Consider the following 60,948-nt stretch of genomic DNA (forward strand, 5'->3'; position numbering starts at 1 on the left):
CGCCCATGCTCTGCTCTTCACGAAGCCCTTGGACGTGGACTTGGAGAATGCTACGGAACAGACACGGTGCATCTCAGCCACACCAGCCCACGGGCACCGCCCTCTGGTGACGTCCCTGCAGAACTCGTCCCGTGCACTCTGTGCTCCAGACCTGTGCCCGGTCCCTCAGACCCCTGTCCTTTGTCGACGGAGCGAGGAGTGGTGGGAGGGAAAGCAGCCGAGAAGAGCCTTTGTGCAGACACGTGCACTCAGGGCTGGGCTGGCGGAAGGCGTGTCCCGGGAGTGAAGGGGGCTCGGCCACATGGAGGCCCTCCTCCCTCCTACCAACATGGGGGGCGCACTGGAGCACCCCCGAGACACCGCAGTGGCGGTTCGTTGTCCCGTTCCCCCCAGTGAACTCCCACTGCCCGTGTCATCCCCCAGAAGCCACACGGGGTGGCTGTCAGCATGAGGATGGCAGTTTCTGACAGGTACCAGGAAGGATGAAGGTGCGAGGGTTGGCGGGAGCTGCTCCACACACCTGGTCCGAGAAAGCCCTCTGAGGTGGAGCCGAGAGCTGAGGGGTGAGGGCTGGCCGGGTGGGGGATTTCTGCCAAACAAAGGTGCCTTCAGGCCTTGACCCCCCACTGCCCCTTTGTAAAGGGCTCCATTGAAGGTGCTGAGGCAGGTGGGGTGGGGGGAGCAGGTGTCCGAAGAGCAGGGTACCCTCCCAAGTAACCTGCTTGGAATAGTGGCCCTGGACTGGCCCTTCATCTTTGGGGAGTGGAGAGGTGGGCTCGTCCTGGGCACCCACAGGCAGGAGCAACGCTGTGGGGTGGCTGACTCGCGGCCACCGTCTCCTCTCTGCAGGTGCCCGCCAGCAGGGCCGAGGACAGCGGCTGTTCGCCCGTCCCGAGTTCACCCCTCTGTGCTCACAGCACCCTGCTGCTCACCCGGGGACTGCCCTCACCTGTGCTCAGCTGCTTCCCACCATTCCCTGGTGCCAGAGTCGGGCACCTGACCTGGGTTTGGCCAATGAGAATAGGGCATCAACCCAGTGGCCCATTTGGATATTGGCATGTGGCCCCGACTGGACCAATCACACCAACATTACAACTCCCAGACCTCACTGGAATGATGGGGCCGGTCCCCCTTTTCTCCAGGGGCCAGTAAGCACCCCTGGACGGATGTCAGTCTTTGCCACCGTCTGGCTGGGTGTCTGGGACTGAAATCACGGAGAGGACCCCGGGCTGGGCTGAGGGGCTGAGCCCCCGGGTGCAGCTGTGCTTAAAGACAGACGCAGCCTCAAGGATGTGTGTGCTGCGGGCCCTGGGTTCCCCCTCTTTGAGACTCCCAGTTGGGGGTCTGTTGCCAAAAGGGCCCTCCCGTGGCCCCGCCTCCGCCGCAGCACACTGGCTTCTCCCCAAGGCCTCCGCCCCTCCCCGGGTGTGGCTCTGAACGCAGGCCCTACCCTGCTAAGCGTGAGCCCGTAGGTCCCTCGGGCTCTCTGCAGTCCCCCGTCTGCAGGAGGGGCGTGAACTCCTATTCGTCCCCTTGGGTTGTTGGGAAAGTTACACAAGTTAGTAGGTGTCGCTGCCTGGAAGGGGCCCAGCGCCCAGCGAGCTGTCGGTGAGCATCAGCCCGTGTGTCCCGGGAGGGAGACGCACACCAGCTGCCGCCGCCTGGTCTCTGCCCGCAGAGCCTGCGCTCAGAGCGCTGGGCCCGCCTGGTCTGGCTACCCCGCCCCCGCCGTTACCTCGCACACTGGCCGAGCATGACACGTGTGTTGCAGTGTGGGACAGGGCCCAGGGGGCGGCCAGCTGTGCTCGGCAGGGGCGCAGGCTGCCAGGCAACGCCGCCAGCCCCGGGGCCTGCTCTGCACTGGACGTGGAAACGCACAAGGGGGCGGGGCATCCATCCCTTTGTCCTCTGAAACTTCTCCCAAGGGGTGGGAGTGCGTTTAAAAGTTTATCTGCGGGTCTCCTGCCTGCAGAGTGATTGGATTGCACGCCCCAGGAATCCACTCTCCACTGCGGACCCTCCTCTGGTCTTAGTGTCCGAAGTCCCCAATGGTTCTCACAGGAGACGAAGGTGGACTGGGAGGGAGAAGGCGCCCAGGGCCTCTGGCGTCTGATCCTCCTCCCACCTGGCTGCTCCCGCACTGAGGGCACCGTGCGCCTCTGACATGTGGCAGGAGGCCTCCAAATGCCCAGGATTCATCCTCCGTCCCCCCGTGTCTGAGCCCACACAGCCCTTTCTTCATGGACCCTCCACTCGGCTTGTTGCCATAGAAACTGCTGCCTGTGTCAGAGCACCTCGGAGGGGGCGGGAAGGAGGCCTGAGCTGCTGCCATGGCAACATGCCTCTCAGAGCAGCGGCCCTCACCGGGTGCCCTCCGGATTCTCAATTCCCAGGAGGGAGGAGCGGTCCTGGGGAAGGAGGGGGAGTTTCCCCAGGAGGGACAGGGGGAAGGACCCGAAAGTTCATCTCAGAGTCCTGAGATGGCCTTGTGGGCCAGGACCCACGGGAAGCCATGCTTAGCAGTGAGGCCACTTGCCACTGTGGAAAAGCACCAGTCCTGGTGTTCTGCTCACACTGTGTGACTCAGCTGGTAGACACAGCGTCACAGTGAAGGGGGCCAGCTCGGGAGCCGGGCTCCCTGCGAGCAAATGCCAGCTTTGCCGCTTGCTGACCTCGGGTGAGCGAGTGAGCCTGGGCCGCAGTGTTCTGATCTGTACAATGGTGGTGACTGTCCCTGCCTCCCGGGGCCGCTGTGGGGACCAAGTCACTGCATTTATGACGTGCTCTAAATCCCGTCACATGGTGGCCCCAGTCAGTGTCAGCTGCTGGGGCCACCACTCATAGGACAGAGGCGGCACTCGACCAGTGCCTCCACGGTGTCCCCTTGGGTGTCCCCCAGACACCCAGCCTCCATGGTGGCTCTCCACGCTTTGCTACAGAGTGGCCTGGGTGCCGGCGGGTGCAAGGCTCTCCAGGGCATTGATAATGAAAACAGGGCTGAGCAGTCAGATCCGGAGGGAACTGTGGAGAAACAGAACCGCGGGCAAGGCCAGCCCCAGCCCCCACCCTCTGCAGGTCATCACGGCCAGCACGGCCAGCTGTCGCCCCTTCACCCCCTCACAGGACCAGGAACTGGCAGGAAAACCACCGCACAATGACCTTGGAAGAAACGAGCCAAGACATGACTTTGAACTTGTTTGGAGAAAGGCCCCGTTTGAACCCACAGGATTGTTGTGACTCTTCATGCTGCTGGCCAAGTCCCAGATGGCCCTGGGAGTTAAGTGCCAGTGCTTGTCTTTGCCTGTGAAGGGACAGCGGAGCAAAGGCCTCGGGGGCACGGCCAGCAGGCTGCCGCCCCAGTCTCCCCAGGGAGCTGTTTGGGTGGGCCAGCCCTCAGACGTCTGGGGGGAGCCTGAGATACGCCTCCCGAAGGGCTGGGGGCTCCTCCACCTCTGTCGCCCCGGCAGTGGACCTCCGGGCACTGAGCACCTAGTCGGACGCAGGGGTGCCCCAGGGCGGCGGGCTGCCCCATCAGGGCAGTGAGGTCGGGGCTCCTGGGAGGCAGCGCTGACGTTCCCCGAAAAGCAAAACCCCGTCCACCCCTAGATCTGCAAACGAAACACTTAGCAAAAGTAAGAGTCAACGTGGACCGTTCTTACGTGGCTTGTTTTAGAGTCGCTGAGCGATTTCACACCCATCGGAGCCGTGGGAAGTGCTGGTTGTTAATATCAGCGTCTCCAGAAAAGGGAAGAACGAGCAGAAGCGGGGCCGTCGCCAGAAACATCTCATGTCGTCCCTGCGGGACCCCTGACCAGAGACTCTGGATGCCCTGGTTGCGACGAACGTAGGGGACGCACCCGACCTCGTAAGCAGGTGCACACACATGCCCGTGGGTCAGAGGGAAGTACAGAGTGTCCTGAAATACCGTGTGTCCTTAATGTGAGTGATGCACTTTGCTGTTTCCTCTGGGAGCCTTGGGTAGCCTGCTTTTAAGGCTGCGTGATTCACTAAAATGACTTCCTGGGTCACAAGCCGAGACTCGGAGAGCGCCATCAAAGACCACACGTTACTCTGATTTAATGTGGTGACGCGTGGAAATTAAGAACCTGCGCTCTGGAGTCGGACTCTGTGGCTCAAATCCAAAGGTACTGGTCAGTGCTGTAGAGATTTCAGCTAAGTGAGTCCACTTCTCTGACCGTCGGGGTGGGAGTGGCCACAGACGTCACCCCGTCCAGCCTGCGAGCCACTGTGTTCAAGAAGCTGCATCCCAGTCACTTCTTTGCCCTCGCCCCACGGGACAGCCAGTGCAGGTGCTCCTGAGCCAGGTGCTCAAGGAGGGACACGTGTGCACACACCTAACATGTGCTGCCCAGGGCAGGGGAGGAGGCAGCTTCACCTGAGAGCCAGGACTGGAAAAGCAGCCATGGGGACAGTGATGGTCACAGCAGAGGAAAATGACTAAAAATGACGAACGTGTTTGCTGAGCACTCACTTTGCAGCAGGCACGGTGCTCGGCTCTTGAATTGCAGATCACGTGGCTTCCTCACAAGAGCCGTGCAAGACACCTGCTACCCTTACGCACTTTTGGGATGGGAATCAGGGACGCAGACGTCAAGCAAGCAGCCCGTGGTCAAGCCGCCAGCCAGGGGCTGAGCAGCCAACAGACACACTGTCCACCTGAAGCTGCCCCAGCTCTTCCCCGTGGCGCCAATGTCTTCAGTCAGGGGCCAGTGTTAGGGGCATGCGGGAAGGGGCGGGGGCTGTGCTGGAAGGCTGTCCTTCCGAGAGTTTAGACTGTGAGATGCTGAAGTCAGAATGGCCCTCCGGCTTTGCAGGCGGGGAAGTGGGGGCCCGGAAGGGGGCCGAGACCTGCTCAGGGCCACTGGGCGAGTTAGAGGCAGAGCCAGGATGAGCTGTGGGTCGACGGACTCGCGGTCTGCTCGCTCTTCCACGGTCCCAGAGACAGTGTCCAAAGCCATGGGGCCGCAGCAAACACATATGGGGAACACATACATCTCTCATCTGCCAGAAACCGTTCTGGGCACGTAACACGCGTTCACTCGGTTGGGCTACACAGCCACCTGATAAGGCGGGCACTGTCCCCATTGTCACGGCTGAAGAACCCATGGCACAGAGAGGTCAAGCAGCTGGCTCAAGGTCACACAGCCAGGAAAAGGGGCTGTTCAAACCTGTTCCATTTGCTTCGCTGGAACGGGCCCAGTTTCCCTCGGTCTCACCTTCCTGCAGCCACTGCTCTTCCCACTCCCTGTCACTGCCCAGAGAGTCCAAGTGACCTTTTCTTGGCCTGATCTCCAGGCGTTCCAGCCGAAGGGTCTTGTACAGTGTGTGGCAGGACACGCAGGACCGGTAGCAGGGGTTTTGGGCATCTGAACTGACAGCCGCCCAAACAGCAGCAGCAGGATGCGGACGTCGGCCGAGGTCAGTGGCAGGTGAGCTGGGGGAGCGTCTGAGCCAAGGGACTGAGAGCGTCCGGGCACCGGTGCTGCATGGGGCACCGTGGTGGGGAAGGGAAGGCAGGCTGAGCGGTGGGACGCAGTCCCCACCCGCTGGGAGCTCAGGGTCCGTGCCCCAGTGAGTGGATGTGCCCACTCCAATGGTCACTGAGAAGTCACCTTAAACCCCACTGCTGAGGCCCCGGGGCCAGCGTGTTTGTGAATATACGTGCTTCTCACGCCTTAGATCTCAGGAGGAAATGTGAAACTTTGGGAACCTTTCAGTTTTCTGACCGGAAGGTTTTACATTTCCCATCAGCTGCGTCTCTCACCGAGTGACAAGTGTCCTGCTTTGTCAACTTCTGAGCGCAGATGGACTGTGTTGGATGAAGGAAGCAGAAGCCCCAGGGGGCAGGCGTTCGCCTGGTGTGTGTGTTTCACGATGGTTCCGGTGCCTCTGCCGCTCTTGCGCTAACAAACCTTTAGAGGCGTCACTTTGGAGGGAAGACGGTGACTTACCTGCCGAGGTGATGGAAAGTTCAGTGCTGCCGGGGACCCGGGGGCAGAGGCTGATGCCGCCGCTGTGAGCACTCTCAGCAAGGTGCTCCGACCAGCCTGTCGTTGGGTGCCCCTGCTCGACAATGGGCAGCGGTGTCGTGGGTGCAGGGAATGGCTCACATCTGCCTCCTGCAACTTGAAGCCTGCTGTTTGACCGAGAATCCTGGGGACATGGAGCCCCAAACCTCCTGACCCTCCCATTGTCTATTTGCCCAACACCGCATGACACTGTGCTGGGTAGGAAGGGGGTGGGGGCGGGGAGCCAAGAGGGAGTGAGACTGGGTGGGGTGGCAGCTCACACCAGCAGTTTCCAGGCTGCCTGGGCACAGGGGGGCTTGGCAGGCGGGAGGCCACACCCACTCACCTCCAGTTACCAACACCTGGTGCAAAGTGGGCTGATGTGTTGTGGCCAGAGCATCTGAACTTTTTAAAGAAACCAGAACCCTGGGCCTTTGGTGAAATCTGATTGGAAAAACCCGCTTGTTGGCTTCAAGGTGACCAAGGGGCCCACCCTGGTCAGAGCCGGGATCCGTGCCCGCCCAGGGGCAGCCGTGGACACAGGTCACTTTGACCTGGAGCAGAGTGAGACCACCACCGGTGTGGCAGACATATCTCCGAAGTGCTAGAGAAGCAAGGGCTGGGGGAGAAGGCGGCACTCAGGGGGGCTCCCTGGCCTCGGGGCCCCAGACACTCAGCCGGCTACCCTGCAGACAGGCCCTCCCGTGGGAGCCGGGGCACAGGGCTCCGCCGCCTCTCCCCTTCCCGGGGAAGCCGTGGACCTGCTGCGTGGTCTAATGAGTTTTTCCCTGTTCGAACCTGCGCTTACGGCTCCTAATTAAATAATAACTTTCCCTCTGCTGCTCTGAGCCCGCACAGCCTTTCCGCTCCCTGCCGTACTGAGGTCCAAATTACAGGCCTGTCACTTGCCGGGCCGTCTCCCACATGCAGCCACTGCGTCGTCCCCACCCTCACCGTTAGTCACGCTCTGTAGTGGGTGTTTAAACGTCTTCTAATAACCCTGCGAGCTCTTCAACTTCCCGTATCCCCCTCAGAATCTTAACGAGCGCCGCCTCGTTCTAGAGTCCCCCTCTCGTTTTCCCTCTGTTGCTGTAACACGAATCTGGTTTGTGTAGAGTCCTTGTTCCTTCTCTCTGGGGAAGGAACAGGGCAACATCTCTCTTGGGCCCAGTGACCGTTCTTCTCCTGGGGGCGGGGAACCACCTTCCAGGTTTCAGAGTTTGCAAAGAAGTGCGGACAGGTAGGTCCTGCCCTCCGGGCTCCGTAGTCATCTTTTGCCACTCGGTCACGCACTTTGATGACACCGCTCGTGTCCTGGGTGCTTCATACGTATGGACCCTTTTCACCCTCACAGCCACCTGTGTTCCCATTTTGCAGATGAGGAGACTGAGGCAAAGAGGCCAGTGAACTTTCTCAAGATCTCAAAGCAAGTGCCAGATACAGACTGAGACCAGCAGTCTGGTCCCCAGGACCCATGTGTGTGTCGGTTTTCTCAGTGACAGGGACAGAAGCCCAACACTCATTAGTTAGGCAGAAAGGGCGAGTCCGTTTCTCACCAACCGACCCTTGAAAGACCAGGCAGGGAGCTGCTGCTCCCCCAGGAGCGGGAGCCAGAGACGTCCCTGCCCCGTGGCTCCCTGGCTGTGGTCTCCGGCTGGTCCCGTAGTTCCTCCACGCTGGCGGCTTCCACAGTTATTTCTTAGCTGACACCCTCGCAGCTTCACGAGGAAAAGGGGGTGCTTGACCCCAAGCTTCGGTTAAAAACCAACAGCAAAGGAGCAGGGAAGGCTACTCATTGGCCACTTTGGGTCCGTGTGTCCAGCCCATGGGCCAGTTGCCAGGGTCAGCAGGGCGAGGTACCCATGCAACCGGGGTTAGGTGCCCATCCCTGGAGAAGGTCACTGTCCCCAGGAGTAAGGTCGCTTTGGGTGCATCGCCTTCAGAGCTGTGATGTAAGAGGAAGACAGGACAGGCCCCCAGAGGTGGGGACCCGCACCATCGAGGCAGTGGGGTCATTGCTGCACACCTGCAGGAACAGGTGGCCTTCCCCTTCCTGTGTCTGTGTCCTGTTGTCACTCCTGAGCGGAGGGAGCAGAGCCGCAGACCTGGGACACCAGACCTGCTGGTCAGCTGGACTGAGGGCCAGGATCTCCATGTAGGCAGGACAAGGACAGTCCCCTGTGCCAACGCCAATGCCAGCCTGCCCTGCTCCATCATGTGGGCTGCCGGGCCCTGTAGACTTGGGTGCCTGAGGCAGGTGGCTTTGTGTGCCCCCAGACAGCACGTTCAGTTACTGGGATGGTGAGCGAGAGCGTCCAGTCCCTTCAAGTCCGGCCGACAGCCCCTGAGGCGGGTTGACACTGGGAGGAAGAGAGCGGCGAGGCAGAGGGTCCGGTGGTGAACAGCAGAGTCGGCCTGACAGCTTGGCGTGTGGAAATGGACAGAATTGTTCCAGGCACAGAAAAGCACGTCTGACGGCACCTGTAGAGCAGAGACGAGTCTGTGGCACTCCAGCGCCGGTCCCCGCCAGCCTGCCTGTGCAGGCTGCCCTGTCGTGGCATCTGCACTGTCTCAGCTCCGGCTTGGTGCTCGACGTCGGGCGTCCGGTGCAGCCCTTGGTTTTGCAGGTTGCTCAAGGCAGGAAGTACCGCCTTCCTCAAACTCGGCTATTGGCCAAAAGTAAATGGGGATGCATTTTAACTTTTTTTTTAATAACCCATGCTCAAGGTCATCCTTAACCTAACAAGTGATTATGTCTCACATCAGATTAGTCATCCTTCCATCCATCCATCTACCTAACCATCTCCCCATCCACCCATCCATCATCCATCCATCCCTCCACCTACCCATCCATCAATTCACCCACCTGTCCATTCATCCGTCCATTTGCCCAGCCAGCCCTCTAACAAACATTTTGTAGTGTGAATACTGTGTGCCACTCAGGAACAGGCTTATTACTCTTCCCAGCTGCAATTAACATTCAGATAAAAGCATCAAATCAAAAGGCCATCTCTTTAATATTTTAATGCATCCCAGCGCCGTATGGAGTCAGAGGCCATGTTCACGAAACCACTAAACATAAGCGATTCTTACAGCGACCTGCAGAGCAACAGCCTGGGCGGCAGTTACAGGTGGAACTGGACTTCTCTGGAGACTGGGGTCTCCAGGTTTTCAAAAGTGATTGTCATTTGTGGAAGTAAAGTAGGACTGTTTTTTTAAAAAGAAAAATGAGAGGAAGGAAGGAGGGTGGTGCAGAGAGGAAGGAGGTGTGAGAACCCGACGGACGTCCCTCTGCTGAGGTCCCTCTGCCTCCCACGCCCCACCCGGACCCTCCCTTCTCCCTAAAGGGCGCCGTTGTCCTGGGTTGAGACCTGCAGACCCTTCTGGGTGCACTTATAGAAACATACAATTGTATGATACAGTTTATATTAAAATATACAAAATAATGCCACAGATTTCTCCATGGGTAAGTGAAAACATGCATTCTGATTTTTTTTATGACAAGAAATTTCAAAGATTCCCCATAACTTCGGTAGAAGTGGACAGTGTGCTTGGGTCAATTACTCCCCGCTTTTGGGCGTAAACCTGGGAAGCGCTGGTTGGACCTGGGTGTGCCAGGTGCGGGGATGGCTGGGCCTGTGCCGGGGGGGTTGGTGTAAACTTGGAGACGTAAGTTGCCTGGATTGATTAAAATATAAAAGCACCCTCTTCAACAGAAGGCAACTAACCTTCCCCTCTGCCACCCGCTCCCAGGGCTGTTCCTGAGGAAGGGGCGGGGGAATCAGAGGACACTGCCTTCCATCCCCTTGACTCCGGGACTGGCCTTCCCCCAGCGGCCCACTTGCTCGTCCTCGCTGGCGCTCCCTGAACCGAGAGCAGAGAAATTGCCGCCCAGGGATAAATACACCGAACTGGAGAGAGTCTTAAAGCAGAGGGGCTGTCACCAAACCAAGTCCAAACTGGAGGTGGAGGCGGCAGGAAACAGGGTCTTGAGTCACGGTGGTGAACTCACCCTCAGCGACAGGAGCCGTCCAGCAGCTCCTCCTCCGCGCCCTGGAGGGGCGGGTGGGGGGATGGCACTGTCACTCCCGCTTAGCTCGGCCTGCGCTGGTCGCGGCAGATTCATTTGTCTGTGATGCAGGCGTGTGTCCTCCACCCGGCCACTCCGGCATCATCACCAGCTCTGTGCCCCAACATGAACTAAGGACATGGGGGTGTCCTCCTTCAGCAATGAGGGCCCAGCTTAAACACGTAGAGACTTTTCCAAATCGGAAGTCTCTAAGCTTTAAAAGTATGTATCGGAGCGATGAATCGGCGGGGTTTATGGCATACCCAGGCAGTGCGTGTGAACATGAATGGTGCTGTGTGTTACCCAAGAGTCCGAGTTAAATTACTCCTTTCGACAGCGGGTTTTCCAACCAACGCAGAGGCCTTTTCTTCAAGATGCCTTTTCAGAGAGGAATGATCGTATTTGGGCTTTTTTTTGTTGAACAGTTTGTATTTATTATAAAGGATTGGAGCAATGCCAAATCTGCAGGGGAGAAAGTGAAAGAATTACTTCAGTCCAACCCCTAGAAATAGATATCGTTAAATAAGGTGGAATTTTTTAAATTACAAAAATATTATTCCGAACACCTTTCTCCTTGTGTATATACAAGTGGGAGGCAAGATAAATTGAGTAAACTATGTTTCTAGGAAGAGGGTCATGCTGTACGTGCTACTTTAAATAAATTTAATTTTAATTCAGTATGGAAAAATGATGCAGAACTAAAAGAATTGGTGAGTTTCAAGTAACGGTTACCAGGCCACTTGGGACGTTTACTCTGTGCCGTGGAAGCAGGTGGGGCGGGGCCGCCCTCCCCCTGTTTCCGTTGGTTGTTGTCTTTCTTACTGATTTCCGAGGTTGGTGGCATTGGTGGCCGTCCTGCAGTCTCGTCCCCACCGTCGTCAGCCCTGGTCTGCTGGAAGGGAGCCAGTCTCCTCTGGTGTGTTCACACGTCTGCGCTGCTGCCCCTGAGCTGGGCGAGCCTTGCGAGGGGACCTCCTGCTGTCGCTCTGGTTCTTTCCATGGAAAGAGCGCTGCTGTCCCGAGTCTGCTCATCAAAGTCGGGGAGGGGAGGAAGCATGTACATCCTGACCCGAGGGCCTCAGACAGAGGTGCTGGCCACTCTTGCTCAGCCTCTCTGGCCTCAGCGGTCCCCACGCAGAAGAGGAAGAGGGAAAGTGCTGGGGAGGGTGGCCGTGGGAGGAGCAGATCCAGCCTGGAAGGGGACAAAGGGACCCTGAGAGCCATACCTTCCAAGGAGTACCACCGGGCAAAACCAGTGGCGTCAATCAGAGCTAGGGCAAGTGACGGGGTGGAGAGGACGGAGCGGGGGAGGCCCACGCAGAGTGAACCCAGCCTCCCCACGCACAGGCGGTGCCGAGCTCCAGGAGTGGCCACAGGCAGCCCGCCACCCCAGCTCCGCTCCCAGCACTCGGCTCGATGACGGTGCTGGCCCCCCTTCACAGGCGGGGATGCCAGGCTGAGGGGCGGGGGCTGGGACGGGGTCCCCACGTGCTAGTCCTGGCGGGGCTGCTGGCCGCTCCCTCCGGCACGGACAGCAGACGAGGCAGACAGACCTGGGGAGGCTGTAGCAACCTTCGCTGCTTATCTCTTGCAAGGTGGAGGCCGGCCAGCCAAGTGGGGACACCCGTCAGCTTTGGTCACCACCTGCCCTCCATCTCTTTCCCTGGTGCCCTCTGCTTTCCTGCTTGGGGTTACCCTCCACCCCTACCCACTGCAGACGGTCACCTGGCACTATGAAGGCCAGGCAGCCGGCCCCACCCGGGAGGGTGAGAGCCGGTCCCGCCCGACCTTGGGGGTCACTCAGTGGCAGTGATGGTGGCCCAGGGGCCGCGGCATCCATGTCAGAGATGGAACAGCTGCTGCCTGTGGTCTGTCCCTTACGTCACACCCCCGTTTGTCCGAGAGGCCACAGTTGCTTTCTGTCTCTCGTAGTCAGAGCCCCCCCCACCCAAAGGTGTCAGCGGGGCTGATGGTCTTACCAGAGCTCCAGCCCCTGCTCGGTCACCAGGGCCCCAGAGTGACAGGAAAAGGATTGGGAAGGACGCAGGGGCACTGACCTGGGTCCTACCGGTGGTCAGCACTGCTGGCGGAGTCACGGGAGGGCAGATCCCTGGCTCACAGGGTGTCCCCATCCCCAGGGAGACCCTGGGCTGTGCGGAGCTGGCACTACCCAAGGGCAAGACATGGACTCTGCCCAGGGACACTCCAGAGCTGCCTGCCTGTCCATCACAAAGCTTGTGTGTTCCCTCCTGCAAACGGCCCCCCACACCAGCAGTCCTGTCCTGTCCTCCTCCCCCCCCCACCCCATCCCCCTCTTCCACAGAACCACCCCTGGTGCCAAAAAGGTTGGGCACCACTGTCTCGGAGGGAGGCTGCCCCAGATGCTGGCCGCTGTCAGGCAGAGATGCCTGAAAGGGCCTGTTGGGAGCACCAGGAAGGCCGGTTGGAAGCGCTCACCCAGTTGGTGCACCAGCCAACAGAGCTCCGTTTCCAGGGCCCGGTGTGGGGGTGTGGTCCGCCCCCACCTGCAGGCCTCCGCCATCCAGCCTCAGAACCGCTCCCCTCTGGCCGTGTCCCCCAAGGCCTCCCGTCCCTGCCCCTCTCTCCCTCCACTTGCTGCCCAGGAAAGCCACCCAGTGGCTCGCTGATGTGGGAGTCAGTGTGAAATCGGAGGATCTATTTGGCCCTAAATAAAAGGCTTTTATTTTACTTTATACGTCCTCTCATTCTCACGAAGGCTGCTTGCCAGACAGACGAGCAACAGCCGATGAGGCCACAGCCGTAGGAGCCGCAGATGCTTCCCCCCGACGCAGCCTGTCGGTGCCTGTCCGGCACCAGGTGGTCCGAGCCGCCGTCGGCGGGCCCAGGCACTGGAGACAAGCACTCACGGCGGCTCTCTGGTTTCCAGCTTTGCTCCCTAGGCTGGAAGCTCCATGAAGCCAGAGCCGTTTGCTCCGGTCCCTGCTGTGTCACCAGAGCCTGGGGACATGCCTGCCACTGGGGGAGGGGCACCCCTATATCTGCTGGAAGGAACAGGTGCGCACCACGTGGGGCAACGCGCCCCTCCGTAGAGCCAGAGGGCAGTGGAGACAGACCACAGCGGGGCCCAGTGGGCTCCTTTCAGAGCTGCCCAGAGAAGTAAAAGACTGTGCCGCCTCCCCACCCACCGAGCGGCGCGCAGTGGGAGGCGGGACCCAGACCTGAGGCTCCCCGACCAGTCTGTCCGCACCGCAAAGTGGAAGTCCCCCTCAGTGACTAATCTCTCGGGCTCTCGTGTGTTAGAAATACAGGCTGTTTCAAAATGAATCTGCTGTATCATAAGACCACTGGAGACCTGCCCTCCTACGGGACCCTGCGGTGTCTGTCTGTCTGTCTGTGGTTGGCTTACTTCAGATAGCACGGTGCCCTCAGCGCCCGGCTGCGTCGTCACAAACCGCAGAACTCCCCGCTCTCTAAACGTGGAATGAAGTCCCACTGTGGGCACCATGCGCCCCGCATTACCTGCGCCCACTCGCCAGCCGATGGGTGTCAGGGCGGTTTCCACGTCTTGGCTGCTGTGAATGGTGCCATCGTGAATGTCCGGGAGCCGGTGTCTCTTTAAGGCCCTGACCTCGGTTCTGTTGGATAAACACCCCGAAGTCGGGTTGCTGGATGAAAAAGGGAAATGTGCCATCGAGCGCCCGATTGGAGGGGCGAAGCAGTGTTGAAGGGATAGCTCTGACAGATGGGATGGGCTGCAGGGGAAAGAGGGGATCTGAAAGCTTGTGGTTTGAGCTGGTGGGGTGTGGGGGGTCGGGACAGGCGGAGCACCATGCTGCAGGGCTGCTGCGGTCACACAGACCGTCACACGGGCTGTCACACAGGTGGTCTTCCCTCTTCTGCAAACTCAGCACAGAGTGGGCACATGGTAAAGATTTGCCGGGTATGTGAATTAATTGCTTTGCTTGGGAAAGAAGGGGCTGACTCACTGCCTGCTGCTTCAGGGAGCCCGCCGGCAGCTCCTGAGCCGGCCGTTGGAAGAGCCGCCAGACTTGAGGGCGGTGGGAGTCACCTGTCAGGGCTGAAGCGGAGCTTCCTGAGCGCAGCTGGCACCTGGAGGGTCCTACCTACGTGTGGCTTCTGATCCATCGGTGCTGGTGTGGAGCCAAGCGTCCGCCTTTTGACAAGGAGACAGGTGACATTCCTGAAGACGTTGGTGTCAGTATTCATTTTCGGTCACTGCCATCTCTAAGAGGCCCTGAATGCTGAAATTGAGGACTCTGGCAGGTGTGATTTCCCGACACACAAGTTCAACTTCACATTTACGTGAACCCAGAGCTCTCTGCGCTGGGACCCGGGATCCACGCGAAGGGGAGGCCTTGGTCTCCGTGTGTCCCCAGCAGAAGAGGAGCATCCCGACGGCCGCGGCTCCACTGAGATCCTCAGCCTGTGCACCGGCATCTCACGGTTAGGCCCACCCGTCTCAGGCCTGGAAAACCTGTCCGGTGCCTTTCAAGTAGAAAATACAGGACTTGGGCAAAACCCCAAAGATGCTGCTTTACAGCCCCATGCGGTCCCGAGGGCACCCAGGGTCTGCACTGGGCCTATTCTCCGGCTGCCTATTCTCCGGATGCCTGCCCTGACAGCCCCCCTGCCCCGATGCCACCCCCGCACCGGGCCCTGGCCAGCCCAAGGAAGCCGTCTGTCCTCTGGCCCCACGGGCTGGCCATGCCGGCCGTCCTGAACCACCATTTTTTCATCACCAGAGGTCACCGGAGTGATGGCTTCCAGTTGGAGGGGTGGCAACCAGGCAGGGAAGGGAGAAGACAGAAGGGACTCCCCTTGTTGAGTACCTGCTGCGGACCAGATGGCGAACCAGGCCCATCTGTCACATTCTCCCCAGTGCTCACGGCACCCGTCCTTAGAGATTAGAGCAGGAGGAAGGGATGCCCCACAGGCATCCGTGGTGGGGGCAAACCTGTGCCTCTCCCCACAGGTCCTGGCTTTGACCGGGTGCAGAAATCTCCCACTGTCTTGGAGGGGGGCTGGGGTGATGGCGTGATTGACATCACAGCATGCCCAGGTCCAGGCCACCTGGCTGGCCACAGAAAGAGAGCCAAGTGTGCTTCCAGGGAAGGGCTGCGGGCCCCAGATGCAGGAGTCCTGCCTGGGCTCCGCCCTCTGGAGAATGACAGATCCCCCAAGCCTGGAGTGCCACCCCGCAGGGCAGGGCGAGGCCTGGGCCAAACGCTGCTGCTCGCCGACCCCATTACTAATGCTGCCGGCTCCGGTCTTTTTCCACCAGGGGATGAATCCGTTTCTGTTTTGTTTTGTTTCAAATTGAAAAGAGCTAAATTGATAAGCAACGAAGCGTGTCTTTTGCGGACAATTGCTCACACTGGCGAGAAATGTCCAAGATAAGAATGACAAAAGTAATAATAACGACAACAGTGCCACTGTGACCTTTTAGCAGCATGGGGGAAATCGTTCTTCGGTGGGGATTCATTTCTCTGGCTTTCATGTTTTTAGCCACAGGAAATAAAGAAAGCGCTGCGCTCTACCCTCGCATTCGCTGCTCCCCCGTCCAGTTCCTGTTTCCTGGTAAATTAAGTGGATGCAATCTTACGGGCATTTCGAACTTCCCTGGCTCCTGGGAGCTCAGTTTTCAAAGGCCTCAGCGCTTCCCCTGAACCTCCCTCCAAATCTCTGACCCCGCTCTCCCTAAGAAAACTCAGGTAAATATTGTTAAAGGAGAGAAGGACTCCTGCACACAGTAGGTGCACAGCAAGTGCTGAGCTGGAGGAAGTGGAAGAGCCGACAACCCCTCCTCTCGGTTCTAGCCCCACGGAGACGAGGGGATCTGGGGAGGTGTGTGGACCACCCCCACGCCCCGTCTGGCTGTCTCTCTCTTCCATGTGCGTCATCCGGGACGGGCGCTCGGTGTCCTGCTCCGTGTCCCAGGAAGAGCTCTCTCCCACTGCCTGCTGGGTTGGAGAGGCAGCGGGGGTCCGGCCCAGCCCAGTCCTGCCAGCAGTAGCTATAGCAGCCTGCGTCCATCAGCAGAAGGGACAAGTCAGATGGGGCCACCCTGCAGGGAAGGAGCCACATACTTGCAGAATGGAGGCCAGGGGCCTGGCACACTGCCCAGATCCCCCAAATTCCCCAAAATGCTCACAGACTGAAATAATCATGGCTTTGTTCCTCTTTTCCCTCTTTGTAAACAGCTCTCCTTCCCTGCTTCTCCACCCCAATCACAGCAGCCCCTAGTGGCCGCTCATGGGAGTGCACAGAGCCACCGGCTCCTTCGAGAACTGGGGAGTTGAGGCCATTCTCTTTTTTAAAATTCCTCTCCCTTTCCTCCAGCCTGCACCCGTCCTCCCCTCCAACAGCGGCCAGTCTGTGGTCTACTGGACTGTTCTCAGTGCGGCCCCACAAGTCACTAGGAACCTAAAGCCTCCGTTCACCTTCACCTGTCTCATTTGTACTTTGAAGTTAGTCTTCCGGTGGGCCAACACCCACTCCTACCGACTGTGCCGGGAGAGGCCTCCAGTCCAGGAGCCCCTGGGCGGTGAGGGGTGATCCGTGAGGACACGTCACCTGTTCCCTGGCCCAGGGTGGCCGGGAAGATGGAGAGGCGGCTCAGACATGAATTTTGTCCCGGAGAAGCAGCTGTCAGGGAGGGAGGGGCTCATGATGGGCTTTCAGTCTCCGGAGCAGCAGCCGCCCACCCCGGTGAGGAAGGCGGCAGAGTCCCCGTGAGCAAGCCGGTAAGCAGACGGGCTTCTGTCTCCGCAGAGAGTGACTTCACCCGACCCCAGCACGACCTCCATGACAGCGCACCGCTGGGCCCGGGAGAGCCCACCACAGCTGCCTGGGCACGGTGCCCAGGGAGTCAGATGCCAGGCCCACGACTGCAGACCCAAGGATGGCTTTTCCTTAAAGGGGCCTGAGAGCCAAGCCCCCACGTCCCTTGCAGTCCCTCTTCCTGCAGCCAAAGGACAGTCCAAGCCCCAGCCTCCTCCCCAGTCCCAGGCCCACTTGGAAGGGCTGGAGATGGAGGGGAGATGGATCTGGGGTGCCTCTGGGGTGCAGAGGCTCTGTGGGGCACTCCTTTCTCCAAGCCTAGCGGGCATCAGACCTGGCCGAGGACAGCCGTGAGGCCCGACCCTCTCTTCAGTGGGCTCACAGACAACTCAGCGAATCCAGTAGGACCGGAGTGGGGTTGGATGATGATGGCATCAACTAACGTGCTCCTGTAAGGCTGATGGGAGGGGTCTTTGAATTAAACTGAACGAGAAGAAAAGGAAAAGCAGCCCTTTTAACTCCTGCTGTAAACCATGAGCACCTACACAGGGCACTTTCCCCAGGACCGATTACAAAGACTCGGAAGATGTTAGTGCCAAAGAAAAGACCCGGAGCTCTGTGTCTTGGAGAAAAATGTTAGTCTGTAAGGGGACAGGAAACCCTGGTCACCCTGTGTGAGCTTGCACTTGGTAGGGCGTGCCCTGAGCCCTTCGAAGGATGGGTGTCAGAGCAGACAGGCGGGCACTCTCAGGTTAACCAAGCCGAGATCAGGAGGGGGGGATGCCCTTCCAGGGGACCCAGGTGTGTTAAGAACCTGAGCTTCTTCCCCTCGTGCCTCCTCTCAAGTCTCCAAACGTAGGACCGTGAGCTGTTTCTACCGCTCATCCTGCCTGCAGGCTGCATGCACCCAATCAGCTCTGGAGAAGCTCACCTGTCAAGCCCTCTCAGCTTCCAGGTCCATGAACCTCCTCCCCGTTCCGGGGGCCCCTGTGAGCTCCTTCTGCACCTGGACTCCAACAGCCCCACTGAGAGCGGACCTCCCCAGGTGCAGCAGCGAACCCCTGCCCTTCTCACTGGCCCACTGTCACCCTTCATTGGCTCAGCCACAAACATGCACTAAGCGCTCCTCATCTGCCATGCACTCCCCCAGCGCTGGGGACACAACATGGACTATGACAGACCTAAGCCCTGCTCACAGGGACCTAGGTTCTAGTGCAGAGGTTGGCCCGGAGAGGGAACGGTTTTGGCTCTGCAGGCCGGAGGGGCTGAGGGCAGCGACTGTTCAGCTCTGCCGCTGCAGCCTGGGAGACCACGGGCAGCACGAGGACACAGGGGTGTGGCTGCGTGCCGGTGAACCTTTGTCTGCAAAACCCGGTTGTAGGGGGAGGGATTTGGCCTGTGGACCCCTGCGGAGCGGAGCTACAGCGCCCCCAGTTTCCTCTGCATAAACTCCCTTCTCTAAGTTCACGTTCAGGGGTGGAGCTCACTCCCTGGGTGACTGAGGCTTGGTCCAGGTCAGAGTGATCACTCCAGGGACGAGCCCCAGAGCAGGGAGCTCAGGCCCCCGCCATCGGTGAGCCCCTTTTCCCTCTCCATGCTTTCCCTGGCGGTCCCTTCCTGCCCCACGAGTATCCGGGTCGCCTCTGTGTAAAGGACACTTCCATCTGCATTTCAGCCCTAACTGCAGTGCTGGGCCCATGCTGCCTGCTGCCTGCTGGGCGTCTCTACGGGGATGGTGTCACCGGGCCAGTTCTGAGCCGGTTCATCGTTAGGCTGGACGCCTCCCTGCTGGGTAATCGCACCACCATCCGGTCACCCAGGCAGGGACATGAACGTCCATCGGTCACTACGGACCGTGGAGCCGTCTGTCTCCCTCTATCCACACCACTGTGTCTGGGCCAGAGTTCTCCTTCCTGAGGTGGCACAGTGGCCTTCTAACTGCCCTCTGTCCCCAGGTTCTTCCCTCCCTCTGTTCCAGGCCACACCCCCAGTGAGCAAAAGTCAGAAGAGTCCCCGCACCTTGCTGCTCACCTGCTCAGAAATCAGCAGTCCTCCCTTGACCAGAGGGCGGAGGCCAAGCCCCTTTGCACAACATCGCCTTGTTAACTCGGGGCTCTGCGTGCCACTGCTGTAGATTTCAGTTGCACACAGTAAGTTCTAGAAACCTTCCGTGAGGCAGCGTCAGGGCCATCTGCAGTCCAGCCCACCGCCGGCGGTCCAGCCTTCCCTCTCACCCACCCCTTCACCCGCTCTTCATCTGGCCGCCAGCCCTTCCGGAAACAAACCAGTTCCGTCTGCTCTCCTGGGACCGCTGAGACCACTTCCGCTCGGAACGGCCCACCTGTCCTCTGCCTCCAAGCTGCCCCTCGATTCCTAGCCCCCCCACAGAGCACCCCATGTGCCCCGTCCCCTCGTCTGCCGAGCTCTGTCTGCCCTCTGGCGAAGCGCCGCTTTGAAACTTCTCTGGGGCCGTCGTCTCACCGCTCCGGGCAGCACACACGTCCTTACGGAGCTGCATTCTCTTCCCGGGACTGGGCAGCGCACTCCTGGAGGCCTGGCCTTTTCTGTGTAATCTCTCTGCTGTTTCTAGAACATTTCTGACGACAGCTTTTCTCGACATTGGCTGCACCTTAGGGTCTCCAGTGGAGATTTATTTAAAAAAACCCACGAATGCCAGGTGCCAGCGACTCTGATGTAAGAGGTTCGATGTGAGGTCCCGGCCCAGGTTTTAGGACAGATGTCTCCAGGTGTTTCTGAGGTGCAGGCAGGCATCAGCGCTCATGCTGGAGTGCATCCCGGGGCCTCGGAAAATGGCTGATTGACATTTGATCGATGCACCGGAGTCCAGGGTGTGTGTGGGTGGGGCGTTTCATAGTTAATTACTCCAAGGTTAATGAGCTGCTGTCATGAGGTACCTACCCTGGCAGACTGGACCCGTGCTGTCTGGATCGAGGAGGGTCGTGTTGGTGGTGGTGACCATGACGAGGGTGACGAGGATAACCCCACACAGCTGCGCATCTCGTCTCAGCGGCCGGCGGTAGTTCCCCAGCAAGAAATCAGGTCAGCCCCGGTTTGGTCTCTGCAAAGCCTTCCCTTCCCAAGAGGCGCCTTGTGACGCCCAGCAGGGCTCCTTGCAAGACAGAAGCCGCCTCCGCGCCTCCTCGCAGGGAATGACCCAGTTCCACCCCTTCCCAGGGGCCGCGCGGTGTGAAGAGCTATAGTTCATTTGTCATCCGAGGGACTTGGCACAACGCAGCTCTTGTCTTAATGAGGCCTGGCTCCCCGGGAACCGGCCAGGACTCAGCCTGTGTGCCTGTGGCCTGGGATGTCCTTGGAAGGGAGGGCTTGTCACCAGGTGAGAGACATTTGCTAAAGGGGCTAGTGTCAGGCTCCCAGGTCAAAATGGGGCCCACCCCGACCTCCCCCAGCACCTTGCAGATGAGGAGTGGCTCCCCCTGGTGGGTGGGAGGGAGCATCTGTGTCCACGGAGGTGGCCCCACAGTTACAGCCAAGCATTTGGGGGCCCGGGGACCGTTTCTGCCATTTTATGGCAGAGCTGACTGAAAGTTATCTTGGTTAGAACCAGGTGAGATGTGAGATGTAAAAATCAGGTGTGAATCTTCCTCTTCCTTCGTTCAGCTTTCACGTGAAGCCAGAAGGAACCGGGGGGGTCTCAGCGGAGCAGGAGCAGAGGGTCCTGGGTCGTGCTTGCAGGGGGACCCGTGTGGCAAGCATGTGAGCGGACCAGAGGCCGGTGGTCAGGAGCCCGGCCCTGGGGTCGTCGGCGGACTGGGCGCAAGCGCCATCGCCGCCCTCGGCCTCTGGTTCCCAGTGGGACAGACAGGGTGACACTACTGGGCGCCCGTGACAATCCGGGATGGGCTGGGGCAGGGCACAGGGAAACTGTGGCCTTCCTGTGATCCTGAGTTTGACCCTGACCCTTGCTCCGGCAGACTGGTCTCTGTGTCTCACAGCCCCCCAGTGGGGGTGTCGGCCCCCCACCCCCAGGACAGAACGCCGCCTCCGTCGGGGGCCAGTCAGAATGGCAGCCATCAGCCTGGGTCTTCCAGACAGAGGCGCGTCAACACGGGAAGTGGTCAATCCAGCAAGACAGGGGCCAAGCAGAGGACGGGGGGTCGAGCCAGGAAGTAGCTATGGCAGGAAGTCACTGTCATCTAAGGCCCGAGGGGCGGCGGGGGGAGATGGGTCAGCGGAGTTCAGCAGCCAGGCTCCAGGCGGGGGCTGCTGGGAAGCGCCTGGGTCAGTGGAGGGAGGACTGGGGTAGACCCTCTTCATCCCCCCCCATGCCACAGACAGCAGGAGGGGGGATCCCCTGCCTTGTCCCTTCCTTGTCCCCTCCTCTCCTCCCTGCTGGGGAGCAAGGGAGTCTCAGAAATGTAGTTTCCCCGTGACACAGGAACTGGGTCCAAGAGAAGCAGGAAGTTGACAGGCATGGCCTCCTTTTCCTCTTCCTAAGCCCAGAACTTTGGCCCTGTGGGTGACAGTGCCAGAGGGCGACTCTCACCAGGAAGCCCCAACAGCCACGGCAGAGTGATGCTGCGACCCTGCACATCCGGGCTGCAGCACATGCCAGAGGGCAGGACCGAGGTGCGCTGGCCCCGGGGCGTTTAACTTCCTCCTCTCCTTTTATTTTCCTGGCAAGTGCCTCAGTTGTTTTTACTATTAATCAGGGATTTCTCTTTCATGTGCTTTCTGCATCTTTGAAAGATTAATTTCAACCAAATCTGTAGGTTCTCAAGGGGCTAATCCATTCTTCGGACTCTTTGAACAAAGGACATCATTTCTTTCTCATCAGCCGCACCCCAGGGCCCAGGCCTGGCTCTCCTCACCCCATGTCCCCCTCTGCTCACGCTCACTCACCGCCCCCTTCCTTTGTCACGGAGAGAAGGGTCGGGAGTGTGAGTGATCCGGCGGAACACCGAGTGAGCGAACGGGTACCTGGAGGGCAAGTGGCCGCGCTCACATCTGCCCTCGCCCTCCGGCCTCTGACCTTGGACTCATCTCCCCAGTAACATCCTCCAAGCGGAAGGAAAGACCGCTTTGTTATTTCCTCTGTGGCTTGGGACGCAGAGCGGGCCCCGCCCACCTTGTCGGGAACCCCCTGCCACTGGGCAGGGACTCAGGCCCCCCCATCCGGCCCCTGCCACTCTTCGGACACACTTGAGTGAGCGGGTTCTCGCCCTCTGGGCCTGCTTCCTCCTCATCTGAGCGGTGAGGGGCTGAGCAGCCAGTGGGCCCTGTGTCCTTGCCTGCCGTCCAGGTGACTGGGCAGAAGGGCCATTCCCGCCCAGTGGGCCGAGGGGAGGACTCACTGACTGCACGCAGGCCGGGGGCTCGGGCCGGGGCTGACAGTGAGAGTCCGCCTCCCGGCCTGTGTTCTGACGCAGGATGCCGCATGAGTGGGAGGCTTGGGGCAGCGGCAGGACAGCGTTGTCCCTGCGGAGATGCTCCCAGGGAGCGGCACGGGGGCGAGGAAGCCCTCCGTAAGGACAGTGGCGAGACAACCTTGCGGGCGGTTTAGCGTCCTGCTGCATTTTAATGACCGACAGAGGGGACAGGCAAACACCGTTGACAGAGCCCAACGGTTTGTCTCCGGGTTATGTGAGTGGGTCCCGTGGACCCTACCACAGGGTTTTTTTGTTTTGTTTTCTTTCAATTTCTCCCCGAACTCTGTCCTCAGTCTTCCGTGCTAGAAGTCCAGGCAGTGACTGCTGGTCACACACCCAACATACAAGTGAACGGGAGTTAAACGTGAAGACAGCTCGGCTCTCTTCCCTCCGACAGCAAGGCAGGGACCCTGCACACACTCCGTCCTCGGAACCAGCCCGTTCCGGTCACACTGACCAGTTTGGAACTGGCGGGCACCATTTTTCAGGCACGGAGGTGTCATTGACAAGGACACAGGAGGGACCCTTGGGGTTTCGGGAGGCAAGGGGCAGTTTCGTGACCCGCCAGCTTTGTCTGCCTCTGCTCACCGCCCAGAACCGGCCCCGGGCCAACTGAGGTCAGGGGCATGGACCAGGTGAGGCCAGGAGGCCACCTCTGCCCAGCTCAGCCTGGGCGTGGGGGTGACAGGGACCAGGGCTGCCTGTGGGGACGACAGCCCTCCTCCCGAGGGCTCATCCAACTGCTCCTCCCTTAAAATCAGCTGACGTGGCCCCTGCTGGGACCTTCAAAATTGGATTTTGTTTTCTGCTGCGAGTAACATGGCAAATGCAGACTCCGGCTTCTCGGCGAGGACTTCAGGCTTGTCGAACTCAACCACCTGCGAGTCAGAGAGAAAGAGCCAGTGCCATCAGAAGGTGCCCACCTCCCTCTGGGGGCCCAGGCCGGTGACAGCGGTGACACCCCGTACCTTCCCACCGTCCATGACCAGGACGAGGTCGCAGTTGAGCACGGTGTTGAGGCGGTGGGCGATGGTCAGCACCGTGCAGCCTCCGAAGGCCTCCTTGATGGTGCTCTGCAGCAGGCTGTCAGTCTTCGAGTCCATGGAGGCCGTGGCCTCGTCCAGCAGAACGATCTGGTGAGAGGGAGACGTTGCACACGTCACACCAAGCCACAGCTGTGCCAGGAGGGGGATGTATCGTCTCAGCTCTGTTTTCACATTGTTGTTGTTTATGGAGAAGGGCTGGCAGGTAACGAGCCAGGTGCCCGTCTGGAAACGGGAGGGAGACAGTGGCAGCGTGACAGCCAAGTGACACCTCCTTCATTCGTCAGAGGGCCTGGCCAGGGCACGGTGGGCCGCACAGTCTTCACTCCCAAAGCACTTTGCTCTAACCCTGCGCACCAGCAGGAGGAAGCCCCGGGGTTAGCTACCACGGGTTAGCGCGCAGAAATAGCAACGCTTACGTTGGCCCTCTGCTGCCGCCACCACTGCTGTGACAAATTCACACAGAAGCCGAGGCTCAAAGCAGCAAGAATGGACTGCCTCCCAGTTCTGGACGGCAGAAGCGCCGAAGTTCAAGTGTGGGCAGGGCTGCATTCCTTTTGCAGGTGTGCGGGGAGAAACCAGCCACACGCCTTGTCCAGCTTCTGGATGCTGCCTGCCCTCCTAGGCGTTGCTCTAACCCCCACTGCCATGGTCAAGCCCACTTGCCTTTCTGGCTTTCCAGCCTCTCTTACAAAGACGGGGCCTGCCCAGGTTATTGGGGATAATCCCCACGTCTCAAAACCCTTGACTTTATCACCTGTGCAGGAAAAAATCCCTTTTCCTGGGTGAAGTAACAGAGTCACAGGTTCCAGGTACCAGGAGGGGGACGTCTCGTGGGGACCAGGGGGCATTATCCTGCCTCCCACAGTGCCAGCCTGCAGTCAGAGGGCGCTCGCCCGGAGCTCGCCCTGCTTGACCTTGGCTAAATTGCTTAACTCCCCTGAGGCTCCATTTGTTTCCTTGTTGGGAGAAGGGGTCACACCTTATTAAGAGCATGAAATGCAAACACAGCACGGAACTGAGGGTGGGCTGGCTCCCTTTCGGCCATTAGCTCATCTGGAGGGTTCAGAGAATGAACTCCCTACAGCTCCAGCGTCCCCTTCCTGGAAACCAGTCAGCAGGGATGTCTGAGCGAGCACAAGTGCTACCATTCTTAGACCTTGGCATTCTTGAGTGTCCCAGGGACTATTCATCAGGCCCTGGAACCGTTCAGGGGCAAAGGGAAGATGTTGAGAGGGACACTTCCCAGCCTCCGACTGCCCAGGAGGACAGAGAGGCTGCCTAAGGAAGAACCCCCAGCGAGAGACCTGGGAGAGGCAGGTGCTCTTGCTGCAAATGACGGTCGTTACTCAGTTTGTACCTCTCGCAACTGTGCCTTAAGAAAGAGCGATCGGTTTTTCAGTGGCTCAGTTGCGCTCTCTTTGCCCGAAGACAAAAACAGGCTCTACCCCCTGGGTCGCGTGGCCCTGCGGGAAACTTCCAGAAATCGACCGGCCCATCGCCCACGCTGTTCCCTTACTTTCGAGTCCCGGAGGAGCGCTCGGGCCATACAAAGCAGCTGCCGCTCCCCCACTGAGAAGTTTTCTCCGTTTTCTGTGACTTCTGCCTCTAATTTCTCTGGGAGCTTCATTATCTGGAAAACAGAGCGCCGTGCTGGTGCAGGGGATCCATAATCCGGCCCGGGGTCCTCTTCACGCCCCTCCCCTTGCGCTGCGGGGAGGGAAGTTCGAAGCAAGGATCGTTTCTGAGTTGTGGGTGTGTGGGCACCAGGAAAAGACCAGGGAGGGGGCCGACGTTAAAACTGCAGCTTGAGTTCACCCGCCGACACCTCCCAAAAGACAAACGGGCCCTCGGTGGGGGCGGGAGCAGCACAACCAGTGGGCGTGGCTTCCTGGCCCCTGTTTCCGGGACCAGAGTAGAGGTGGGCGGGGCAGTTTTCTGCTCATCAAGAAAGGTGAGGCGGGGTCTGGCTCTCGGAACTGAGTCCCGGGCAGAACTGGCCCCCGTGGGCCCCAGCCACGGCCCGGCCGGTGCCCCGCAGACCGGCCACGCCCCTCGTTAGGCACGGCCTGGGCCCCAAGCCAAGTGGACGTGGGTTCGAGTCCCCACTCGCCCTTCACTAGCCTGCACCTGCCACTCCTGAATCTTAATTTCTGCATCTCTAACAGAGGAGGCAGGCGCACCAGCCTCGGAGGGTCAGACCAAGCGGGGTGATGGTTACAGAGGCCTTGGCTGAGTCCTGGCTGAGACCTAGGAAACCTGGTCTGTTGCTTTTTAAAAATCATAACAAATAAACAGGGATTGTGTCTTCTGACTCATGTGGGGCTGTCAGATAAACCCGGCCCCGTGCTGACCCCGTGCCGGCTGGGCACGTGCCTGGCCGGGTGTCTGGGCTCGGGTGTTAGACTCAGCCCAGATAGCCCCGAGACCTACTGTATCTTTCATGAACGTTCTTTCCAGAACCTGCCAGAGCATCTCGTCCGTGTGCTGCTCGAAGGGGTCGAGGTTGTACCTGCAGCGGAGGAAAGGAGGGGGAGCTGGATGGCTGAGGGCGAGGGCCGGGGGTGGGGGGGGAGCCGGCTGTGGCTATGACGCAGCGGCCCTCTGGGCAGTGCTCACTTAGCCCAGGACTGCGACCCATAAACCGCCAACCTCAGGCCCCAAGACCAAGGACCTGCAGGTCTGTGACAGTGTAGAGACCTCTGAGGCGGCCTGTGGGAAGGGCCGCCCAGACTCGGCAGCGCGCTAGGCACTCAGGGAGACTCACTGGTCCTCTCAGGGGCCAGGGGCAGCTGCGTGCCTTCGACCTTTGCATGTTCTCAGCAGAGAGAAAGGGACAGGGAGCATTGTGACGGGCCGTGGCAGTCACTGTGCCTTCAGAAGCACGGCTGCCTCTGCAGCTCCCGGGGCTCCCAGAGGGCGAGTGGCTCGGTGGTGGGGTGCGAGTCTGCACCCGGAATGTTCTTGGCACAACACTGAACGTGGCCCCCGCGCCCGTGGGGAGACAGCCCTCTCGGGAGAGGCCCGGCTGTTTACGGGGCCGAGCGAGAAACCGGCTCTCTCTTTGAGCCTGGACATCGGATCCTCAGCCTTACAGAAGCTGCAACCCCTTGTTCTTGTACTTGAACTTCTGCTCTGATGCGCCTCCCAACAGCTGGCTGCCCCGCGGCCTCACTGGGAAACAGGTGGCAGCCCCTTGGCCGCTGCATCTCTCGGGGGCAGCAGCCCCGGGCCGCCACGCCGTGGGCGCTTCCCAGAGTCCCTGGCCGGTCTGATTTCACTCTCCCAAAAGAGGAGCGCACGGCGACTGCAAACAGCTACCTTACTGTACCTACAAACAGGACAGGGTCCTGGGGGATCACGGTCAGCCTGGTCCGGAGGTCCTCCAGGCCGACCGTGCAGATGTCCACCTCGTCGATGAGGATGGTGCCTCTGGCGGGCTCCACCAGGCGGAACAAGGCCACTCCCAGCGACGACTTCCCTGGGGACGGTGAAAGCGAGAACGAGGCAAACATCACACCCGAGTACCGGCGTGTCATCAAGGGACTTCTGACACAGTGACAACGGCTCCATGAGGGTGACAAGAGGCTCCACCCTGTGCGGGGACCACCGGCCACCCCCACACGGTCCCCACGCCCCTCCCCGTGGTGGCGGCTCGCTCGCACGCAGCGCATCCCCTGGGTCCCGTTTCACCGGAATGATCCTCATTTAATTAATTCAAAGCCAATGTGTGTTTGTTTCCACCTCCACACACCCGTTCAACCTGAAATCCTAATTTACAGTAAAAAGGTCGGAGGGGAAGATACAGCCAGTCTGACACACACACACACACACACACACACACACACACCCCACCCCCCTGTCCTCCAGTGCAGCGCCGCCGGCACACTCAGCGGAAGCACAAGGAAAGCCACCAGGAAGAAAGACTGTCAGAGCCTGTCCTCACCAGAGCCTGTCCTTCCGACAATGCCAACTGTCTGCCCACTCTGGATGTTCAAGTTCAGCCCGTCGAGGATGAGGGGCGTGTTCTCTCTGTACCTCATCTGGTAGTCCCTGAACGTTATCTCCCCACGGCTGGGCCAGTCCTGGGGGCAGGCGCCCACCTGGAGGGGCCGAGTGCTCTCCGGGACGCAGGTCTGAAAAGCAGGAGGCCCACGGACGGGTGAGTGCTCATCCGCCTTTCCGATCACTCACCGCACATCTGGGGTGAGTGTCCAGGGGAGCTAGACCCGTAAGGACCTGGCACTCGGGACACTCACACTCCTGGGGGAAGGTCAGACGTGGAAGAACAGACCCCGGAAACGAGGGCCATAGAACAGAGGGATGCAGTAGACTGTGGACTGTGTGTTCCGAGAGGGTGGGAGAGTGAAAGTAGCGGAACGGTGGAGAAGGGCACTATGGGGATGGGACCTTCAAGCGGAGACATGAGAGGAGTTGAGTCCAGGGGCCCCCTCACCAGCCTCCGGGTGAGTGGCTAGCTGGTAGGAAGGCCCTGAGGCCAGAACAAGCTTGGGCACTCGGAGAAATAAAAGGACTCTTCATGCACGAGGACTATAAGGGACAGCTCCCCGGGGGTGCCTTGTGGGCCTGGGCAAGCGTCAGCTGTGGTGACACATGGGGGCCAGGCCCCGAGAGTCACAGAGTTCATCCAGATACAGTCTCAGCGCCCAAGGAGGCAAGGCGTTGGGAGCAGGAAGATGACAGGAATGTAGGACGTCAAGTTCAGAGTTGCCTGGGAGGAACATTGACATTCCCAAAGAGCCCAGGAAATGCCAAGTCCTGGGAGGGACGGAGCGACTTGGCCGCCTTACAACACCAACTCCTCCTCTGGAGTCAGGACGTCCCTGTTAGGGACCAGAAATGGGGCCCTCTCGTGCCCCACTGGTGTGGCCGAGCAGCCAAATTCCTGGTCGAGAAGCAGTCACGATCAGCCAAGGAAGTGATCGTATCTCTTGACAGTGAGTCTGTTTAACCCGTGGAAAATTTACCATTAATCAGAAAAGCATTTCAAAGAAGCAAAATTGTAACACTAATGTTTTTAGTTTAAGGAACCTGCATATTAGGGTCTTAAGTCTTCATAAATAATAACATCCGGATGTGTGATTCTAATTTAAAATCGCCACTGAATAATTTATTCAAGCATGATTTTAAGTTAAAAGCACACCATTTGTGCACAGCGTGGGGATTGCTGGGCAGAGTCCAGCCCACTGTATTTGCAGGTGGGTTACATAAATCTGTGGGTGTGCATAGATCAATGTTCATTAGAGCCACGCACCCTCCGGAGGCTTGGTTTGTTAAATCGACGCTCGGGGTACTCACAAAGGAGATGTAATCGATTACATTTTAAAATACCGTTTTAAATGTTTCAAAGTGTCGGATTAAGTCTGTAATGGGGCCAGGTGCTATTCACGGGCCTTTCAAGGTGCCTGCTGGACCTGGGGAGCCCTCTTTTCAAAGCACAGCAGGGCTTGTGGGGTGAGCAGGAACGCCTTTAAAGGAAAGTTAGACTGGCTTTGTTTGTTTTTTTGCAGTGTACTTCTTAGTCAACTGAGTATTGATTTTTAGAATCTAAGGTAAGCCATCAAACTCCCTTTTCTGTGCAGAGAAACAGCCTGGGGGGGGGGGCAGTTTTGAAAAGAGAACCTCGCCCTGGGCATCAGGGACTTTGGGCTGGGTGGTAAATTCGGGGTTTAAGAAGAGAGGTGTGGTCTGAGTTCAGTTTTGGAAAAGATCTCTTCCGTGTGTGAACAGACCCCACCCCCGCGTGAACCCCGCCACAGGGGACAGGTGCGCACTCGAAGCTCACCGAAATGTACTCCCTGAGCAGCTCCACGGAGGTGAACTTGGCCTGGGTCTCCGTTGCTGTCCGGACGCACACCTGGAGCAGCCCGCTCAGCTGTAGGAGGGCAGCCGCCACCGGCCATCAGGGCCCCGCCCACCTCTGGGCCGCCCAGCCCCGCCCGCTGGCTCAGGATCACACAGCCAGCCGCGGCCGACAGCTGGCCCGCCTTCCTAGCCAAGCGCCCAGAAGTGAGGCTCCTCTAGTGGGTGTTTTGCCTGTAAACACTTCCTTTGTTTTTAGAAACAAATGCTGAGCGCCTTTTCCCTGGCACTCCACATGGTGAGCGCAGCCCCCCACCGCGCCACCTGCCCACCGCCTCCTGTCTGAGCAGCAGCTGTGAGCGGGGATTCCACCCATGGCTGCTGGGTAATGGCCTTGGGTGCCCCACCTCCACCCCGGGGTTTCCACCCTCCCTGCTTCACCCCTCCCAAGGCCAAGAGGCACCCAGATAATCAGAGGTGGAAGAAAGCAGCCCCGCCCATCTGCTAGCTCGGCCCAGCCTAGGGCAGGAGGCCTGGTAAGGCCACCCCTTTAGGCCTAGAACCCCCCAGAAGCCTGCCCAAAGCACTGGGTGCAAGAATCTGTGATAGGGCAGGGTGAAGGGTGGTCCCCAGAAGGTCCGTCCACAGGGCCGTCCCTGGGACTGTGGATGCCGCCTCACCTGGAAGAAGGACCTTTGCGGGTTTCATCAAGGGTCTTGAGATAAATGACAAGTGTTCTTACAAGATACAGAAGAGGAGACTCAAGAAAGAGGACAGGCGAGTGTGAAGCTGGGGGCAGAGAGTGGGGTGACGTGGCAGTAAGCCCAGGAACGCCGGCAGCGACCGGAAGCTGGGGCAGAAGGAGCAGCACCTCCCCGGGAGTCGCCAGAGCGAGGACACCTTCAGTGTGGGCTTGACCTCCACAACCGTGACAGAATGCGTGTCTCGGTTTTACGCTGCTGGGTTTTGATCGAGTGTCACCGCAGCTCCGGGAAGCTCGGAAGCACCAGAGGGGCTGGGAGAGTGCGGCCCGGAGAGGGGTGGCCGAGCGAGAGGCATCTGCAGCAATGGAGCTCCATGCCCTGGAGACGGCATCCACATACATTGTGAAGTTCAAGGGCATCCGCACCTCACAGCCTTGGGCTGCCGTCCTGGGTTTAGAGTTGGCCCCCGTGTGTTTTCTCCTCCGTGGTGGTGTCCATGTCCCCTTACACTCCCTTTCTGTTCTGTGGGGCTTCACCCCAATTCTCATCCACCCAGGGAGCCAGCTCCATTCCCGAGGGATGCGTTCTGTCACTCCAGTCTCGTGTCCTCTGGGGAAGCTCACGCTCCACCCCCACCCCCCGCAGGCTTCAGTGTGGACAGGCTCCCCCTGGCCTTATGGCGACAACTGCACACAGCTCCTCAGGAAGCTGGTGGTACCCTGCAAAAGGGTGACCTCGGTGGGCGACATCTTGGAGTCGGAAAATCTCTTCGACGTTTTCCGTGTCGTGTTTTGCCAGCAACAACAAGCAAGAACATGCAGCAACACGGAAAATGCATTTTTCTCACTTCAGGTAGAGTCCCGCGAATGTATTTTTGTTTCTCCTTCCCAAACACCAATAAAATGGTATCAGAGAGAGTTTCAGAGAAGAGGCCTCCGCCAGCAAGGCGGTCGGGAAGCAGTGTTACCGCCCGAGAGCTACAGCCTCAGGACGCCAGACAGAGTGGAGGCAGCGCGCTCCGAAGGCGCCGGCAGGCCTTCCCTTCCGTCCGGCAGAGCTCAGCGGGGCCCCGGCAGTGAGGTGGAGCCACAGACAGGCTGAGTGACGGGCTGTCCGCACACCCTGCCCCTCTCGGACCCATCGACTCTGCTCCCTGCTTGTTTCCCCAAACCCGAGGCAGCTGGACACTCTACCCCTAGGCCGGCAGGCACACACATGTGCACACACACTGTCCTCTAAAGAAACTGGGTGCGCCGCCTGGGACTCAGCAGGGCTCCCGGGATAGTACCCGAGATTAAAGCCCTTCAAATCTAGCTCCCCGGCTGCTCTCCAGTGGAAAAGCCTTACCCACTCCCCCACCCACAGTGACATGACTCCCATCAGGAGAGAGCCCTCAGGGCCCAGGCAGGGGCGGAAGATGCCCTGAACACCACACCGGGTCCCCCCTCCAGTACAAACGGACCCAGCATCACACAGAGCCCATGGCACAGAAGGCCGGGGACGGGCAAGCAAAAGGGAAGAAGCCGAGGGCTGTCACAGAAGAGGCGGCAGTTTAAGGAAGGGAGGGGCCTCTAATTAATATACTTCGATCTAAAGCTATATAAGCATCCATTTAAAAATGATTCTTTTAAAAACCCACCAAGACAGAGCCCCTGGAAATTCAGTACGTGAACATTAGACCACCAAACCGGAAACGCGAAAGAAGGGCTGAATGGCAAAGCCAAGGAAAACCCCCAGAATAAAGACAGAAAGACGAGAACATGGGGACTTGAGATAAAACAAAGGCAGCAAGAGACTGTGGATACAAGAAACTCGAATCCCCCCAGAAGGAGTCAGAGACGAGAAATCGGGACGGGGAGATGAGGAAGGGCATCGTTGAGAGGAGGAAAGCAGAAAGGAACATGTGTTCCCGCCTTGGTGAGAGCTGACTTTGGTGTGAAATGACCCACAGCGCTGCGCAGAGTGGGGGGGGGTGCACCCCTGCGCCGGACTCGCCGTCCTGGGGACTCGGTGCGCCCCGGAGAAGGGCAGCCTCGGGAAGGCCTCCGGAGAGAAAGAACTCGAGGCGCCTGCAGAGAGCCAGCCTCAGACGGGACCAGACCCAGATGGCAGGCTCACGACCTGGCTCTCGCACGTGGTGGACAAGTGACCCCAGGCCTGTCTTTGACCCTCAGCCTCTCTCCTGTAACACAGGGAAGTGGCAGTGCCTCTGTCGTGTGGAGACTGGGGACAAACGACTTATGTGTGTTGAAGGGTTGAGAACAGTATCTGAGACATAGCAAATGGCCTGTCATTCGCTAGTGTTAATTTTCCAAAGAAAAAACCAAAGCAACCAAAAATAGAGGCCGGCGATTATTGGCCACGGCAGTGGGGCCGCCTCCCCAGCATCCTTTCCCTTCTCCCCATGCGGGGCAGCCAGGTGACCTGGGGGAGGACCAGGTGTGACTCTCCCCACCCCTTGGCCTAAACCAGTGACCCCCCTCCCACCAAGCCACTGGTGAGTTCTGGGTGCCTGAGTTGACCCAGTAAGAGTACGGAGCCCAGGGCATCTGTTCAGTGGGCAGGAAGCGATCGCCTTTCGCTCCCTTCCTTCCGTAGCCCTCGGAAGCTGCCGCTCACCAACCACAGCCACAACCAGAGTCACCGCAGGAGGGGGACAAAGCTGGGGGCTGTGACCCAGCCACACCGAAGCCCACACAACCGCCAGGCCCTGGGGGATGGGAACCACGGAACTCTCTGTACTCTTTAGACCCAGGCGAGTTGGGTTTTCCATGGCGCCCACCTTCTCTCACGCCCAGCCCTGCCCCGGCCGTCACCTGGATGATGTAGGACAGGGACAGGCCTTTGGATGAAACGCTGATGGTGGGGAAGCTCAGGATCACCAGCAAGGCCACGACGAAGGTGACGACATTCATGAGGACATCCATTCTCAGGGCAAACCACCGGAGTGCGCAGTTGAAGTACAGGAGGTGGCTGGAGTTCTCATCGTTTAGCATCTTAAACCTGGATCGAGGGGCCGGAGAAAGCGAGGTCGGGGCTAGCGTCCACAGGGCAGTGTCCCCACGTCACAGGAGCATGGGGGGGCTGCCCACAAAGCTGCCCACGAGACCCAGGTGGAGCTTGCCCGTGGCCAGGGCCTGGACAGTGCTGCAAGGGATCTGGTGCTGCTGGGGTCCCCAGCCAGCGCTGGCCCCTCTGCACAGGCAGCTGGACCTGCAGGACTGAGCCATGGAGAGGAGAGAAGGACCCAGGCACAGTGGTCACCCGAGGGTTCGACAGTCCTGCCTCCGTGCCCCTGCTCCAGTCTCAGAGAACCAGGCTTGGGGACTACGCGGAGGGGGTTTAAAGGACAGACAGGGTGCTTCCCACCGCACACTCCCCCGCCCCCATTACCGGACACCTACAGGCAGCTCAGACTGACCACGCCAGGCCTCTGGGGCCGGGGAGGGCTGTGTCTCGAATACATTCTAGATTGAAACTGTAACCAGCCTGAGCCAACCCAAACCAAACAAGACGTCAGATTCAACTGCCACTGACATTTCCCCTGCCCTGCTTGGAACAACTGGTAGACCTCGTTGGGAAAAATGAACACTTTTCAAGGTTCAAACGCCTAGCGCGCTCAGGCTGCCCCAATGGCACAGCCACGGATGCCTCAGGCTCCGCCACTCGCCCTGTTCTCTGGTTCCTTGAAGGGCTCCGTTTGGGAGGTGCCTTGGACAGGCCAGGCGTGTCTGCCTCACCCTCCTTCCTGCCCCCTCCGTCACTGCTTTCCCCCGGAGCTTAGTTAGAATGTTCTGGCCAACACCGTGGAGTGCCTATCACGTAGCTATGCAGCCTACGAGTCACCCAGCTGACAACGTTCAGGGACTTAGAAGTCACCCGAGGTCTCATCTGTGAGGCGGGTTGGATTGTGCAGAACCCCTGCCTGGGGTCACGTTGGAATTCAACCTCTAACCTCTAGTTAATGCTTCAGCATTTATGTCTGGCGGGAAAGGCAACAGGTGTCAGAAGCCTAAGCCCTCTGCCAAGTCCGTGACAGGCAAGAATGTGTTAAAAGAGGGCAGACCCCCTCCAGGGGCCTCCTGGGGGCCATGGGGGACACGAGCTTGACTCTGCTCCATGCACGGACAGACGGACACTGGGAGGAGCCCCAGTGTGTGACACAAGGCTGCGACACATGACATTCAGGTCACCCTAGTAACAGAACTGGCCGGTGACAACCAAAGTCAAGGATGCCAAGTCCACACCGAGATCTGGGTGGCAAAGGGCAGAGAGAGAGAGAGGGAATTAGATGCGAACTTAGAAGTGTGTGTTAGGTTTTTAAGGAAGGAAAAGAAAAAACCAAAAACAAAAAAACTCTTCACTCCAGTAGCTTGTGAAGAGCGTAGAAGGCACTCAATGCATTTTGGATGAATGAATGAATAAAATTAGTAAAAAACAACCAAGAAAAATTGATGTGCCAGAGACCACTATGGATTCACCGATTTCTTTTCCTCTCATGAACACAGTTGGACTACATTTCCCAGCCTCCTTTGTAGTTAGCTGAGCCCATGTGACTGGAAGCTGGCCAGTGAAATGTGAAGAAATGATGAGCATCTTCAATAAAAATTTCATGAGGGTCCCCCACCCAAATCTCTCCCCTTAACTTCCAGGTGTACACAGAAGACCCAGGAGAAGTCCCCAGTGGAGCAGAACCCCTACCCCCACCCCAAGGACCCCCATTCCGTTGTGACTTGAGGAGGGATGAAGGTGTTTTGCGTGAAGCTCCCACGACTTGGAGGTGCTGGTTCCCACAGTGAATCTACTGCGATCGACACCCAGAGATGACGTGCGATTATATCGTGTTACCCGTTTGGAGCTGGAGGGCTCCAGAGACATTTTCTAATCCACGCCCCACGTGCCACAAAGAAGGCAACTGGCCTGTCCAGGAAGTAAAATGTAACGTGACCTTTAAAAATTACCTTGACGAGGAATATATAGTAACATAAAAGATGCCATTTAAAAATAAAGCAGGACAAAAATGATTATACCTACTTCAGAAAGAAAAAAAGACTGGAAGGAAGTGTATGAAACTGTCAGGATTTGGGTGACTTTTTCTTTCTGTTTTCTGCTGTCTTCCATCCTCCTAAATTGACCGCATTTTACTTTTAACATGAAGAAAGGAAATGCATCCAGTCCCACACTGAGGCCGGCACGGGATGAGCCCCCATTCGGGGGGCCCCAGGCGCCAGGAGGCCGAGTGTCTGAGGGGCTTCTCCCTGATTTCATCCGGCCGGTTCCTGCGGGCCCACACGTCCCTCCTGGGGCCCCGGGAGGCTCGGGTGGGAGGCGGAGCCGCAGCCAGGACTCACCTGCTGATGCAGTCCTCCTTCCTGCCGTAGGCATGGATGATGCCCAGGCCCTGCACGGACGAGGTGATGTGCGAGAACCAGGGCGCTCGGCTGATGTTCTCCACCTTCTTGAGCTCCTGGACCCCTCTGTGGAAGACGCTGTGGGGACATCAAGAGCGTGGCCCCGTGGGGTCTCCGGGGGCTCCCCTCAGCACACGCAGATGCGACTGTGCACTCGAGACAAAGGTCGAGTCAGGTGGCGTCGAACTGGGGGCCGGGGTTGGCCCACCACCCTCCTCTAGGAGGGCCGTCCCGGGTGTGTGTGTGTGTGCGTGCAGGGGGGTTGTCCTATAAATGAGGGTCTCACAAAGGGAGCCGTTCCTTCCTGTGGTCTCATTCTGAGTGCTCCTGGGAGCAGGACTGGCTTGCCACCTGCGACGTCACTCTCATCCTGAGGACCAGAGCCTTGTATACCAGGCAGCCCAAGATAGAGCCAACCCTTCTCAGTGCTCAACCAGAGGATGGGGGTCTTTTCCAGTTCTGGGGGAGAATCTGAAACTGGGGAGTCGCCTGCCCGTCTCCCAAAGGCGTTTTCCAAGGCGGCTTCGAGCAACCATCACAGAAGCCTCAGGAGCTGCCCTTGAAACTGAGCCCTCCACAGGGCACCGCTCCCCAGGGGGTCCTGCAGCGACCTGGCACTGGGATAGAGTTGGCCAGACGCATGCAGGTGTTGCCGGCTCCTTTTTAGGGAGCAGGGCGCCGACCTACCGGAAAAGAATGCAGAAGCCCACAGCCAGGCCGGCCAGGACGAGCAGGACGGCAGGAAACACGGCCCCCAGGATCAGGAGGATGGACAGCACCATGAAGAACTGCTGCAGGAAGTTCTCCGTGTGGAAGGGCAGCCGCACGTCCAGCTCGTCCATGTCCTTGGAGAACTGGTTCATGAGCCTGCCGCTGGGGGTCTCATCGAAGAAGCTCATGGGGCTCTGCAGGACCTGCGGACATGGCCAGAGGGCCCGTGGGCACGGGGCGTGCGTCTTGGCAGGTCCAGCTCTCTGTGGGGCTGGGATGCTGAGTGAGGCCCAGCGAGAGGGGCCAGACACTTGCTGGGACCCCCATGAACAAGAGTGGACGTGGGACCCAGCCTCTGCATGGAGCTTTCCTCTGAATCCAAGGGTGCAGTCCGGGGCCTTTTCGGAGGACGGAGGGGTTTTATGCCCAAGGCAGTAAAAAGCTAAGTTCCACTTCAGTGTGGGCCACGCCTGTGCACTCTGGCCCCGAGCCGTCCCAGCGTGCAGAGGGGTGCAGAGCACCTCTGAGGCCCTCGATGGGCTCAGGGCTCTTGGGAGCAGGGGACGCCCTCTTGGCCACTCATGTCTGCTCCAATGCGGGGCCCCTGGGGGACCTTCCTGACCACCCCCAGCCTAGCCTGAAGGACCGTGACACCCCGCTGCAGGCATCGGGAGACTCCGCAGACTCAGTGGTGGGTCCCACGAGCGCCATGTCAGTCCCCGGAGCCTGGTGTGTCGGAGCCACAGGCGCTCCACAAACCCTCGGAGCCGAGGAGCCGGTTGAGTGTGCGGCCCCCGGGCTGTACCTTGTCAAACAGGTGGTCGTGCAGCCAGGAGGACGCCATCAGGGTGGTCTTGGTGAAGGTGAGCCCTTTGAGGATGCCAAACACCAGCACGGACGCCATGCTGCCCACGTACACCCACGGGAGCATGCCGTGCCCCGTGTCCGCCAGCACCGCGCCCAGCTCGCACGAGCTCTGTATGCTCTGGGGCCCGCAGGTCGCCTTGGCAGAAGAGCCAGGAAAAAGCACCGAGAGTCAGGGTTTCCCAGAAAGAAGAAATTGGAGAGAGTTAAGAATGAGTCAAATGAAGTTGATTCCCTTTGGGGGCCCCTGAGCTTTGCCTGGATCCTCCTGCCAGGCCAGGGTGACCCCAAGAGGCAAAGGAGATAAGCCAGGCAGACATGGGGCAGCTGTCCTGGCAGCCGCCTGAGCCCTGGGCCAGGAGGGTGATAGCAACAAAGGAGACTGGAACTCATGGGGCTGCCTGAGAAGCCACCTGGCCTTGGGGGACACACGGGGTCCTCTGAGTGACAGGGCAGCCCCAAGCCCCTCCCTTTCCTTTGCTAAGGGCACTGCCCTGGAGTCCCCTGGGGAGGAGGGAGCCTGGCTAACAGAGGGCCTTGGGAGGATCAGAGAGACCTCCTCAGCCACTCCCACCCAGAGATAGCGTGGGTTTTTTGCCAGCGTTTGCAGAGAGCAGCTCCCTCCTGAGAAACCAGCGGTCCCACTTTCCTCTGAGTCCTGTGCTAAAGTTGGGGCTGCCTTTGGGGAGCAGCCACGCGTCTTTCTTCTAAACACCATTTTGCTGACGACAGCAGCATTCGGAACGTAAGCCCAAGGTGGCGGCTGATGGATGAACATCCATAAAAGCAAAAGTGCCCCCCAGGGCGCCCACTGACGAGGGAGGAGGCTGTGTGGGGCCTCGGCGGGGCCCTGCGCCTGGGGACAGGCAGACACAGGCCTGCCCCCGCTGCCGCCTGCTCCGTCAGCCAGCCGCCCCGCCTGGGAGGATGCCGCGCTGGCCCGAAACCTCGGGCTCTCCGTGAGCGGCCCGGATCTGGGGGCACACAGTGGGTCGCCCATTGGCTTGTGCCTTGGGAATGGCCACAGGAAGCCACACCAAACTCCAGGGGGACTGTTGCACCTCTCTGCTGCCCACACTTCCCCAGTGCCTCCTCACTTTGGTTGCCATAGCAGCAGAACTGTACCAAAATGCAACCCTGGCGGATGGGCAGGCAACCCCTGAGCATTCCCTGGGGCTCCATTGGCCAAGAGCTGTGTGAGCTCCCAGTGAGAGCCGAGTCATCAGTCCCTCCCAGGAGGGGCCCTGGCCCAGCGAGAGCCTCCGGAGGCAGAGAGAGGGGTGCCCAGGGGCCCGCAGCACACCCAGGGGCCAGTCCGACTCTTGCATGCCTCAGTCCCCCAAAGGGGCTTTGGGGAGCAGAGCCTGGAAGGGTGGAGCCCTCCAGTGCCCAGCAGGTCCATGGCTGGGTACAGGGGCAGGAAGACACGGACCTGGTGGGCTTCCCCAGCCCCTCACAACACAGGCTGGGTAACGGGCCCTGTGCCGCGTATTTGTGGCCCTGCAGACGGGCCGTATTCACCTGGTACCATCTTTAGCCAATCCTTTAAAAACCGAAAGTGGCAAACGCCACTCCGATGCCCTGTTCATCTTGAAACATTGAGGGGGATTTCAGGGTCAGAATCATGTGGCGTAAGCAATGGCTTCTGCCCCTTGGGCTCGGGCCCCTGGGAGGCAGACCAGCTCCCTGTGTGGCGCTGGGTTGCGGGAGACTCGCTGTGAGCCACTTCCTCCATGCTTTCCAGGGCTAGAGGGACACTCACCTGGGAGCCCTTGTCTAACCAGAAACCCAGCCACCAGTTGCTGAAGGCGGAGCTGCCGATCATCAGGATGAAGAGGGACACGGTGAAGAGAGAGAGGAAGTACCCTGCGAGAGGAGGGAGAGGTCCGGCAGGTTCCGGTGCCGGGGGCACCTTAGCTTCCTCGGGCCCAGCCCTGATGGGAAATTTCAAACCTGCAGGGAAAGGCCCCCCAGCCCTGGGAACCTCCTTCCAGGCTGATGGGTTCCTTCTGGGTGTGGGGCCCCTGAGCCCGAATTGGGGTGCCCGTCTATTCCGCTGGTTGGAGAACAGATCCAAATTGTCAGCTTCTGGAAAACCACCACTACACGCTCTAGGGGAAGCGACTCGGCATTCTTTAGAAATGAACAGGTTACAGCCAGGTCTTGCCGGGGAGACTAGAGGCGTGCTTTGCTGCCGAGCCGGGGCTCTGCACTAAGCCGATGGCCGAGCAGAGGGGAGGTTACAGGGCCGCTGCTCACTCAGTCCCCGTGACCGGAGCCCGGCAGCTTCAGTGGAGATGGAGAACGGCCCCGTTTCAAAGGCTGTATTGTCAGACTTTAGATTTTTAGTTGGGGGGGTGGGATTAAAAGCATTGATCAACAGCCCAGCCTAAAAAGAGGAATTGTTAAGGAAATCATGCAACATGAACCCAGCAGCCTAAGAAAAAATTTCTTTTCAAAATGCCACGTAAATCAACTCGCTGTTTGATACCGAACCTCCAGCCGCCGTAATGTATGTGTGGTACGTTTTCCAGGTCACGGTTCCTTCCAGGCGGGCTCCGGTCTGGACGAGCTGGTGCAGAGAGCCTGTGGGGCACACACAAGTCCTGCAGCCCCACCCCCACCCTCGGCAGGGGGCAGGAGCCCCGTGGGGCGGGGGCCCTCCCACACACCCCCGCCGCCACTCTGGGCCGAGGTCCTTCCCGCCACGGGCCCTGTGCTTTCAGGTTCTCCACACACATCGGTGATCTGATCGGTGATCTGGTTTGGTCCTCGTGGCAACCCCGGAGGCACCAGGCTTTTGGTCTTTCGAGAACTATTTGCTAAGCACCTGCTATGTGCTCAGCCCCGGGGGGGACAGGGATTGTCTGGCCGAGTTCTCCCCAAGCAGGTGCAAAGGCGAGGCCGTGATGTGCGTGGGTTGGGCAGGAGCCAATGGGAGCGGGGAAGCCGGAGAAGGCGCCGGCAAAGGGCACCGCATGGCACCAGCCACGTCTTATTCCGAAGTACAGGACACTCCGGCCTGGGCAGACCTCACGGTGGAGGGTTTCTCCCAGGACCCAAGGGATCTGGGATCTTTCTGTACCCACTCCCATCAGCCTCTGGGGGAGGGCAGCTCTCTGGGGGGTAAATTCCCAGCACTTTCAGCCTGACCTTTGACCCTGCCTCTGCTGCTGCCAGAGAGAGGCCCCGGGCAAAGGAGAGCAGAGGGCACCCACAGCATCTGCTGCGGGGGGACGAGAGGAGGTGGCCTGTCTTCTCAGAGCTCACACCACGCAGAAGACACCCAGGTGTCCTCCTGGGTCAGCCCCTGCCTGGACTCCTGATCCCGCCTCGTGGCTGTCCCAAGTCCTCCTCGTTATCCAAGGGCAAGGGAAGTGACCATCCCAGTCTCGTGGAGACATCTGGGAAGCGGGTGGACGCCAGTCCTGCAGCAGGGACGGAGTGCAGCTGTCCCCCCATCCTCTGGAGAGGCATGGGAATGCCAGCCCCAAAGCAGAGTCCTAAGCCTTACTTGGCTTCTATGGCCAGCGACGAAAAAGAGAGCCAGACACGGGGCTCCAGGCCCCCGGCCCTGTGCACCCCTCTGGCGGGCAGGCTCCCACACTCAGAGGTGCCTACATGTACACACACGCACACGCGTGGCCCTGGATATTCCCTCGCCAGAACCTCTCCGTTCTCGCCTCTGTGTGACCCTCCGGCTTGACTCTGACTCACCATGTCTCCCTCTGGGGGTGTAGGTGCCCCACAGGGTCAGGCCCCACTGGCCTGCACCGTGCTCTTGTGGGTACCTGGGCCAGGCCTGGCAGGCCGCACCTGGTCCCTCCCTGTGGCCTCCAGGTGAGTTACTCTCACCATTTCACTTTGCTCCCCAGAGACAGGAGGGGAGGCAGCATGAAAGCGGCCCAGGACCCCAGACCCCGGGCAGCCTGGGTGTCCCAAGCAAGCAGCTCGCGGTGGCCCCGGCAGCCTGCAGAGCAGCAAGGATGCCGCCTTTCCCAACGTGCGCAAGCCTTTGTCACCAGCCCTTTCCGGGTGCCACGTCTCACCCATCTCACCCGTCGGGCTGGAAGACACACTTCCCCCACATTTCCACACCTCTGAGATCAGACGTGCTTCCATACGGCACGGTGCCGCACCGTCCTGGCAGAGGCCTTTCTAAGTGCATGCATGGGGGCGCGAGCACGGGGGCGCTGGTGGTCCTAACACGGGTGGCAGCTGAGGTGACAGAGGCCCCAGGGTTTTTAGCTACACGTCATGGAGGGAGAGAACCTCGTGGTGGGCACTCTGAGGAAAGAGGGGGTGGGCCTCGCTCCCTGTCATCTCTCACTGCCCAGCATGGGCAGCCATGTTGAGTGGTTGTCGGATGGATGGAGACAGGGTCTGAGGGCACCAGGAGGCCGCTGGACCAGCCTGGCCCCTGCCAGGCCCATCTGCCACCTCGCTCCGCTCTGCCTTCCCGGATTCCCTCTTGCCCTCCACCCCAAGTCCTCCCCACCCCTGCCTTGTGTCGCTGGCAAACTCCTACGTATCCTTGAAGGGCCAGTCCAGAGGCTGCCCCCTCTGTGAAGCCTTCCCTGATTTGCTACTCAGACTGCAGCTCCCCATGACTCTCATCACGGCATCCCATGATGCCCCACTGGCCTGTGCCGGCCCCCCACCCCCACCCCAGATCTTGGGGACAGGGATGTACTTTTCCCCTCTTCTCAGACTAGCTGGGTGCTGGCACGTACCTGATTGCTTAGTCTTTATTTGTTCAAAGAGTGAATGACCTGGCTACTCCCCAGTCTCTTTGCCGCCCCATCCCTTCTACGCGCCTCGAAGCAGCTCCTGCCTGGGCGCCTGACGGAGCTCTCTGCAGAGCTCGGACCTTCTCAGCTAATAATAGTAATCGCTGCTAAGGGATGTTGTGTGTCAGGCACTCTGCAAATTATTGTATGTGCAGCTCCTTAAATAGTTGTGCAAGAACCCATGAGGCTGGTGTTCCTACTTTCCCATTTCACGGATTGATCAACTAAGTTTCAGAGCAGCCCCGTTGTCTTGCTCAAAGTCCTAAAACCAGTCAGTGGTCGAGGCAGGACTCGGACTCCGGCAGCAGAACCCCAAGGCTCACACTGCAGTGAACCACAGGACCCTCATTGGCCCGAAGGACAAGCATGGCGCATCCACTTCTCCGTCCTAAGCTATGGACGCTCTGTAAACACGGCCTGGTGGAAGTAACACTGGCTTCAGTGTGGTTGCCAGGCTAATCGTGTGGGTGTCATCACTTAGAGTTGTAATGTGAACATTTCTCCTAAAACGCCCCATGGTGTGCTTGAGCGTGACATTGTCGTGTTAACAAGTTACACGCACATGACTTTGTAATAAAAGAGGGGCGTTATTTGTGCCGAACCCTGTATTTCGGGGCATGTACCCAAGGGAAGGAGTGCTAAGTACCTTTGATGTCTGCCAACTCAGAGTGTGGGTCAGATTCTTCTCCTTCCTTCATCTCCTCTCCTGGGGCCAAAACTAGGAGGAGAAACAGACAGATGTGTGTCCGCTCAGGAGCCACCAGGAACGAGGGAGGCGTGATTCAAACTCGGGGCGTACCGGCCCCTTCGTCTCTGTCCGCAGGGCTCTCCTTGGGGGCTTCTACCATCGCCCTGTTGTAAATGTGCTCAGGGTCCTGGAGACGAAATGAAATGCCCTCTGAAAGCGAAGTGACGGACCTTCCCACGGCCTGGGGACAGGGGTGGGGGGGCGGCCCAGGGAACAGGAGGGGCGGCTCGGGGACGGGGTGGGGGGGAGTGGGCAGCCCGGGGACCAGGGGGGCGGCCCAGTCGCGGCAGCCAGGCACCCAGGTACCTTGAAGTGCAGCCCGCGGAGGGTGTGCACCAGTTTCGCGTAGCACCCTCTGTCCTCCATTAGCTCCTCGTGGGTCCCCTTCTCACGGATCTCTCCATCTTCCAACAGCACGACCTCATCACAGGACTCCAGGAACTGCGCAGACAAGGAGGCCACCGCAGTGAGCTCCTGACCCGGTCACAGAGAAGGGCGCCGAGCAGGCATTTGGGGCGGAGCCTCGGCCATGGGAGGGCCTGGGTTTCCTGAGTCTTCAAGAAACCTCCCCCTCTTCTGGTTGGAAGAAGGGTCTTGGCCCCACTGAGCCTGGAGTCAGGACCCAGACAGCCCATGCAAACAGGAGCAGGCAGCGAGCGCTTGGTGAAGGCCAAGGTGACTGGGGTCTCCAGTGTCTCCCCCGCCCCGACCCCGTCCAGGTCAGCCTCACCGGGCAGAGCAGGTGTGGGCAGCGGAGGAGGGGACTAGCATCGGGGGCCACACCCACCCTGTGACCCCTTGGCTCACCTGCAGCTGGTGGGTCACCAGGACGACCGTCTTCCCCCGGAGCATCTTCTTAATGCACTGCTCAAAGATGTGCTGTCCCACGTGGGCGTCCACCGCCGACAGGGGGTCGTCCAGCAGGTAGACGTCACGGTCGGAGTAGACGGCGCGGGCCAAGCTGACCCTCTGCCTCTGCCCCCCGGAGAGGTTGAGGCCCCGCTCCCCGATCTGCGGACAGGGGCCTGGGCTACTGCCTGTCACCGGGCCCCTCCCGCCACCCCACAGTGCTCGGCGAGCAGGAGCTTCCTGAACCTTCTCAAGTCTCTTCTGCAGACTGGTCATCACCATGTCCTAGTTCCTCTACCCCTTGCAGGGACCTCACAGGGGTAGATGCCCTGGGAGTGAAGACCCCACTGTGGCTGGGAGCCCAGTGGCCAGTGGTGACCAGGACTTCCCAGTGCTGAGCGAGGGGCAACATCAGCAGGGGCCCTGTCTTGCTCACTCTCAAACTGTAGAGCGAAGCTCCAGAGAGCGGGCAGGCTCACAGAGGAGACCCTTGCATTCCTGGGTGTGGCAGAGGCCGTGAGGTACGGAGGGGCCCTGAGGCTTCGGCCACAGCCCCACACGCAGGTCTCCCTGCCCTTGGGGTGAGGAAGCAGCTTCAGCCAGAACCTTCTCTGAAACAACGGGCTGATGGGAAGTGGCCCCAGGAGTGACCACACTGACCCAACACAAGTGGAGCTGGTGGCATCTCCATGGTGACTTCCCCCAAGGACAGATGCAGTTGGAGATTTCGAGGTGGGAGAACCTGACTTCCCCGAAGTTCCTGGGACCTTTCCGTCCTCTGGGGGGCATCCGGTGCGGCGGGAGCTCGGCTACACCACCACCCTTTGGCCCTGGGCAGTCGGGCTGCTTTGGGGCGGCCGTGGGGCTGCGCTCCGGGCTCTGCTCACCTCCGTCAGGTCCCCGTAGGGAAGGTCGCTCAGGTCCTGCTGCAGGGCACAGACCCGAACCGTGTGCTGATACCTGGGGGTGCAGAGGTCAGAGGTCAGCATGGGGAGGAGCGCCTCACCAGCCCGGCTTCCCAGGCTGCATCTAGAGACAACGCTGTTTCATGGGGCCGGGGGAAGGGTGGTGGCTGCTTCGTCTTTGATGTCCAAGGGCAGCTTCCCGGGACCCGTCGCCTCTCCCAGCCTGATGCAGAGTCGACCCGGGAGGGCCAGCTCTCCTCTCTGGGCTTCAGCCTCTTCATCTGTGGAATGGGGGCCAGCGGCCAGGGTCCCCCTGCCTGGGTGGTTATGGACCTTGAATGAGAGCCTGGACGGGGCAGCCCCCCCAAACTGGGCAAAGAACCGTGAGAAACCAGAGCTGGGAGTCAGGGATCCAAAGTACGACTCAAGCCCTGTTTTTGTCCCATGCGGTCTTGTTGAGAACATGGACAGTGACCTGTCCTGAGGCCCTGGTGCCAGCTCGTAACTGCAGGGCTCATTCACTGCATACGTGGGGCTCAGGATTCCAAGCCCACTTTCGGTTACTTGGCCTAATGCAAAATTTCCAGACTTATCCTTCTCCAGGCTGACAACCCGTGCACGGTGACAGACCCCCTGAATGCAGAGTGACGGGCCCCCTGAACACATGCAGCTCTATGCCGGGATCCGTCCATGTCTGGGACACGATCACAGACCTGCCCTCTTGGTCAGAAGACACCGACACCCCTCCGGACCCGATCAGAGTTACACCAGAGTTGCACCTCATTAGAGAGGCCCACTCGGCACCGTGGCCAACGGCGCCACCGCCTGCGGCGGGAAAGCCTCGAGCTTTCCAGGGCAACGTTACCTCTGGTGGTTGTACTCGGCTCCAAACAGAATGTTCTCCCGCACACTTCCGTGGAAGATCCATGCCTGCTGGGACACGTAGGCCAGGGTGCCGCTGACCGCCACGACGCCCCGCTGCAGCTGCATCTGCAGACGCCGGCCCAGAGGACCCTCAGCAGCCAGCCTCACCGACTTCTCCCGGGGGCCAGTTGGACACTCGCCACCCGCCCCTCATCCCGCGAGCATTCATCCTGAAGTGCCAGAGGGTGCAAGGTCTGACTGTGCAGAACGAGGGTCTCAACAAAAACATCTGTGGGAGCCAGGAACGTTCTGGAAGAGGCAGGGACGGGTCCTGCTGCTGGCTGGAGGGCACAGGCTGGTGCCAGGCAGGCAGGGTGCCTTGGAGCGGACCCATCTCAGATGCTCCCTTTTCCTCCTGGGTGCTGATTGGATCCCCTCCCCAGCCAGGCCCCCGGGGGTCTGCGAGTCAGCTGAGGGCAGGGTGCTGCCATGCGCAGGAACCTCCTAAATGTGGCCGCCCACTGTGTACCCAGCTGCCCGGTCCCAACAGTGGGCAGGGGCGCTGTCATCATGTGGCTGCTGCACCCTCACAGTGACCTGCATGGCTCACCTGTCCCAGGAGAGCGGAGATGAGGGAACTCTTCCCACTTCCGACGTTCCCACAGATGCCCAGAACCTTCCCCTGCCAGAGAAGTGGAAAAGGGACCTGGTCATTCCCCCTGTCCTCACAGGGTCTGGGGACCAAGGGGTCACCCTGAACTGCGCATGTGGGACCAAAGAGTCGCCGCTCACTCCAGGAGGTGGCAGGTGCAGCCTCACGCCCCAGCTCGGATGGCAGCCTAGAGGAGGCAGGAACCAAGTCTCGGGAATCTGGTGAGTCTCGGGAATCTGGTGAATCTGGGGAATCTGGCCAAGTCCCAGGCCCTGGAGGCGAGAGTGGTCCTGCACCCAGGCTCCAGGGACGCAGACCTGATAGAGGTGACAGCTCGTTGGGAGATGGTGGACAAGATGGGGAAGTGAAATCTGCTGTAGGTCAGATGCGTGCGGGGAAACAAACAGAACAGGGTGGTGTGGAGCGGGACAAGTCCCCAGGCGAGGGCACAGGTCTGAGCGAGGGCTCTCTCGGAGGGGACGGACAGACGGACACAGGCCCTCGGGGTCAGAGACCAGAGTCAGACCGGCTTGTTCAGGAGGAGGAGGAGGTCACACCGGCTGGGGAGGGCAGGGTGTCCTGGGGTCAGCTCTCCCAGCAGGCGCCAAGAGAAGCCTGGACAGAGTCCCGACAGCCAGTGGCCGAGGTCTGCTCCCCCACCATGGACGTCTTGGCTCTTTGTGGGGGGTGGGTGGGCCCTGAGGCCCAGAGGCAGATCTGGCAACTGGAAGGTGGGTCCCCGACAGTATCTGCTGTGGGCGATGGTTGAGTGAGACCCGGCAGAGTATGGGAGGGAGCCCGCAGCCGCCCCGGGGAGCTGCGCACACCGGGCCCGAATGCAGGGAGGACACAGCGCATACTGGGCTGAGGTCGGAACATCTGAGAACATTTTCATTACGACCTGCTCCCTGTGATCCCTTAGAGCAAAAACACCCGCGTGGGGACAAGTATGGCTCCTTCCACACCCTGATGGACCACAAGGGCCTGTCACCTGCCTGCCTCCCCAGCACCTGAGGGTTGCTGCCTGTCATCGCGAGTTCCAGTGACAGAGTCTGATGGAGCCTATGTTGCCATGGAAGCTACAGGTGAGCGAGGCTGACCCATTTCATTTCCACAACAGGACTGCAAGGAACGGGGTGTCCTGGAAACGTGGGGACAAGAGGCCGCAGGTCTGGATGCAGCCTCCCCAGGCACCTGGCTGTCCTCAGGGTCTGGCCCGCTGCTTGGGGCCAGGTCTGAGCTTTCTAGATTCCTCCCTGTCTCCAGCAGAAAGCCCATGAGGCACCCACGTCCCAGTTTCCATGTCCCTTGTTATTAATAACAAGGTGAGGGACCTTCTCTGCGCCGAGTGCTGGGCTCAGAGTACAAGGCCACGGCTGTGACCCAGGCTGACCCTCGGCCTGACCCCAGGGGGTCTCAGTCTCATGGAATCACAGCAGGGCAGCGATAGTGCCTGCCGCTTGGGGCTACTGGGCAGGTTAAATGAGTTACTGATGTGCCTGCTCATAAGCTTTGGCTGTTGTCAACCGTGAGGGGACCCTAGCCTGAAATTAAGAACAAATCAGGCAGCATTTACAAAAGCCGGTCCGGCTGGGCCTCGGCCGCCTGAGTGGACCATTTCTTCCACACCCACACGGGCTCCAGACTCTCCGGGGTTTGGAGGTCGGTACCAAGGCCACCACCCTCTTCCTCTTCTTCTCTCAGCTGGGAGAGGATGTCTCTGCTGTTCAGGTGCATGGTTTTAGAATTTGGGGACAAAAGCAGCCTGGTTAGAGACACTCCGCCACTACCTGCAGCCCAAACTGCACCTTGGGAGGCCGGGAGGCGGCCAGGGCTGCGTGACCCAAGGCGGGGGCGTGCGCAGCCCACCCGGCGGCCCATACCCACCTTTCTCACGGCCAGGCTTATGCCGTGCAGGACCGCCTTGCAGCTGCCCTCCTGCCCCTCCGGGCCGGCCATGTCCTGGGCTGACGGGCTCAGGCTGTATGCCTCCAGCCGCTGGCTTTTGAGAACATGTTTTTTTTTCTGGGTCTTCGCTATCTTTAGGTCGCTTTTCCTGCCGGTGCCTGGCTCCCATGTCAGGGTGGCATTGGCTAAAAGCAAGACAGTGTCTGGGCCTTCTGGCTGAGTGATGTAGCAGGGGAGGCTTTTAGCTACGAGAATTTTCTACGATTAAAGAAACAAAAGTGACTGGGTAGGCGTCGCCCATTTGCAAGGACCGCCCCGATATGTCTTCTAGGAGCCCCGAGTCACCACCAGGGCAGTTCTGCCCGAGACGTACAGGAAAATCGCTCTGAGCATACGCCCCCCGGGGGACTCGCAGCGGAAGCAGACCCCGTGGCTCACACAGGGTAGGACGGCGGCGCTGTGACCACCAGGCCGTGCAGGTCGCCCTCGTGGAGCACGCAGACCCCCGCTACGCATTACCCTCGCACCCAGGACAACGGCTCTGGCCGCTGAGTCTCCCGGTGGTGGGCTTCATGGTGTGGCACTGGTGCCCATGAAACTGCAGCCGCGTGCCCAGTGCCCACCGTGTCCTCTTCCTGGGTCCCCCGCTCAGTTCAACAAAACACCTGCCAGGTGCCTACTGTGCACCTGATCCCGGGGTGGAGCCCAGAAACGCCGTGCGAAAGGGCACAGCTCCTGTCCTTGGGGGGAGCACAGTCTGGGGGGACAGGCATGGATCGTTTCAATGAAGTGTGACAGGGACAAAGTGGAGAAGGGTCCTAGAGGCCCATGCAGGGTGGCTGAGCCCAGTCGGTACAGGTGCTGTGCAGGCAGGACAAGGTGGGGGAGAGGGGAGGGCTTTCCATTGCGGGGCACAATGGGAGCCAAGGCAGGGAGACGTGGGGCGCAACAAGCAGCCCAGAGTGTCAGAGGACCAGAGCTGGGGGAGGGAAGGGGACAGGAAGCAAGGTGGAGACCTAGCTGATGGAGCGCTCGGCCACCATGAGGGGTGGAAAGGGGGACAAGGGCCCAGCCGTCTCTAGCAGGTGAACACCAGTGGTCGGGCCAATATTTTAACAGCTCCCAGGGCGCTGAGGGCGGCCTGCCTATGAGGAGGACGATGTCGGGAAAGGACAGTTGCTCCGTGAGTCACACGATAGTCCGGGTGGGAGATGGTGAGGCTTTGAATGACAGCCAGGGCCGTGGGCCGGGGGAAGGTCAGGGAGCCGAGAAACAGCGCCGTTGCCCTAGTCTAGGGTGCCCGCTGTCGTTACGCACATAGTTCGTGCAACGCGGCTGGATCATGTGTTTTGTTAAAAAAAGAAGAGTGGTCATTCGAGGGTGTACGTTCTCCTCAACCTTAGAAATGGCGCCTTTTAAAACGGAGTCAACCCAGGGAGCAGGAGCTGAGCCAACAGGGCCCTGGTTGGGTGAGGTGTGGGCGGTGAGGGAGCGGAGGGACACGGCACCTGGGGGGCGCTGGAGCCAGCCCCCAGGTCTCTGGCTGCAGGGAGCAGGGCCTGCCGTCGTTCGCAGACGCGTGGACCCGCTGTTCTCTGGAGTGCCACACCCCACCCTCAGTCCCCGTCCCGACCTCGACTTCAGAGCCCCTTCACCTGCCCTTCCTGTGCGCACTGATTTCCCCGCCGTGCACAGCGGGCCCTGGGTTCCCTGGTCCTGCACTGGCCTGGGGCTCTGAGGGCAAAGACTCTGTTCCCTGCATTTGCATGTCCCACAGGCCTCGTGCATGGGAAGCACACAGTAGGTCTCGGATGGACCAACACACGAGGGAATGAAGTGACTTGTGCATAAATGGGTGCCCCCCACCCCCCTTGCCACACTCAGGACAGAGCATAGCAGACAGGTAGCCCCCACTCCCAGGAAGAGTGTAGAGGGTCAGCGAGCGGTCCTTCTGCACAGAGACGCCCTCTCGGTGTCCCTCCCAGGGCAGACCACCGACAGCTCTTCCCCCGTCCCAGCCTCCACATGCGTACCCATCTGGGTCTGCAGGGAGGGCCCCCACTGCCCGCCGTGTCCTGCCAGCTGGGGACCCAGCCCCCCCAGGGGTCGGCTCGGCTTCCCCGTCTCTGGGAGCTTTCCCCTCCCCCAAAACGAGCTCCCTCCTCCCTCGAGATTAGTCCTACCTTCATCCTCCTGAGAGAGACGCTGGCTTCGGCTGCCGCTTTGACAGAGAAAGGCAAGATGGCGATGGAGAACTTCATCACGTTGAACATGGCGATGACGCTGAAGGCCTGAGTGACAAACGGAGGGAGGGGAGGTTCAGGACGGGGTGTGGCCTTGGCCCCGAACCCCGACATCCGTGGGCACCGAACTCACTGAGACGCAGGTGGCACAGCCGGGATTCTCAGGGGAACAATTTTGTTCACTTGATGGCTCAAGAGATTTTGCTTTTGCATCTTCACCAGTGAGGCGGGGCCTCTGGGAGAAGCAGGCCTGAGGAGGGGCTCTGACTGCCTCCTTTCGGAAGCCGCATCCGAACCACATTTGAACTTGACCTGTGCCATTGACTCAAACCCCACACAGACCTTCCCGAATCGTTCCCATGTCTTAGCTGCTTTGGAAGCATCTGGCCCTTGCAGGGGAGTCTCCGGCTCCCCCGACGCACGGCCCCGGGGACAAAGGGGGAAGCTCCTTGCAAGGACCTGCTGGTCCCTGCTGGCTTTCTGGCCCCAGGGTCTGGCTTCTCCACACACAAGTGACAGACGCGAAAGCCTTCTTTCCCCTGCCCCTTCCCCCCAAAAGTCCCCTCCCCTCTTTGCTGGGACCTCCCACCCTGAGCCAAGCCCAGCCCAGCGGGTAGGACACTCCAAGAAGTGTCCTCACTGGGGTGGTGCCCTGGGGGGGGTGGCACGGCCTCATCTCTCTGACTTTGTCTTCTCTTCTGTCCAACTGGTAATTAGCAGCCACCCCGTCACCACCCATTTAAGAAGTAAATAGCACAAGTTCTGTTGACAAGTCCGGAATGATCCTGCCCGCTATTCTGGGAGCCCCGGGGCCCCGGCTGCGGCTAATCTCCGTTAGGCCAGTGAGAGAGTGACAGAGGTGCTCCGTTCGCCACCTCTGGTTCTACACCCACCCCCAAAGGGGGCTCAGCAAACACAGTCCTTGGGTGACAGGGTGCCTGGGTGACCCAGCGCCTTGGGGCTGGCTCCCCTTGGACAGACAGGCTTCCCTTGGACAGACGGACAGGCCCTGGCAGAGAGGTGGCTGCGAGGGATTCTCAATGTACAGAAATGCAAGCCTCACGTTCAGGGGATCTTCCTGGTCTAGCTTTCTTCTAAATCACTTTAGAAAAGAGTAACTCTGAGTGTTTGGTTTGGTTTCAGACTCATTTGCTTGGTGTCACTGGGGGAAGACTTCATTGTTTGTCGGGAGTCATAGAGCAGTGTTCTGTCCAGGCGTTCGGGTGCTGGGCCGGATTCAGGCCCCAGGACGGGGTGAGAGTAACCGGCTCAAAGGACCTGAGAAGGTCAAACTGGCTCCCACAGAAACTCGGGCGGTGGTCCCTGGGGACGCCCCCTCCAGAGCGCCCTTCGCTCTCCTCCTGAGTCCCGGATTGGGGGGCGGCCCCCCCGCAGCATCTTCATCCTCTTTCCTTCCTGTTTCTTGCTTCTGTCCCCTCTCCTCCAACCGCTTGCCCTTCAGACAATGGGTTTAATGCTCTAGCTGTTTGTCGCTTTATCTCCACTGGGGCCGTTTTCCATCCACTCGGGCTTCTGTGCCTCCGAATGCACAGGCCCCCTTCGAAACGCCTGCACACCGTGCACTCCCCCCAGGTGTCCCTCCGGGCTTCTGTGGCCTAGGAGAACACCTGTTCGGCATTTACCGAGGGCCTCGCACTGTCCCAGTGCTTTGCCCAAAAGACCTCTTCAGCCCTCACAGCCACGGACACTTTCCTACCCCGTGGATGGATCACAGAATCCAGGCCAGAGAAGTGCCGCACGTCCGGCCTCACCCTGCACCGCCCATCCGGGACCTGCAGCCCCGCCCACCCAGAGCGCCCCCCCCCCCCGACTCTCCCGGCACAGTGTCTGCAAGTCAGTAAGAGTGAGACGGTCCACCCTCTGCTTCTTCAACACACTCAAGCCCTAGACACACACGGAGTGTGTGGTGGCCAGAACCCAGGGAGACGGAGCAGAGGTGAAGAACAGGGTCCCATCGGGGCCAAGCGGTGGCCGTACTGGGTGGCTCACCATGTTGCCAGTGCCACACAGATCCCGGCCTGATGTTAGCTGCCCCGGGCGCCCGTGGGGGCTCTTTCACTGCCAGACACAGAAGAACCAACCCCCCACGGGAGACGGCCCTTCACCCCTTCCTGGGACGGCCGTCATGAAAACGAAGAAGACAGGAGTGGAAGTGCAGCCACGATGGTGAGAAGGTGGAACCCTTGTTGGCTGACGGGGGTCTGGGATGGCACAGCCGCTTGGGAAGGCGGACTGGCAGTTGCTTGTTTGGTCTCGATTTGGTTTTGCAAACATAAGACATGTTCCTGTGACCCCTGCGACCCGGCCACAGACTGGGGAGGCGCTGGGAGTCTCGTGTGTGGATGTCTGGGTGTGAAGCTGGAGCGGGTGGTCCAAGGCCAGTGCAGGTGGATGGGGGAAAGAGCTGCCCACCGGGGCCCTGCTGGTGCTCCAGGGTGCGTGGAGGCCAGTGGGCGAGGTGCTCTTACCACGGCGGCGGTGAGCCGGCGGCGCAGCAGGATGTGGCCGGTGAACGTCAGCACGATGGCCATGGTGGACGCAATGGGGGCCAGGGCGGAGTTTCCGCTCTGGACGAGTCCGGCTTTCCCCAGCAGCTTCCTTTCCCTCTTCCTTATGTCTGCAACCCAGAAAGCAGACCGCGCAGGTTTATTTTTCATGGCAAGCACCTGCCAGGTCCTCCTGCCAACGTGCCGAGAAGTCCTGCTGGGAGGTTTAAATGGGAGGAAGCAGAGAGCCCCGGGCACGGAGCCAGCCCTTCTGGGAGCTCAGTGCTGGTTGGCTGCCGGTTGGAGAGGGTCCAAGGTCCCCTCCGAGCCTCATTCTCTGTGTGTCGGGAGTCAATACTCAGAAGCCTGCGGGGACCAGGCAGGTAAACATAATAAAGGGGCTGGGCAGGGAGTAAGGCCAGAGGAAGCACGCAGAGGGAGCCCAGTGGACGTGGGGGAAGGAGGACGGCAGAGGTCGCATCTGGACGTCCCTGCCCTGGTCCAGGAGAGGACTTTGGCTTGGACCAGGGAGGGGGTGAACGGCAGCAAGCAGACAGATCCCAGAAACGCTCTGGAGGCAAAGCCCACAGACTCAGAGCTATTTTTGAGCTGGATTAGCTCAGTCTTCCTGAACCTTACAAGCCGGGACCCTCTTGCTGATCAGCCAGTGCCTCTCAGAGCCTTTGCACAGCGACACTGTGGCAGCTAGTGACTTCATCTGACTCGCGTTAAATTGCATTAAGTCAAACGGAACCAAATTCATCCACGTTTCGAGTCAGTTGTATTGAGGTGAGTTCGGTGTGTGGAAGGGTGTTTCTGGACCCTCACAGAGGGTCCCCTGGGGCTGCTGGCATCCCAGCCTGGGACCCTTCCTTTGTCAACAAGCTCAGAAGAAGCGGGGTTCCTAGAGCCACTCCCGAAAACCCGGGTGCACAGCTGCAGGCCCCATTACGTGCTGGCCGAGAAGTGTAATTGTCGATCTGGGGAGCCCATTGTAACACTGGTCAGATCATTAGCCAGCCAAGCACCTGAGTCTCCATCAGTGATTATGTAAATATTCCTGCAATTAGATTTGCATTTATATTTGATCGAAATGGTTTTAACATCACCTTTAAAAGGGAGGCAATACACACATGCTCCTCTCGGCACTAGGAACGTCAAGCCAGAGGGCTGCCTGATGACGGTGAGGCTCCTGCAGGCTGGGAGGGGATTTCTGTGCAAGTGTGAGTGTGAGTGTGCAAGTGTGTGTGCACGCACACGTGTAGACATCTTCTAAGTCAAGCAAACAGCTGGGGGCAGCTCTCTGCCAGCTCCCTCTGCAGTAGTGAACTATTTTTGTAGACGGCACCTCACCAGTCAGCACCGGCATCCGTGAGCCCCAGTGAAGGCTGTGCCGTATGGCACTGACCTGCTGAGCCCCTGATCTGCTGGAACAGGTGCCTGCTTCTGTTATAAAGTCTCCCTTCTCCTCTGAAAAGCCTGTAGGATGGCTCAGGGGTCCTCTCGGCCCCCTTCTGGGCCGCCCGACCCCAGAAGAGCCCTCCTACCAGGTAAGTGTGCCTACCTCGGATGGTCTTGGTGAAGGACTTCTCCCAGGCATACATTTTAATCAGTTTGATGCAGGTCACAAACTCATTCATCGTCTGTACCCGCTTGTCCGTCATCGAAATGGCTGATCTTCGGAAAGTGGAATTGAGCTTCGCCATAAACATCTGGAATCAACGTGCGAGCGCAGGGCTGGGGGAGAGGTGCTGGGATGCGGGCGGCCTGAGAACCCCGGACGGGGGTGGGGCAGGCAGGAGAGGCCCTCAGGTGGGTTGGCCTGAGGTTCTGGGCCGATCCCTTCCCTTCAGTGGCAGCAGCTAGTGTGTGTGTGTGTGGGTGGGGGGGGCGGGGTGCCAGGGGTGGGGCAGGTGATGGGTCCCCTCGGCGTGAAGAGTGTCAGGGACCCAGACAAACTAGGGGGGTGCGCCTCGGCCCTTCCCCGGGCCCTCAAACAAGTTTCTTCAAAAGTATCACCGTGCCCAGGAAAGGAAGCACCTCTGCGAGCCCCCCGCAGGGGTCTGCGCCCCAGAGACCGAGCCTGTCCTCCAGTCCAGGGGCCGGGTGTGTGAGACACGAGCGTGAGGCAGCAGCCGCTGCAGAGGCCGGCCAGTACCTGGATGGGGATGAACGTGACGTACACGGATATCCCGATGAGAGCCGTGGGCCCCAGGATGAAAAAGGAGTACACTGCACACACAACCATGAGGATGGGGATGGTGGCTGGCAGGGGACAAAACAAGGCAGCTTCAAACAGGGAATAGCTATCGCTCGATAGTATATTCAGCACCTGGAAAGAAAGCACAGGGTTCAGGCTAGGGGTGGGTGGGCCAGGCAGGTCTCGGCTGAAGGCTGTCAGGGTGGCTGAGGGAGCCGAGGTGACAGACTCTGCCTTAGAGGACATGGGGGGCCTCCGGGGACCAGCATGGTGGGTTTTGTGAGCCTTGTCCTGGGATGACTTGGAAGAGGTCAGTCTTTGAGGACAGAGAATGCTAACGAAGAAAGACAGGGAGGGGTGTCACCACGGGGCGGCCTGCCCAAGAGAGACGCCCTCCTTACTGGCACAACTCTGCCAAAAGAAGTACTTCCCAGCCCCTGCCGTGGAGGGTGGACAGTGACGGGGCCGTGTTAGGGGCGATGAGCTAGAACCCAAAGCGTCCGATGGGATATCAGGGATGAATTCTCAGAGGGAGCCAACTGAACTCAGAGGACACAGCCTTCTGGTCCTTTGCTCCTTCCTGCCACCAGCTCCTACCGGGGACAGGGAGGGACGGCTGGGTCTCCAGCACCCACCTCGAACCCTCGGGGAGCCCTCAGGGAGCCCAGGATAAAGGGAGGAACAGGAGAAAGATCCAGAAGTCCCCAGACCAGCCCTGGATGGACCTCTTCCAGGTCGTTTTTAGACAGAGGGAAAGAAATTCACTTTGTTAATCCATCGTTTTCTTTTCTCGGCAGCTGATTCTAATCTTAATTGATACAGGATGCTTCGAACATACGCTGCACCATCTGGGGTTCCCTTGGTGAGGGGAATTTTCTTGTGTACACGGGGAAGGTTTCGTTACTAAGGATTAAGAGCTTAAGAAAATGTTAAGCCTGAGGTCCAGCAGGCGCAGCGCTTATTTCAGCTTTGGCACCCCACATGCTCCGTAAATGGAACCCCTGGCGTGTCGGTCATTCTGGTCTATCATGTGGCTGTGATAAGCCCTGTACCAGCCCGTAGCCTCCCTGAAGTCAAAGCATTGGCCTGAGGTCGCCCCAAAGCCCAGCTGGCACCGGTGGGGTGGGGGGCACTTCCCAAATTCTCCAGCTTGAGCAGAGCTCTCCTGTCCCTGGATGATTTGAGTCCACGCCCAGTCACTGAGCCCGGAGATGGGACCGAATGGGCGGGATGCCCGCCAGCCGAAGGGAGGTGGATGCTTCATCCAGGAAGAGCACCTCACCCACAAAAGCTCAGCCCGTCGTCCTGGCAATCAGGCCCCTCTGGACCCGCCTACCTCGCCCACAGAGACGTGCGTCAGCGTCTTGAAGGACACGAGGTGCTCAAACACCAGGGTGGACACGGCCACCTTCAGCCGGATCGCCGTGCGGTAATTGATGGCCCAGGCCAGGGCCCAGAAGAGGACTTTGGTGAACTCGGTGGCAAAGAGGGCGGCACACAGGCCAATGCCCACCCAGACGTTCTTGGTGGTGCTCTCGGTGTGCCGGAGGATTTGGTGAATGAGGACCGTCTGGAAAACAGTGCGGCGGGCAGAGGAGAGGCCGCTGGGGCAGGAGGTCGGGCCGGGAGGCCTCCGACAATGTCAGCGAGCTGACTTGATGAAGCAAACTTTTTAATTAATTTCAGGGGCCTCCGCTGTGCTCAGCAAGGATTAGCTTTATGAAAATCCGCCCCCAAGGAGCTCGGGGATAATGACGATGCACTAAACCCACCGGCTCGTGGAGGGAGGTGCTGATGACACTCCCTGCCGGTCTGGGGGCTGCACTCACCGGCCCCACGGCAGCCATGACAATGCACAGGATGTTGGCCACGATGTCCATCAGCACCCGGGTCCTCTGGAACTTCCAGGCCACTCGGCCCAGAGAGGCCCTCTCAGGACCCTCCCTTTCCACCTCTTCGTCCCACAGGACTCGAAATCTGTGGGGGGAGCAGAGGAAGGAGAAAGGGACCGGCGTTCACACTGGCTGCTCTAAGCCGCTCCGAGGTCACACCTCACGAGGGTGTTTCGCACGGCCCTGCAGCCTGGCTGAGGCGGCCTGAGCCGAACAGCAGGGTCTCCCCGTCTTCCTTCGTGGGGGGTGGAATCGGAGAACAGGCTGGTGCCCGCACCGGGGCACTTCCTGCACTTCGTTTCCTGCTCCTGGAGCCCATCCTGGCACAAGAGCAGTTCTGATCCAAGACAGAGGCGATGGAGGAATCGAGAGAAAAATCTTCCCCAGGGCAGGAAGGGATTTGTCCCTGCCGGAGATGACAGAGGACAGTGTGACGGGCGGGTGGAGAGCAAAGGAGAGCTGGCGTCACACCGCTGAGGATCTCGCTCCCGACGCAAAGGAAGGCTTTTAAGCTGACTTGATGTGATGATGCTACATATTTTTTTAAAAAAACCATTCTGGCCGCTGTGAAATCCCGGATTATGGGGGAAGCAAAGGCAGAAGCAGGGGCACCACAGTAAGAAACTCGGCGCCCAGGCGAAACGCAGCCTGACTCCAGGTGGGAAGAAGGCGGGTTTCAGCAGAGATGAACAGAGGGACAGCAGGACAGACTGAGGAGTTAGATGTGAGTGCAGAGGGAAGAGGGGCTGGGGCCCCAGGTGTCCGGCCTGGCCAGCTGAGCGGACGCAGCTCGCAGAGATGGGCGCGGAGCAAGACTCGGGGGTTGACCAGGTGGGGCCGAGGGTCAGCAACGCAGCTGCAGGTGGAGCAGCTTTAGCTGTAAGACCCCCGCCCGGCTGCTCAGCCGGATGCCTGGCACACAAATCAGAGTCTGGAAGCTTGTGATTGTTAAGGTGGGCAGCCGTGTTTGGTGTCCCAGCTTCAGTGTGGACAGATCGCCTAGGACCAGAGCACAGCCCGCAAGACAAGGGGGCCTGGGGTGCTGTTGGGAACCAAGCAGGGGACTCGAAGGGCAGAAACGGCTGGGCCGAGCTCCCCCTTCTGCCATCACCGGCAGTTTTCCCCGGACCCGCAGACTTTGGAAAAACCACGGTGGACCGAGCTTCCTGCAGGGCAAGAGTGAGGGGGGTGCAACCGCAGAGAACATGGCCCTCAAAACGCATGCTCCGACGGCGCCTCGCACATCACCCCTGTGGCCGGAGGGAAGGGAAGGAGGCTTCCAGAAGAAAGCAAGGCAGAGGGAGGGCCGTGAGGACTTCCCCACAGTTGGAGACGTTCATGGCCCATCTGAACCTCCAAGTTCAATGCGGCTGTTAGAAAGAGTGCACTGGATCGAAAAGTCACACAGACTCTTAACTGGAAACAGCAAAACAGTTCACCCACAGACTCGTGTACTTCCTCTTCCTCCAACGACGAAGAGGGTGAACGAACGTGACCGTGAGTGGGGAGGGGGAGGGAGCGGGAGAGGGGCGTCGGTCTGCCGAAGGCCGTAGCAGGTCCGCGCTGGAACTGAGTCCTACGGGGCATGCAGGGGTGCAGCAGGAGTGCAGCAGGGGCGGGCGCAGACTCTTCCCTCGCTCAAAATTTGGCTGCTTCTCCATTTTTATACTGGCCGTGAATGAGGTTGAACCGAAGCAAGGGACGTCTTTGTCAGACATAATTGTCCGGTACTGGCCATTTCACTGGGTTCAGCCTAAACCTATCTTGTAATACAAACATCCACCCACAACATTTAAAGGGAAACACTGTGTGGTGCCTGGAACTGTGGGCAGCAGCCCCAGGGGTGTCCAGTTTACCAGCACACACCTGGGCCCCTGCTCCTTAGCTTCAGGCCACAGCCCCAGGCAGTCCCTTGTCCCCACCCACTCTGCTCAGGCCTCACGTCCCCAGAGACTGGACCACGCCCCCCCGTCCCTGTCTCAGCCACTCAGAAGGGCCACCGCGACCCACGGGCACTGATTCCCACACCCGCCCCGCGGGAGCAACACTAGAAGGCTCAGGGTTGCCTTCTGGGGGTGGGGCCCTCTCCAGAGGTGACCCAAGGGACTCCTGGTACCTTTTGGCATTGATGTCAGACGAGTCATACTTGGACAGCGGGGGCAGGGCGTCCATGGTCAGCGTGCGCTTGTAGCCTCTGACCATCACGGGTGTGAGCCAGGAGAACGTGGCAAAGGACAGCAGCCCTGCATCATCCATGGGGTTGGGGGCCAGCCTGGGGCAAATGAGACGCACGGGACTCCAGGGCACTGGCGCTGTCACCCTCGGTCCCTGGCTCAACGTCTGAACGACGGTAATGACTGCAGCTGGGCTCAGAACCTGTGACTCTCACCCAGCTGTCCTTTGACCAGCTCACAGAGCTGGTGAGCAGGGTGGTCAGATTTCTAGAAGTTTTGCAAGTTGGTTGTCAAACATGGACAATATTTAAAATTAAGTGACAAATTTAAATAAGTTATTTAAAGACAAAGGTGGTAAGTACTTGAAATTCATCACTTCCTGACTATTTTTTAGAGTGTTAGTATCTAAACGCTTTAGATTATGTGAGTTTCTTGTGTGTGTGTGTATGTGTATGTGTGTGTGTAGCCAACACCACATACAATAGGGCGCTACTGAGCACCTCCTTAAATTCAGCTGTTGTCTTCTTCTCACCCAAGGATAGGAAGGGTCAAAAGTGGCGGGTCCGTCAATGAATAATGGGTAGATGATGGATGGATGGATGGATGGATGGATGAGTGATGGATGGATAGATGGTAAATGGTGGATGGTGGATGGTGGATGGATGGGTGATGGTGGATAGATGGTAAATGGTGGATGGTGGATGATGGATGGATGGATGGTGGATGGTGGATGGATGGGTGATGGTGGATAGATGGAAAGATAAAAGGACAAGCACATAGAGGACAGCATGGGGAGTGGGCAGTGCCCCCTCCTCTGATGGACCAGAAACCATTCCTGGACGTTCTGGCCAGGCCTTCCCTCTGCCCCTCCTCCCAGCTCACCTCGCATAGGGCCTCACGGGGATCATAGTCCTCAGGCTGGGGTCATATCTCTCTGCGAAGGACCTGCGCTGGCCTCGCCGGTCTAGGTCAGAGATGAGGTAGGGGCCTTCCCCCACCATCATGGTGGCAGTCAGAGCCCTGTGTGCTCAGTCACAGGACTTGTACTCTGCAGCAGAGAGATGAGAAGTTCCATTGAGGATGCAGGCCTTCTCACAAGGCCACCTCACAGGACAAGGTGCACGTGCACAGGCTCACGTGGCCCCATTGCCGTGGCCGCTGCCCCAGAGGAAAACCCACGGTCTGGGTGGGAGGACACTTCAGAGGGCCTGTCCCATCCACCCCCCCATTCACCGGTCCCCTAAACCCAGAGACCAGAGAGCCATCCCTGAAGCTTGTCCTCCTCCAGACCTTTCTAGGGTCTCCTGCAATCAGAGCCCTCCTTATAAGTGGCAGTGACCTTTCTCTGGAAGTTAGCATGGCTAGAAGCATCACACAAACCAAACCCCGTCGTTTCAAAGTAAAAAGTGCAACCTTTTCAAAGGGGTGGCCTTCAAGGGCGCGAATCGTTTTCCACTATGGGCTGAATGTGACGTTCCCCAGTTGCTCCGCGCAGAGGTGCGTCTGCACCCACTCGTCCTCGTGTCCAGCCAAACGCCCCCGGACCCTGTGATTCTTTCCTTCTGGGGGGCTGGGCCTCCCTGTCCCCAGAGGACGCTCACCTATGACTTCTGTGACACCCCTGTTTTCTAAGGAAGGTCCAGACTCCAAGATGCCCAGCACAGGAGACAGGGGACCCTGGCCTCCTCCGGGGACTCAGAGGGCCCGGGAAGTTGGTGGCGGAGGTGATTTCCTTGAGCACACCCCGGGGAGGCTCAGTGACCCCCAGAGGGAGGCTTGGACACCCTGCAGCAGGCGTGAACGGCACTGAGCTAAATTTGGCTTTCCAGGGGACTGAGACTTTAAATCAGGAAGTCTGCTCTGGCGGCGGCTCTTTCCTCATTGTCACCCACCCTCCGCCAGGGGCGGGGCCGCCCAGAGTGATGCCTACTCACTGGCCATCGTGGGGCAGGGTGGGGGCTGCCAGAGCTGGGGGGAGGGTGGCCCTGTCCCGACCAGGACACTGGCCCAGGACTCTGTTCCACCCAGAGCGTTCGAGGGTTGGTGGGGGGTGGGAGCAGCCCCCCTGCCCCCCGCCTCCATTCATCCTGCTGGCCGCAGGGGTGGCCTAACCTGCCGTTAATAGAGGGACAAGGTCTGGGTCTAGAGCAGAGGATACAGACTGGACCATTCTGGACCACACACGAGGTGCAGGTCCGTTTTCTCTGGGCTGCGCAGTTGTTTGTTTTTAATTCTCCCCGAGGACATGCTCACGGATTTTGAGAGAGGGGGGAAGTGAGAGAAAGAAACATCGATGTGAGGGAGAAACGTTGATCAATCGCCTCCTGCAAGCACCCCCACCGGGGATCAAACCCACAAGCCAGGCGTGTGC

At 59.5% G+C, this 60,948-nt stretch overlaps 1 protein-coding gene across 2 annotated transcripts; it reads right to left on the reverse strand.

Moving 5' to 3' along the window:
• Positions 1–22,419: 22,419 nt before the first annotated feature.
• Positions 22,420–59,578, reverse strand: ABCC12 (ATP binding cassette subfamily C member 12). 2 transcript variants are annotated; one of them, XM_053672201.1, is made up of 29 exons: positions 59,460–59,578; positions 58,520–58,675; positions 56,341–56,488; positions 55,848–56,081; positions 54,470–54,643; positions 53,876–54,023; positions 52,294–52,442; positions 49,745–49,852; positions 47,541–47,819; positions 45,612–45,683; positions 45,003–45,127; positions 44,120–44,192; positions 43,191–43,394; positions 42,690–42,824; positions 42,435–42,510; positions 42,282–42,353; positions 39,342–39,431; positions 38,608–38,711; positions 36,787–36,984; positions 35,958–36,184; positions 35,211–35,348; positions 32,676–32,862; positions 29,139–29,228; positions 27,279–27,468; positions 26,654–26,813; positions 25,766–25,844; positions 24,852–24,965; positions 23,258–23,422; positions 22,420–23,167 (listed from the first exon to the last, which is right to left on the reverse strand). In XM_053672201.1, the coding sequence occupies exons 1-29, from the start codon at positions 59,576–59,578 to the stop codon at positions 23,075–23,077; spliced, it is 4,107 nt and encodes a 1,368-aa protein (XP_053528176.1). In that variant the 3' UTR covers positions 22,420–23,074. The 2 variants fall into 2 exon arrangements, with proteins under 2 accessions (XP_053528176.1, XP_037000716.2); XM_037144821.2 differs by having other exon boundaries at positions 32,676–32,832; positions 42,282–42,359; positions 42,432–42,510.
• Between the last annotated feature and the right edge of the window lie 1,370 nt (positions 59,579–60,948).

This window comes from Artibeus jamaicensis, unplaced genomic scaffold, assembly GCF_021234435.1.
Source record: "Artibeus jamaicensis isolate MK-2021 breed Jamaican fruit bat unplaced genomic scaffold, CSHL_Jam_final contig_755, whole genome shotgun sequence".
Taxonomy (NCBI): domain Eukaryota; kingdom Metazoa; phylum Chordata; class Mammalia; order Chiroptera; family Phyllostomidae; genus Artibeus; species Artibeus jamaicensis.

Coding starts and splice junctions, on each gene's coding strand:
- ABCC12 (XM_053672201.1), bottom strand. CDS start 59,578: ATGGTGGGGGAAGGCCCCTACCTCATCTCTGACCTAGACCGGCGAGGC. Junction 42,511..42,689: donor TCCGCGGGCTGCACTTCAAG/GTACCTGGGTGC, acceptor TTTCGTCTCCAG/GACCCTGAGCACATTTACAA. Junction 27,469..29,138: donor TGCTCAGGGAGTACATTTCG/GTGAGCTTCGAG, acceptor CCTGCTTTTCAG/ACCTGCGTCCCGGAGAGCAC.